The 72,089-nt window shown below is 46.6% G+C and overlaps 2 protein-coding genes across 3 annotated transcripts; one reads left to right on the forward strand and one right to left on the reverse strand.

Annotated features, from left to right (window-relative positions):
- Positions 1 to 3,003: 3,003 nt before the first annotated feature.
- Positions 3,004 to 4,778, reverse strand: LOC138665022 (protein HEXIM1-like). The gene has a single exon (XM_069752153.1). The coding sequence runs from the start codon at positions 4,235 to 4,237 to the stop codon at positions 3,338 to 3,340; it is 900 nt and encodes a 299-aa protein (XP_069608254.1). The 5' UTR covers positions 4,238 to 4,778; the 3' UTR covers positions 3,004 to 3,337.
- A 112-nt stretch (positions 4,779 to 4,890) lies between these two features.
- Positions 4,891 to 52,972, forward strand: KCTD2 (potassium channel tetramerization domain containing 2). 2 transcript variants are annotated; one of them, XM_069752155.1, is made up of 7 exons: positions 4,894 to 5,057; positions 5,109 to 5,281; positions 13,905 to 14,013; positions 14,731 to 14,822; positions 16,177 to 16,272; positions 28,930 to 29,055; positions 52,013 to 52,972. In XM_069752155.1, the coding sequence occupies exons 1-7, from the start codon at positions 4,985 to 4,987 to the stop codon at positions 52,040 to 52,042; spliced, it is 699 nt and encodes a 232-aa protein (XP_069608256.1). In that variant the 5' UTR covers positions 4,894 to 4,984; the 3' UTR covers positions 52,043 to 52,972. The 2 variants fall into 2 exon arrangements, with proteins under 2 accessions (XP_069608255.1, XP_069608256.1); XM_069752154.1 differs by having other exon boundaries at positions 4,891 to 5,281.
- Positions 52,973 to 72,089: the final 19,117 nt, after the last annotated feature.

Below are 72,089 nucleotides of genomic sequence, written 5' to 3' on the forward strand. Positions count from 1 at the left end.
AGTTTGTTGCACGGGCATAAAATCAAATAAATGATACCTGTAGAGTAACAAGTGATTTTATCCCGAATAGTAAATATCTCGGGCATTGGCAGTCTTACGGCCAATTTGTCTAAATACGTGGACACCCATTTACAAAAATGTATGTCCCTTATCCCGACATATTTGAAAGATACGGGTCATACCCTGGAGATATTAGAGACAATAGAGTGGAACCCCAGATACATTTTGGTAACTTTGGACATTAAATCCTTATACACTGTTATTAATCAGGAGATGGGTTGCCAGGCGTCCGGTTATTTTCTTGACAAATTGGGCATGTACTCCAAAATCCAAATTGAGTATATACAGGAGTGCATTATGTTCATCGCCCAACATAATTATTTCATGTTCGAGGGCCGTTTTTTTCTGCAACAATGGGGAACGGCAATGGGGACGCGTTTTGCTCCTGCATTTGCTAACCTATATGTAGCCAAGTGGGAGGAGTCAGCCATCTATGATAAAGGCCAGCTTCGTACGGGGGTGGCATTATGGCATCGATTTATTGACGACGTCATTCTGATTTGGGAGGGGTCTAGGGCAGACTTGGACTCATTTATTTGTGGCCTGAACACTAATAACTTCGGCTTAGAGTTTACACCCACCATAAGTGACAGCACAATTAACTTCCTGGATCTGACTATTTTTATTGAAGATGGCCATCTTCGCACTAAATGTTACCGGAAAGAGGTGGATTCTAATAGTTTCATTCATACCAGCAGCTGCCACCTTCCGGTATGGCTCACCAACATTCCAAAGGGACAATTCACCAGAATTCGACGCAATTGCACTAATCTGGGGGATTTTGATTCAGAAGCAGTACATCTTACTCAACAATTTCTGGAAAAAGGTTATCCAATGCCATTGGTGGAACAAGCGGCCAATGAAGTTAGAATTATACCAAGAAGTACTTTGATTCACAAACCTAAATCCGTACCCCAGGGTACTTTACCCATTTCTGATCAAATCAAACAACTGCCCATCATAACGCAGTTCCATGCTGGGTATAGGCAGTTCCAGGGGATCATTCGGAAACATTGGGCAATCCTCCAGAGGGATAGGATTATAGGGGATCATCTACCTGTGCATCCCAGATTTGTGTACAGAAAAGCTCGTACGTTGACTAATTTGCTAGCTCCCACAACCAAATTGGCTTCTAGTGCTCAGGGCCCGTTGGTAAGTCAGAAATCTAAACCTGAGGGGGGTTTTAGGCCGTGTGGAGGTTGCTATTGCTGCACACAAACAGGTATTGAGAGGAGGTGCCAAACCACATTCGGAGACTTTGCTGGAACAGAGATATTTACTATTCGGGATAAAATCACTTGTTACTCTACAGGTATCATTTATTTGATTTTATGCCCGTGCAACAAACTGTATGTGGGTAGAACCAAGAGGAGACTCATGGTACGAATTAAAGAGCACCTTAAGAATATTCAGAAGGGGTTTCTGGGCCACCCCCTATCCCGTCACTTTAAGGAGCAACATAATGGTAAAATGAAGGATGTCCGGTTTTGTGGGATTCAAAAAGTCCATCAAAGTAGGAGGGGGGGGTAATTTCCTGAAACAAAATGTACAAAGTCGAGTCAGAATGGATATTCAGGCTGGATTGCCTTACCCCTAGGGGCCTCAACCATGATTTTGAATTACACGCATTTTAATGGCGGGAGTGGTAACCAGACATGTCATGTAGCACTACAATGCACTTTAGATTATTTATTATGCATATGATTAGCCTCATTAGATGTAATTAGGTGGGGTTCACTTATAAGTTTGAATTCACCTTTCTTATGCATTTTGAATGGAGTAGTGACAGGGTATTGTACAATCTGCAATAGAGCAATAGGCCTACGTTTGTTTTTATTTTATGGATTTTAGTGTATTTAATTAGGCTAGGACCATTTCATTGTAGGGTAATATCTACAGTTTTTAAGTTTTATTGTTAGATGTTTTAATAATAAAGTTCTTACTTTTAGCAGCAATAAAAATTTTTAGTCAATAAATTGGATGAATTTACTACACTTTTTATTTATTTATTATTAGATATTTTTTATATGCATTTTTGATTATTTTCTCCTAGTATGCAGCATGCACATGTCATGTATATTTGTGGGGCATGGACCCTAATGACTAATAATACCTTGCCATTCAGGACGAGTGTAACGAGCACTGGATGTGGATAGGTTGCAAAGGGCCACTGGTCATCTCAGGGACTGGGGCGGGTAATGTATCTCAGTGGGCGGGGACACAGGATGAGAGAAGGTATATAGTTAAGTGAAGTTCCCCTGTAGGGCCATAACCCTGATGAAGAAGGGCGTTCTCCCTTCGAAACGCGTCGGTTTACCTTTTTGGTCCTTGGGTGCTTCCGTAGGCCCGTGACGTCACACGCTGCGTGTCAGCGTCGGCCATCTTTGTTTTTCCAGTGTAACCAGGGACGCCTCTGGCCGGGACGTCCCCTGGCTCTGCACTTGGCAGCGGCGTTCTATACCGCTCTCATCCGCATGTGCTCCTGCACGCCCACCCTCCGGTCATTGCCATTTGCTCGTCTTGGATCACAGCCGCACTTACGTCCATCAGCAGCGGAGGGTCTCTTTTTCATTACCCACGGTAAGAGATCCACTTTCTTTATTTAGGTTCGTAGTATTGTTTCTTAGGGGCAAACATTTCTGGCACATACCAGTGCAGCGCCTCACTAATAGCGCGACTCCCGGCGCTTTGTTTTCAGTGTGACATACGTGTCCATCAGTTTACTCGGGACTATTGCGCCCCTGCTATCAGGGGAGATCATTTTAGCAACCCAAGCGCGGTGCCGTTTGTATGCATATTGTTTTTGGTCTTTACAGAAAGGGGCACATGTTCTGTGGCTACCAGCAGCGGGGTTACTATATAGGTTATCCCCACTTCTTGTAGTGGGTTTAGGTGCTGAGCGCCGGTGATAGTCTGTTTTATATCAAATACATTTGTCAATTTAAGCATTTATTTTTTTTAAATTCAGAGAAAAAAAAAAAGGTAATTATGAAAAAGTGGAAGGCGGCAAAAAAAAAAAAAAAAAAATTTAACCATTAAGACTAGAATATATAAGAACACAAGGTCTCTGTAACAAAAAACAAACAGCGCTCTACAAACAACATAAAAGTCAGAGTCCGTCTTAGGATCACGCTCTCTGGCAAGGTGATCCAAGAAAGTCGGAGGGGGGGGGGGTCTGGATGATATTGACCTTAGGACATTGGATCATGGGGTTGGGAGTCTTTTTATGGCCCTAAGGGAAACAGTCAACATTGAAGTGCAGGTTCCTGCCATGGGATCAGCGTCCTGAGGGATCTGCCACCACCTGCTCCCTCTCCCACAGGAGGCGGCGGTGTTCTTCCTTCAGCTTCTCCAGTTTCATCTCCAGGTCCCGGATCTGGGAGTCTTGGGTGCCGGCCATCTGGATGGTGCTGATCTTGAGCCTCAGGCGATTGTTCTCTTCTTCCATACGACTCATGCACTTCTCCAGCTCCAGGTACTCCCGGATCAGCTCCTGCTTGCTCATGTCCTGCAAGCTTTCCACATGGTATTTCTCATAGGTCTCAGAAAAGTCCTTTTGTAAAAACTCAACCCCATCATCACTCTCGATGCCATCACTACCAGTCCCATCATCCTCTTCCTCCGCATCCTCCTCTGTGCTGTCCCCTTTGGCAAAAGAGTTGGCATGGAGGGTTGGGAAAGAAGCAAGACCTCTCCGCTGAGGGGGGCACAGGTCAGGTTCCTCCTGGTCGTGGTCCTCCATCAGGAACTGGGTGGTATTATAAGGGGCCACCGGCTGCCCTTTGGCGAACATTTCAGCCCTCATCCTGGATGCCCTCTGGGACTCGCGCTCCTCCAGACGCTTCTTCTCCTCCCAGGTCAGCTTATTGTAAGGCTTCCACCTCCTCTTCTTCTTGGACGGGCGCCTTCGATGCCTCTTCTTGCCCAGCTCTTTCCACTCTTCGTCTTGCTGGGATTTGTCACGGCCCAGCTGCCCGGGCTTGGGATAGTCGCCCACCTTGACGCCTTGGTCCTCTTTCACAGGGCAGGCCAGGGTGGAGGGATTTCTCTGGCACTCCCCTCTCTCCTCCTCTGCTCTGGGTTGCCACCCACTATCTTCTTGGCTGGCCAGCAGGGATCCCCCACCTGCCAAACTTTTGCAGGGCAGGGTTGGCTCCTGAACTCCTACTTCTGCCATGGCACCCCTACAAATGCAGTGTGGGGTGCAAACAGTCACTGAGGGGAAAGCTTCTGCTAGTAACTGCAGCTCACTTCACCAGGAAATTTAAAAATGTCCACGAGGCTCTAGGGGCAGAGAGATCAACTTGCCTGGAGGCGGCATCCACCTTGGCTGACAGCAGCGGTGTCTTGATAGAAGCTGCACTGTGTTCTTCCCACCTCGGCGTGTTGACTACAGGCTGCACTGGTTCTGCACTGCCACCTACTGGCGGCTGCGGCTACCACACAGGAGAAGCAGTCAAGCCCCCGCCGCCTCCTCCCTTCTCTCCTTCGCCGTAATGTGCACACTCGCCAACCAACCTCCAACTGCTGCTCCCCAGCCTGGGACGCGGGCTTTTATAAAGAACCCGCCCCCTAACTGAAGCGCAGGCGCGTACTTCACCATGCCAATGCAACATGGGAAATGGCCACACACTGCTCTGTGCCCTCCTCTGTCACACACTGGGGCCCTCCGCTTGCTGTCAGTCACCCGCCATCTTCCTGTGTTATCCCTCCCATAGAGCAGCATTGGCTGTACGCCCGCCAATTCCGGTACCACCACGTGACCCCTACCATTCCTAGGCACCCGCTGGCTGTGGGTGTACCAATATGACGGGGTTTGTGCCCTCGGAAGTGACGGCACAGCGCCCCGGAACTTGCCTCTCCAGCTCCGAGCCTCGGTGTTATGGCTCCGCCGTTCTCCCGGTCCTCCTCGGTGTGAGCCATTATGACAGAACCACAGAGGGACGCAGCGGAGCTGGTGGGAGCCCGGGTGACCCCGCACAGCCTGAGCATCCCCGGACCCCGCAGCGGACCCCCGAGCCCCGGCCTCGCCTGCCCCGCACCCCGGAGCCCCCGCAGTCCTGGGCAGCAGGAGGGCACCGGCGGCAGAACGGGAGGGAAGTGGGTCCGCCTGAACGTGGGCGGCACGTACTTCCTGAGCACCAAGCAGACGCTGTGCCGGGAGCCCAAGTCCTTCCTGTACCGCCTGTGCCAGGAGGAGCCGGACCTGGACTCTGACAAGGTGCCTCTGTGTGAGGGCATAGTGGGACCTGTGCTGCCCTTATGGCGGCCACCATGTTACTGCTGCTGTTATGTCCGCCATGGTGGCCTCTGTGTGAGGGCATAGTGGGACCTGTGCTGCCCTTATGGCGGCCACCATGTTACTGCAGCTGTTGTGTCCGCCGTGGTGGCCTCTGTGTGAGGGCATAGTGGGACCTGTGTTGCCCTTATGGCGGCCACCATGTTACTGCAGCTGTTATGTCCGCCATGGTGGCCTCTGTGTGAGGGCATAGTGGGACCTGTGCTGCCCTTATGGCGGCCACCATGTTACTACTGCTGTTATGTCCGCCATGGTGGCCTCTGTGTGAGGGCATAGTGGGACCTGTGCTGCCCTTATGGCGGCCACCATGTTACTACTGCTGTTATGTCCGCCATGGTGGCCTCTGTGTGAGGGCATAGTGGGACCTGTGCTGCCCTTATGGCGGCCACCATGTTACTACTGCTGTTATGTCCGCCATGGTGGCCTCTGTGTGAGGGCATAGTGGGACCTGTGCTGCCCTTATGGCGGCCACCATGTTACTGCAGCTGTTATGTCCGCCATGGTGGCCTCTGTGTGAGGGCATAGTGGGACCTGTGCTGCCCTTATGGCGGCCACCATGTTACTACTGCTGTTATGTCCGCCATGGTGGCCTCTGTGTGAGGGCATAGTGGGACCTGTGCTGCCCTTATGGCGGCCACCATGTTACTACTGCTGTTATGTCCGCCATGGTGGCCTCTGTGTGAGGGCATAGTGGGACCTGTGCTGCCCTTATGGCGGCCACCATGTTACTACTGCTGTTATGTCCGCCATGGTGGCCTCTGTGTGAGGGCATAGTGGGACCTGTGCTGCCCTTATGGCGGCCACCATGTACTGCAGCTGTTATGTCCGCCATGGTGGCCTCTGTGTGAGGGCATAGTGGGACCTGTGCTGCCCTTATGGCGGCCACCATGTTACTACTGCTGTTATGTCCGCCATGGTGGCCTCTGTGTGAGGGCATAGTGGGACCTGTGCTGCCCTTATGGCGGCCACCATGTTACTGCAGCTGTTATGTCCGCCATGGTGGCCTCTGTGTGAGGGCATAGTGGGACCTGTGCTGCCCTTATGGCGGCCACCATGTTACTACTGCTGTTATGTCCGCCATGGTGGCCTCTGTGTGAGGGCATAGTGGGACCTGTGCTGCCCTTATGGCGGCCACCATGTTACTACTGCTGTTATGTCCGCCATGGTGGCCTCTGTGTGAGGGCATAGTGGGACCTGTGCTGCCCTTATGGCGGCCACCATGTTACTACTGCTGTTATGTCCGCCATGGTGGCCTCTGTGTGAGGGCATAGTGGGACCTGTGCTGCCCTTATGGCGGCCACCATGTTACTACTGCTGTTATGTCCGCCATGGTGGCCTCTGTGTGAGGGCATAGTGGGACCTGTGCTGCCCTTATGGCGGCCACCATGTTACTACTGCTGTTATGTCCGCCATGGTGGCCTCTGTGTGAGGGCATAGTGGGACCTGTGCTGCCCTTATGGCGGCCACCATGTACTGCAGCTGTTATGTCCGCCATGGTGGCCTCTGTGTGAGGGCATAGTGGGACCTGTGCTGCCCTTATGGCGGCCACCATGTTACTACTGCTGTTATGTCCGCCATGGTGGCCTCTGTGTGAGGGCATAGTGGGACCTGTGCTGCCCTTATGGCGGCCACCATGTTACTGCAGCTGTTATGTCCGCCATGGTGGCCTCTGTGTGAGGGCATAGTGGGACCTGTGCTGCCCTTATGGCGGCCACCATGTTACTACTGCTGTTATGTCCGCCATGGTGGCCTCTGTGTGAGGGCATAGTGGGACCTGTGCTGCCCTTATGGCGGCCACCATGTTACTACTGCTGTTATGTCCGCCATGGTGGCCTCTGTGTGAGGGCATAGTGGGACCTGTGCTGCCCTTATGGCGGCCACCATGTTACTACTGCTGTTATGTCCGCCATGGTGGCCTCTGTGTGAGGGCATAGTGGGACCTGTGCTGCCCTTATGGCGGCCACCATGTACTGCAGCTGTTATGTCCGCCATGGTGGCCTCTGTGTGAGGGCATAGTGGGACCTGTGCTGCCCTTATGGCGGCCACCATGTTACTACTGCTGTTATGTCCGCCATGGTGGCCTCTGTGTGAGGGCATAGTGGGACCTGTGCTGCCCTTATGGCGGCCACCATGTTACTGCAGCTGTTATGTCCGCCATGGTGGCCTCTGTGTGAGGGCATAGTGGGACCTGTGCTGCCCTTATGGCGGCCACCATGTTACTACTGCTGTTATGTCCGCCATGGTGGCCTCTGTGTGAGGGCATAGTGGGACCTGTGCTGCCCTTATGGCGGCCACCATGTTACTACTGCTGTTATGTCCGCCATGGTGGCCTCTGTGTGAGGGCATAGTGGGACCTGTGCTGCCCTTATGGCGGCCACCATGTTACTACTGCTGTTATGTCCGCCATGGTGGCCTCTGTGTGAGGGCATAGTGGGACCTGTGCTGCCCTTATGGCGGCCACCATGTACTGCAGCTGTTATGTCCGCCATGGTGGCCTCTGTGTGAGGGCATAGTGGGACCTGTGCTGCCCTTATGGCGGCCACCATGTTACTACTGCTGTTATGTCCGCCATGGTGGCCTCTGTGTGAGGGCATAGTGGGACCTGTGCTGCCCTTATGGCGGCCACCATGTTACTGCAGCTGTTATGTCCGCCATGGTGGCCTCTGTGTGAGGGCATAGTGGGACCTGTGCTGCCCTTATGGCGGCCACCATGTTACTACTGCTGTTATGTCCGCCATGGTGGCCTCTGTGTGAGGGCATAGTGGGACCTGTGCTGCCCTTATGGCGGCCACCATGTTACTACTGCTGTTATGTCCGCCATGGTGGCCTCTGTGTGAGGGCATAGTGGGACCTGTGCTGCCCTTATGGCGGCCACCATGTACTGCAGCTGTTATGTCCGCCATGGTGGCCTCTGTGTGAGGGCATAGTGGGACCTGTGCTGCCCTTATGGCGGCCACCATGTTACTACTGCTGTTATGTCCGCCATGGTGGCCTCTGTGTGAGGGCATAGTGGGACCTGTGCTGCCCTTATGGCGGCCACCATGTTACTGCAGCTGTTATGTCCGCCATGGTGGCCTCTGTGTGAGGGCATAGTGGGACCTGTGCTGCCCTTATGGCGGCCACCATGTTACTACTGCTGTTATGTCCGCCATGGTGGCCTCTGTGTGAGGGCATAGTGGGACCTGTGCTGCCCTTATGGCGGCCACCATGTTACTACTGCTGTTATGTCCGCCATGGTGGCCTCTGTGTGAGGGCATAGTGGGACCTGTGCTGCCCTTATGGCGGCCACCATGTTACTACTGCTGTTATGTCCGCCATGGTGGCCTCTGTGTGAGGGCATAGTGGGACCTGTGCTGCCCTTATGGCGGCCACCATGTACTGCAGCTGTTATGTCCGCCATGGTGGCCTCTGTGTGAGGGCATAGTGGGACCTGTGCTGCCCTTATGGCGGCCACCATGTTACTACTGCTGTTATGTCCGCCATGGTGGCCTCTGTGTGAGGGCATAGTGGGACCTGTGCTGCCCTTATGGCGGCCACCATGTTACTGCAGCTGTTATGTCCGCCATGGTGGCCTCTGTGTGAGGGCATAGTGGGACCTGTGCTGCCCTTATGGCGGCCACCATGTTACTACTGCTGTTATGTCCGCCATGGTGGCCTCTGTGTGAGGGCATAGTGGGACCTGTGCTGCCCTTATGGCGGCCACCATGTTACTACTGCTGTTATGTCCGCCATGGTGGCCTCTGTGTGAGGGCATAGTGGGACCTGTGCTGCCCTTATGGCGGCCACCATGTTACTACTGCTGTTATGTCCGCCATGGTGGCCTCTGTGTGAGGGCATAGTGGGACCTGTGCTGCCCTTATGGCGGCCACCATGTTACTACTGCTGTTATGTCCGCCATGGTGGCCTCTGTGTGAGGGCATAGTGGGACCTGTGCTGCCCTTATGGCGGCCACCATGTTACTACTGCTGTTATGTCCGCCATGGTGGCCTCTGTGTGAGGGCATAGTGGGACCTGTGCTGCCCTTATGGCGGCCACCATGTACTGCAGCTGTTATGTCCGCCATGGTGGCCTCTGTGTGAGGGCATAGTGGGACCTGTGCTGCCCTTATGGCGGCCACCATGTTACTACTGCTGTTATGTCCGCCATGGTGGCCTCTGTGTGAGGGCATAGTGGGACCTGTGCTGCCCTTATGGCGGCCACCATGTTACTGCAGCTGTTATGTCCGCCATGGTGGCCTCTGTGTGAGGGCATAGTGGGACCTGTGCTGCCCTTATGGCGGCCACCATGTTACTACTGCTGTTATGTCCGCCATGGTGGCCTCTGTGTGAGGGCATAGTGGGACCTGTGCTGCCCTTATGGCGGCCACCATGTTACTACTGCTGTTATGTCCGCCATGGTGGCCTCTGTGTGAGGGCATAGTGGGACCTGTGCTGCCCTTATGGCGGCCACCATGTTACTACTGCTGTTATGTCCGCCATGGTGGCCTCTGTGTGAGGGCATAGTGGGACCTGTGCTGCCCTTATGGCGGCCACCATGTACTGCAGCTGTTATGTCCGCCATGGTGGCCTCTGTGTGAGGGCATAGTGGGACCTGTGCTGCCCTTATGGCGGCCACCATGTTACTACTGCTGTTATGTCCGCCATGGTGGCCTCTGTGTGAGGGCATAGTGGGACCTGTGCTGCCCTTATGGCGGCCACCATGTTACTGCAGCTGTTATGTCCGCCATGGTGGCCTCTGTGTGAGGGCATAGTGGGACCTGTGCTGCCCTTATGGCGGCCACCATGTTACTACTGCTGTTATGTCCGCCATGGTGGCCTCTGTGTGAGGGCATAGTGGGACCTGTGCTGCCCTTATGGCGGCCACCATGTTACTACTGCTGTTATGTCCGCCATGGTGGCCTCTGTGTGAGGGCATAGTGGGACCTGTGCTGCCCTTATGGCGGCCACCATGTTACTACTGCTGTTATGTCCGCCATGGTGGCCTCTGTGTGAGGGCATAGTGGGACCTGTGCTGCCCTTATGGCGGCCACCATGTACTGCAGCTGTTATGTCCGCCATGGTGGCCTCTGTGTGAGGGCATAGTGGGACCTGTGCTGCCCTTATGGCGGCCACCATGTTACTGCTGCTGTTATGTCCGCCATGGTGGCCTCTGTGTGAGGGCATAGTGGGACCTGTGCTGCCCTTATGGCGGCCACCATGTACTGCAGCTGTTATGTCCGCCATGGTGGCCTCTGTGTGAGGTCATAGTGGGACCTGTGCTGCCCTTATGGCGGCCACCATGTTACTGCAGCTGTTGTGTCCGCCATGGTGGCCTCTGTGTGAGGGCATAGTGGGACCTGTGCTGCCCTTATGGCGGCCACCATGTTACTACTGCTGTTATGTCCGCCATGGTGGCCTCTGTGTGAGGGCATAGTGGGACCTGTGCTGCCCTTATGGCGGCCACCATGTTACTGCAGCTGTTATGTCCGCCATGGTGGCCTCTGTGTGAGGGCATAGTGGGACCTGTGCTGCCCTTATGGCGGCCACCATGTTACTGCTGCTGTTATGTCCGCCATGGTGGCCTCTGTGTGAGGGCATAGTGGGACCTGTGCTGCCCTTATGGAGGCCACCATGTTACTACTGCTGCTATGTCCGCCATGGTGGCCTCTGTGTGAGGGCATAGTGGGACCTGTGCTGCCCTTATGGCGGCCACCATGTTACCATATCTATCTGTGACTGATGCCCTCGGATCCGCAGGCCTCGTTCACACGCGCGGTTTTCACGGATAGAACATGCACCCATTCTAGTCTATGGCGCTGTATTTTTGTGGCCTGAGTGTGGTACACGGAAAGCTGTCAGTTTGTGATCAGAATCTTCCACCAAACTCTTGTATGTAAGTCTGTGACCAGAAGCTGACAGCACGGGGCTGCCATAGAGTCTAATGGGAAGGAGGAACGCTGACGTTCTCTATAGAAGAAAAACTGCCACTGACCAAGAATCGCTAAAAATCCGAAAACCCCACATCAAAATAGATCCATTCTTAAGTGTTAGAGAAAAGCGTATGTGTGACTGAGGCCTCTGGGTGCTGTGATGTGGTGTCACCCTGCACTGGTTGTCCTCGATGCGGCACCGCTCTCGGGTGGATCATTGCTGTAATAGAATCCAGTGGCAGCGGGCACATTCTATTCCTTAATAAAGATGCTGCTATTAAAGCAACCCTCCAGCGGGTGGTTTTTAATAGAGTGGTGCCATTAACATAAGTTCCCTGCCCCTAGTATACTCACCTGCCACCGTCTTCAACTCTTCCTGGTGCCACCCTGGTCTGAATTCCGCCATCTTGTGACCGCTACTTCTGACTGACCGTAAATAACGGTCACAAGCTCTATATAAGTCTATGAGAGCCCCATTCTAGACTCACTGGAGTGGTGCTTTGAACTGGAAGCTTGGAGAATGGTTTCATCCCATGGGTGTCATTATGGCTGTATACAATCCACAGTTTATATGCAGTCTTCATACAACCTCCATGAGACATTAATGTGCGATCTCCCAGCCATCCGGACACTGCGCTCGGCATGATGGGAGTAGAGTGGCCATAGTACAACACCTCACGGGTGTGGAGCACCTAGATAGGACATAGTCCTGGTACTGTAGTGTGGTCACCATTCTACTATGCAGTAGTGTCAGTGTCTCATCCCTGTATCATCGCATCAGATACAGATGGAAATACGAGTGACACATATGGGTTTTTAGTCAAGTTTAGAGGCCACAAGTAATGATCACAATGTTTATTCAGTAAAGAAGGCACATACAGTTAGGGCCAGAAATATTTGGACAGTGACACAATTTTCGCGAGTTGGGCTCTGCATGCCACCACATTGGATTTGAAATGAAACCTCTACAACAGAATTCAAGTGCAGATTGTAACGTTTAATTTGAAGGGTTGAACAAAAATATCTGATAGAAAATGTAGGAATTGTACACATTTCTTTACAAACACTCCACATTTTAGGAGGTCAAAAGTAATTGGACAAATAAACATAACCCAAACAAAATATTTTTATTTTCAATATTTTGTTGCAAATCCTTTGGAGGCAATCACTGCCTTAAGTCTGGAACCCATGGACATCACCAAACGCTGGGTTTCCTCCTTAATGCTTTGCCAGGCCTTTACAGCCGCAGCCTTCAGGTCTTGCTTGTTTGTGGGTCTTTCCGTCTTAAGTCTGGATTTGAGCAAGTGAAATGCATGCTCAATTGGGTTTAGATCTGGAGATTGACTTGGCCATTGCAGAATGTTCCACTTTTTGGCACTCATGAACTCCTGGGTAGCTTTGGCTGTATGCTTGGGGTCATTGTCCATCTGTACTATGAAGCGCCGTCCAATCAACTTTGCAGCATTTGGCTGAATCTGGGCTGAAAGTATATCCCGGTACACTTCAGAATTCATCCGGCTACTCTTGTCTGCTCTTATGTCATCAATAAACACAAGTGACCCAGTGCCATTGAAAGCCATGCATGCCCATGCCATCACGTTGCCTCCACCATGTTTTACAGAGGATGTGGTGTGCCTTGGATCATGTGCCGTTCCCTTTCTTCTCCAAACTTTTTTCTTCCCATCATTCTGGTACAGGTTGATCTTTGTCTCATCTGTCCATAGAATACTTTTCCAGAACTGAGCTGGCTTCTTGAGGTGTTTTTCTGCAAATTTAACTCTGGCCTGTCTATTTTTGGTATTGATGAATGGTTTGCATCTAGATGTGAACCCTTTGTATTTACTGTCATGGACTTTTCTCTTTACTGTTGACTTAGAGACAGATACACCTACTTCACTGAGTGTTCTGGACTTCAGTTGATGTTGTGAACGGGTTCTTCTTCACCAAATTAAGTATGCGGCGATCATCCACCACTGTTGTCATCCGTGGACGCCCAGGCCTTTTTGAGTTCCCAAGCTCACCAGTCAATTCCTTTTTTCTCAGAATGTACCCAACTGTTGATTTTGCTACTCCAAACATGTCTGCTATCTCTCTGATGGATTTTTTTCTTTTTTTTCAGCCTCAGGATGTTCTGCTTCACCTCAATTGAGAGTTCCTTTGACCGCATGTTGTCTGCTCACAGCAACAGCTTCCAAATGCAAAACCACACACCTGGAATCCACCCCTGACCTTTTAACTACTTCATTGATTACAGGTTAACGAGGGAGACGCCTTTAGAGTTAATTGCAGCCCTTAGAGTCCATTGTCCAATTACTTTTGGTCCCTTGAAAAAGAGGACGCTATGCATTACAGAGCTATGATTCCTAAACCCTTTCTCCGATTTGGATGTGGAAACTATCATATTGCAGCTGGGAGTGTGCACTTTCAGCACATATTATATATATATATAATTGTATTTCTGAACATGTTTTTGTAAACAGCTAAAATAACAAAACTCGTGTCACTGTCCAAATATTTCTGGCCCTAACTGTATGACATACACTGATAATGTATTCCACAACAAGGAGCCAAGGCCCAGCACTGCTATCTCTGTGTGTATTGTGTAGAACAGATGATGATTTTCTTTCTCGTTCCCAGGATGAGACTGGTGCCTATCTCATTGATCGGGACCCTACCTACTTTGGCCCCATTCTGAATTATCTACGACATGGCAAGTTGATCCTTAATAAAGAGCTAGCTGAAGAAGGTAAGGAGATATTGGGAGAAGGTAGTATGTGCTTTTCCAGCATTCTTCTATGTGCAGATGAGTCAATAGTGATATCGGCTCTGCTTTATCCATGGGTAGGTAATAAGACCAGTGTCCACATATTAAAGATGTGCCAACACTTGTGAGCCGAGCATTCATGTGTATGGGGGGTGGGTCAGAGGGATAACTTTTTTGCATTGCAAATATAAAAAGGTCTGTCAACACTTAACTTCCCAGCAAATGCCAAAATGACATTCTTCAGGCATATGCACCATAACTATAGATTAACTAAATGTGAGCAGAACCTAATAATTTTTCCGTGCAGGAAGATCATTGTGTGCATTGTTTGGCAGATGCAAAGGTTCCAGTCGACCCTTTAGGTGGCCTGATGGTTATCCAGTACAGAGAACACCACCACACAACAAAACTTCATTATGTAAAATAACTTAACCCCTTGATGCTTCATGATAATTTTCAGCTCTTCAAAGTTTTAGGGCAACTACAGCAACTTTATTATGAGCATTGGTGAAATCAATGGAGTTGTATTTTTTGAGGAAGTTTTTTTAGCGAAGGAAATCCTCTCTCAGGTTTGGAAATCCGTATCAAATTGACATATGGACAATATACTTTGCATACTGTGGTGCGGATGTCACTTTCAACAGGGTAGATGAACTTTACATAAAAGGTTTTTAAATTGGTTGTATCTTCTGTACACAGGGGTCTTGGAAGAAGCAGAGTTTTATAACATTGCTTCCCTTGTGCGACTAGTGAAGGAACGGATTCGAGACAATGAAAATAGAACTTCACAGGTAATTCATACACAACTGGCCCATCATACGGTGCTGGGCACAGTATAAGGTATCTAATTACTTTCCGCGTACTTCCGGTTTCACCCAGAAGCTGTAATTTAATAAAATATCAGTGACATTTGATACATTTCCAAAGAAACTCATATTACGCCAGCGTCTGGGTAGCAAGACATGGTGGATCTCTTCAGTATGTCTTAAAGAGAACCTGTCATCACGATTGAACCTGTTAGACATGGCCATAATGTCCCTGATGTATTGATTTAATGAATACCTTAAGTGAAAAAATGCGTAGCTTGTTTCTTGTTTAATTCACTTTAGAAGTTTTAGTGCAATAACCGCTTTGTGCATCGGGGCGGGACTGTGGGTAGGGTCTTTGGCTCTGCCATTGCCCCTCCGAATTTGTATGAGCATCCCATTTTTAAACTTTGCCACCCACAAACATTCTAGTCCTGTGTGCTCCACCAAAATGTAGCCCATGGCTGCGCATGCACAGACTAACATCTCGGCTCATTGACGAGCCAAGATCTCGATCTGTGCATACGTCACCATTTTGCTGGAGACTGCAGGAGGTTAATCTGAGTATGTACCACCTCTGGTGCCATTTTGTTAAAGAATGCCAGGACACAAATGCGCAAGATGCCGGTGATGCTTGTGCAAAATTTTAAAAAGGCTCATACCCATGTTGAGGGGACATGGCAGAGACTAAGACCCTTCCCACAGTCCTGCCCTGATGCACAAAGAGGATATTACTCCAAAACCTATAAGGTGAATTGAACAAGAACCAGGCTATGGATTTTGTCACTACATGTATTCATAAAATCAGTATAACTTTGCCATTATGGCCATACCTTTACTTTAACAGATTAAATCTTGCTGACAGGTTCTCTTTAAAAGGGTTGTCCCCTTTGTAAAGTAACAATAATAAAGAAAAGATATACTGTCTTCCAGCATTGGGTCTCTTGTTGCATTGTTAGGCCATGTGTGAGACCATCGCAGCCCAGTAGAACCAGTTGTGACTACAGAGCTCACAAGGCATTTCAATGTCATGGAAATCTCAGCAGACCCAGTGCTGATGTCACTGGAATGGCTCCAGTGTTCATTTTTTAGTTTACAAAGGGCACTACTTCATCTAATTAGGGATTATCCTGGTAGCGAATAACCCCTGTAAACACATGCTATTATATTCAGACATTTTGATTTTTTTTTTTTTTGGGGTAGGAGTAGGGCATTTGTCCTTTAATGATCTTCGGAATTGACTGCCATTTACCATGTTCATCTTCTGTTAATGCACCTGCTGCATATTTATAGCAGAATATAGAAGGTTCGTAATTCTCAATCATCTTCATATTTGCAGGGTCCAGTGAAGCATGTCTACAGAGTGTTACAGTGTCAAGAAGAAGAGCTGACACAGATGGTGTCCACCATGTCTGATGGTTGGAAGTTTGAGCAGGTGAGCCCTGCATGGAGCAAGAGGGTAGATATTGTACAGGACTAGGGCTACATAAGGCCCCAGTAGCCTCGCTTCTCTCTCATCAGTGTGTTCATAATTCGAGAGACCTTTGCACATTAAAATTTTTAACGACCAGTCCGCTTTAGTAGAACTCAAAAGGGTATTCCCATCTAGTGCATTTATGGTACAGTGGCATGTAAAAGTTTGGGCACCCCAGGTCAAAGATGTAATAATCTGTAATAGGCCCAAAGTTAAAGATGACACACTCTTTGTGTATTTTAGGAAAAACTAATATATATATATATATATATATAATATTTTTTTTTTTTTTAAATTGCAAAAAGGAAAATGGGCTCATTCAAGTGTTTGGGCACCCTTGCAGATTTGTGTGCTTTGATAACTTTCACCAAGGTTTCAGACCTTAATTAGCCTGTTAGGGTTATGGCTTGTTAACTATCATTGTTAGGAAAGGCCAGGTGATGCAAATTTACCACATTTATAAGAAAGAGGCCTCCTGTAACCTTGTGCCAAAACTAGCAGCCATGGGTTCTTCTAAGCAGCTGCCTAGCACTCTGAAAATGGAAATGGAGGCCCACAAAGCAGGAGAAGGCTATAAGAAGATGGCAAGCGTTTTCAAGTTGCTCTTTCCGCAGTTTGAAATGTAATCATGAAATGACAGTTACCAGGAAGAGTGGAGGTCAAGATACGATCTGGAGACCAAGCAAAATTTTAGTGAGTGCTCGTAGGATTGCTAGAGAGGCAAATCAAAACTCCCGTTTGACTGCAAAAAATTTAGCAGACTCTAAATAGTAGAACAATGTACCACAACTCCAGAGACACCTGCACAAATATGACCTTCATGGAAAAGTCATCAGAAGAAAACCTCTCCTGCGTCCTCGCCATAAAATTTAGCAACAGAAATATGCAAAAGAACATCTAAACAAGTCTGGTACATTTTGGAAAGAAGTCCTGTGGTCCGATGAAGTTAACCCCTTCATGACCCAGCCTATTTTGACCTTAAAGACCTTGCCGTTTTTTGCAATTCTGACCAGTGTCCCTTTATGAGGTAATAACTCAGGAATGCTTCAACGGATCCTAGCGGTTCTGAGATTGTTTTTTCGTGACATATTGGGCTTCATGTTAGTGGTAAATTTAGGTCAATAAATTCTGCGTTTATTTGTGATAAAAAACGGAAATTTGGCGAAAATTTAGAAAATTTCGCAATTTTCACATTTTGAATTTTTATTCTGTTAAACCAGAGAGTTATGTGACACAAAATAGTTAATAAATAACATTTCCCACATGTATACTTTACATCAGCACAATTTTGGAAACAAAATTTTTTTTTGCTAGGAAGTTATAAGGGTTAAAATTTGACCAGCGATGTCTCATTTTTACAACGAAATTTACAAAACCATTTTTTTTAGGGACCACCTCACATTTGAAGTCAGTTTGAGGGGTCTATATGGCTGAAAATACCCAAAAGTGACACCATTCTAAAAAATGCACCCCTCAAGGTACTCAAAACCACATTCTAGAAGTTTATTAACCCTTCAGGTACTTCACAGCAGCAGAAGCAACATGGAAGGAAAAAATGAACATTTAACTTTTTAGTCACAAAAATTATCTTTTAGCAACAATTTTTGTATTTTCCCAATGGTAAAAGGAGAAACTGAACCACGAAAGTTGTTGTCCAATTTGTCCTGAGTACACTGATACCTCATATGTTGGGGTAAACCACTGTTTGGGCGCACGGCAGGGCTTGGAAGGGAAGGAGCGCCATTTGACTTTTTGAATGAAAAATTGGCTCCACTCTTTAGCGGACACCATGTCGCGTTTGGAGAGCCCCTGTGTGCCTAAACATTGGAGCTCCCCCACAAGTGACTCCATTTTGGAAACTAGACCCCCCAAGGAACTTATCTAGATGCCTAGTGAGCACTTTAAACCCCCAGGTGCTTAACAGAAGTTTAGAACGCAGAGCCATGAAAATAAAAAATAATTTTTCTTTCCTCAAAAATGATTTTTTTAGCCTGGAATTTCCTATTTTGCCAAGGGTAATAGGAGAAATTGGACCCCAAATGTTCTTGTCCAGTTTGTCCTGAGTATGCTGATACCCCATATGTGGGGGTAAACCACTGTTTGGGCGCACGGCAGGGCTCGGAAGGGAAGGCACGCCATTTGGCTTTTTAAATGGAAAATTAGCTCCAATCATTAGCGGACACCATGTCACGTTTGGAGAGCCCCTGTATGCCTAAACATTGGAGATCCCCCACAAATGACCCCATTTTGGAAACTGGACCCCCAAAGGAACTAATCTAGATGTGTGGTGAGGACTTTGAACCCCCAAGTGCTTCACAGAAGTTTATAACACAGAGCCATGAAAATAAAAAATAAAAATTATTTTCTCAAAAATGATCTTTTAGCCTGCAATTTTTTATTTTCCCAAGGGTAACAGGAGAAATTTGACCCCAAAAGTTGTAATCCAGTTTCTCCTGAGTACACTGATACCCCATATGTGGGGGGAAACCACTGTTTGGGCACATGCCGGGGCTCGGAAGTGAAGTAGTGATGTTTTGAAATGCAGACTTTGATGGAATGCTCTGTGGGCGTCACGTTGCGTTTGCAGAGCCCCTGATGTGGCTAAACAGTAGAAACCCCCCACAAGTGACCCCATTTTGGAAACTAGACCCCGAAAGGAACTTATCTAGATGTGTGGTGAGCACTTTGAACCCCCAAGTGCTTCACAGAAGTTTATAATGCAGAGCCGTGAAAATAATAAATACGTTTTCTTTCCTCAAAAATAATTATTTAGCCCAGAATTTTTTATTTTCCCAAGGGTTACAGGAGAAATTGGACCCCAAAAGTTGTAGTCCAGTTTCTCCTGAGTACGCTGATACCTGATGTGTGGGGGTAAACCACTGTTTGGGCACACGTCGGGGCTCAGAAGGGAAGTAGTGACTTTTGAAATGCAGACTTTGATGGAATGGTCTGCGGGCGTCACATTGCGTTTGCAGAGCCCCTGGTGTGCCTAAACAGTAGAAACCCCCCACAAGTGACCCCATTTTAGAAACTAGACCCCCCAAGGAACTTATCTAGATATGTGGTGAGCACTTTGAACCCCCAAGTGCTTCACAGACGTTTACAACGCAGAGCCGTGAAAATAATAAATCATTTTTCTCTGATCGCCCATGACGGCACCACGGAGAGAGGGGATCCGCCCACCAAGGACAGGAAACCTACGGATAAAAAGGCGGTACCACTCTCCTGCATCAGTTGGTTTCCTGTCCTTGATGGGAGACCTACGGACTTACCAGTCGTCGTTGGAATTCCGGGGCCAACCAGTCCGATTCAGGCAGCTGGGGTCCCTCTGCCTCGGCTAGGGTGGTGACCCGAAGCGCCACCGCTGGGAGCCAGTGGGCCGACAGGGTGTGCGGGGGAGGTGACAAGGAGTTCGCGGTCACCTCCCCAGGTAAGATGCAGCAGCGGCAACATCCAGGGGGGTCCCTCTGTGGTTGCGGGAGGTGCGGCGTGACCCTCCCCTAGCACGCGTCAGCCTGCACACTGCACGCCATCGGGTATGCAGAGCCACGCAGTAGGGTCTGCATAGGACCGGGGGTGCCGGTCAGCAGCGCCATATCTGCACTCCGGGCGGCCATCTTGTGAGTAGGGCGCATGCCCGGCGTTGCGCTGGTCTCGCGAGACGCTGGGCTTGGATCTGCGCAGGCGTCGGCGTTCGGCGCTCCTCGCCGTCGGCTGAGCGCTACTGCGCAGGCGTCGCCGATAGGTCACTTGGGCGTTCCAAAGGCGCCGCAGAAGCGTCTGCGCAGGCGCCGGCGTTCGGCGCTCCTCGCCGTCGGCTAAGCGCTACTGCGCAGGCGCCGGAAGCGGCGGGAGCTTTAAAATGGGGGATTTACTTCCTCTCAGCGGCTCTGCAGTTTATCAGCAAGAGCCTTAGGAGCTATTAATCGTCGCAGCATCAAGCGCAGCCAGCGTTATTGGCAGCAGACCAGCAGCAGTATGAGCGACCCGGCGTCTCCCCTGCCTGGATCACCTCCACCTACAGCATCGCCTCAGCAGCAGCAAAAAAGGCGACAGCAGAAAAGTTGCCAGGACACCGGCAAAGAACGCCAAAGGTCTCAACACAGCAAGGAGTCCAGCACGGCGTCGGGGGAAAAAGCCAGAGGCTGAGAATCCCCAACCGGTATTTATGGGTCCTGGAGGTGGTAAGTTGATCTTCGTGAAAGTTAGAGACAATAAGATTATTATTTGTCTCTTTTAGGGGAGGAAAAGCGTAGGTAAAACAAAGCACAAAGCCTGTGCCATCTGTAAAGAGGATCTTCCACCCGCATGGGAGAAGCAGCTATGCAATTCCTGCATACAGCAAACAGTATCTGAAAGCCTGCCCGGGTTTGCAACAGATCTTAAAAACCTGATTAAAGAACAGGTGGAAGACACCTTTAGATCCCTAAAAAGAGGAAAAAAAACGGAGAAGGACCAGACATAGGTCCCCGTCCCCAGTCTCTAAATCTGACAGCGATAGTGCGAGTTCAGCATCCTCCGACTCCTCCTCCTCATCCTCATCATCCACTTCTTCCTCAGGAGGTCACAATTGTTTCCCGCTAGAGGACACTGATGGCCTCATAAAGGCAGTGAGGAGTACTATGGGACTAGTAGACTCCCACCCCAAAAAGTCAGCACAAGACATCATGTTTGGGGGATTAGAACAAAAAAAGAGAAGAGCTTTTCCGCTTAACGAAGCAATTGCAGCGTTAATTAAAAAGGAATGGAAAAAACCCATGAAAAAGACTCTCCTAACCCCGAAAAGGAAATACCCCTTCGAGGATGAATCCTGTTCCTTTTGGGAAAAAGCCCCCAAATTAGATGTAGCAATAGCCAAAGCATCAAAGAAATTCGCTCTCCCGTTTGAGGACATGGGGGTCCTAAAAGACCCTATGGACAAGAAGGCGGACGCCTTCCTCAAGGGCTCTTGGGAGTCAGCGGGAGGAGGCCTGAAACCAGCAGTGGCAGCAGCTTGCACATCCCGCTCCCTAATGATCTGGTTAAATCAACTAGAGGGTCAATTAAAAGGGAAAACCTCCCGAGACTCGATGCTGAAAACATTACCTGTAATAAGGGGAGCGGCGGCTTTTCTGGCCGACGCCTCAGCAGACTCTATCAGGTTAGCCGCCAGGTCAGCAGTGTTTGCTAATGCGGCCAGGCGTGCCCTCTGGCTTAAAAATTGGCCTGGCGATCTGCAAACAAAAACAAAACTATGTACTATCCCCTGCGAAGGGGAGTTTTTGTTCGGTTCCACATTAGATGACATCCTGGAAAAAGCCGGGGACAAGAAAAAGTCCTTTCCCTCCCTTGGTCTCCCCTCTTACCGGAAGCCCTTTCGGAACAAGAGGTTTTTCCGCAAGAACCCTGGGAGAGGCCAGGGAAAGTGGGAGGATAAGAGGAACAAAAACAAGGGGTTCATCTTTAACAAAAACCCCAGTGATAACAAGAAACCTTCTCAATGAAGGTTCGCCCCAGGTGGGAGGGAGGTTATCTCTCTTTCTTCCAGCCTGGAAAAAGATTACCTCCAGTCAATGGATTCTGAACATTATAGAATCAGGCCTGAGGCTGACATTCAAAAGATGCCCCCGTCCCTCTTTTATGATGACATCCATAAGATCTTCGGCAGAAGAACAGCTGGCTCTGGAAAACGAGGTCATCGAGTTAGTAAAAAAGGGTGTACTCCTGGAAGTTCCCCCACAAGAAAGAGGGCAAGGGTACTATTCCCCTCTATTCCTGAGGAAGAAACCAGACGGTTCCTTCAGGACTATTATAAATCTAAAGAAATTAAACGATTTCCTGGAGGTTCAAGCATTCAAGATGGAAACGATAAAGTCATCTATCAAGATGTTGTTTCCCCAATGCTTCATGGTGGTCCTGGACTTAAAGGACGCATATTATCACGTCCCAATACACAAGGATCACCAGAGATTCCTCAGGATGGCAGTTCACATCAGGGGAGTCCTAAAACACTTCCAGTTTTCAGCTCTACCATTTGGTCTTGCCATAGCTCCGAGAGTTTTCACAAAGCTGATAGCGGAGGTAATGGCTCACCTCAGAGAAGAAAATACCCTAATCGTTCCATATCTGGACGATTTCTTGGTGATAGGCTCCTCCCCGCAACATTGCGAGGATCAACTGGCAATAGTGATGCATTCTCTGAAGGAATTAGGCTGGCTAATAAACATGGGAAAGTCCAGACTAATGCCTTCTCAGGTCCAGGAGTACCTGGGTCTCACTCTAGACTCCAAAAAGATGGAATGTCGTCTCCCGGAGTACAAGATACAAAAACTAAAAAGTTTAGTTTCGAGAACCCAATCTCTCCCCTCCATAACACTCCGTCAGGCCATGTCCCTCTTAGGCTCTATGACCTCTTGCATCCCTGCAGTCCAGTGGGCCCAATTACATTCAAGAGAACTTCAATGGCAGATATTGTCGGAGCAAATCCATCTAGGAGAGAATTTAGGAGGGCAGTTATCTCCTCGCACAAATCACTCTCTGACATGGTGGAGATCGCAGAAAAATCTTTCCCAGGGAGTCCCGTGGGTAATTCAGATCTCGAAAGTCCTGACTACGGATTCAAGCCCTTCAGGGTGGGGGGCTCATCTGGGCGACCTAGTAACCCAGGGCACTTGGTCTCCATCCACAGTCAACAAATCCTCCAACATGAAGGAGCTCCTTGCAGTAAAATTTGCCCTTCAGGAATTCTTGGGGGTCCTTCACTCTCACCATGTAAGAGTAATGTCGGACAATCGGGTGGTAGAATCTTACATAAATCACCAGGGGGGCACCCGTTCCAAAAATCTAATGGAGGTGACCAATTCAATCCTGCAAATAGCCGAGAGCAACCTCTTATCCCTAACAAGCTTACACATAAGGGGAGTGGACAACTACAAAGCAGACTTCCTCAGCCGGTCCAGTCTAAAACAGGGGGAATGGGAACTAAATCAGGCGATATTCACCCAGATCACAGAAAGATGGGGCGTTCCCAAAATAGATCTCTTTGCGAGTCATCTAAACAAAAAAGTAACCTCCTTTTGCTCCCTATCTCCCCTGGGGAACCCAGTAGCTGTGGACGCCTTCCTGATATCTTGGGGTCACCATCTGGTCTATGCCTTCCCTCCTCTTATTCTGATTCCAGCAGTGCTGAGGAAGATTCGGGAGGACGGGGCGCTGGTCATCTTAATTGCCCCGTTCTGGCCGAAGAGGCCTTGGTTCTCATGGATGAGGAAGTTATCAATATCAGACCCTTGGGTATTACCAGACCTCCAAGATCTGTTGTCAGGGCCCAGTCTGTCATCCGCAGGTCAAGAACTTGCACTTGACAGCTTGGCTCTTGAAAGGAAATTACTAGAAAGCAGGGGGTTCTCTCCGGGCTTGATCTCAACTCTGTTACAAAGTAGGAAGCCTGTTACAACAAGACAGTATGGCAAGATATGGAAAAAGTTTCTGTCATCATCAGGTGCAAAAATAGGGAAAGAAATTCCCCTTAATTCCATATTAGAGTTCCTACAAAACGGGTTGGAGATGGGTTTAGCCACTAACACCCTAAAAGTTCACGTGGCAGCTTTGGGAGCCCTATTCAATTTTGATTTAGCCTCAAATAGGTGGGTCGCTAGATTCATCAGGGCGGCAGGAAGATCAAGGCCTCTTCCAGGAAAAGTTGTTCCTCAATGGGACTTAAACTTGGTCCTTAAAGCCCTGACTAATTCTCCATTTGAGCCATTACACGAATCTACAATAAAAAATCTATCCCTCAAAACAGCTCTATTAATCGCCCTCACTTCGGCCCGCAGGGTTAGCGATTTACAGGCTCTCTCAGCTAACCCTCCCTACACACAATTCCTAGAGGATAGGGTCATTTTAAAAACAGACCCAGCATATCTCCCAAAAGTGGCTTCAAAATTTCACAGGTCTCAAGAGATATCTCTCCCCTCCTTCTGTCCCAATCCTAAAAATAAGGAGGAACAAACATTACATACACTAGATGTGAGAAGATGTCTCTTACACTACCTAGAAGTCACTAGAGAGAGTAGGGAGGATTCCTCTCTGTTTGTGTGTTTTCAGGGTCCCCGGAAGGGGAAAAAAGCATCTAAAGCCACCATAGCAAGATGGATCACAGACGCCATCAGTCTATCATACTCAGCAAGTGGGATGTCCGTTCCCGGGGAGGTTAAGGCTCACTCAACAAGAGCAGTAGCGACTTCCTGGGCGGAGAAGGCCGGAGCTTCCATAGACCAGATATGTAGAGCTGCTACCTGGTCCTCACCATCCACATTCTATAGGCACTATAGATTGGACCTAGTCTCCTCTTCAGACCTTACTTTCGGTAAAAGGGTTCTGGAGGCGGTGGGCCCTCCCTGAATGCACTATCTATGCAATTCTCTCCGTGGTGCCGTCATGGGCGATCAGAGAAAAATATAGTTCTTACCGATAACGGTATTTCTCTGAGCCCATGACGGCACCCGTACATTCCCTCCCTTCACTTGTGGGTGCGCACATCAAAATAGTGCCATAGTCTACTCATAGTGTTAATAGTCACGCGGTATCTAGTTATGATAAACAGTTAAAATTTAACAAATGTTTAGTAGTCTCCCATCGTTCTCTATGTAAAACAACTGATGCAGGAGAGTGGTACCGCCTTTTTATCCGTAGGTTTCCTGTCCTTGGTGGGCGGATCCCCTCTCTCCGTGGTGCCGTCATGGGCTCAGAGAAATACCGTTATCGGTAAGAACTATATTTTTCTTTCCTCAAAAATGATGTTTTAGCAAGCATTTTTTTATTTTCACAAGGGTAACAGGAGAAATTGGACCCCAGTAATTGTGGCGCAGTTTATCCTGAGTATGCTGGTACCCCATATGTGGGGGTAAACCACTGTTTGGGCACACGTCGGGGCTCGGAATTGAGGGAGCACCATTTGACTTTTTGAATACAAGATTGGCTGGAATCAGTGGTGGCGCCATGTTGCGTATGGAGACCCCTGATGTGCCCAAACAGTGGAAACCCCTCAATTCTACCTCCAACACTAACCCCCCCACACCCCTAACCCTAATCCCAACTGTAGCCATAACCCTAATCACAACCCTAACCACAACCCTAATTCCAACCCTAACCCTAAGGCTATGTGCCCACGTTGCGGATTTGTGTGAGATTTTTCAGCATCATTTTTGAAAAATCCGCGGGTAAAAGGCACTGCGTTTTACCTGCGGATTTTCCGCGGATTTCCAGTGTTTTTTGTGCGGATTTCATCTGCGGATTCCGCACGGTATTTTCCGCACCATGGGCACAGCGGATTTGGTTTTCCATAGGTTTACTTGGTACTGTAAACCTGATGGAACACTGCTGCGAATCCGCAGTGGCCAATCCGCTGCGGATCCGCAGCCAAATCCGCACCGTGTGCACATAGCCTAATTCTAAAGGTATGTGCACACGCTGCGGATCCGCAGTAGTTTCCCATGAGTTTACAGTTCAATGTAAACCTATGGGAAACAAAAATCGCTGTACACATGCTGCGGAAAAACTGCACGGAAACGCAGGGGTTTACATTCCGCAGCATGTCTCTTCTTTGTGCGGATTCCGCAGCGGTTTTACAACTGCTCCAATAGAAAACAGCAGTTGTAAAACCGCAGTGAAATGCGCAGAAAAAAACACGGTAAATCCGCCATAAATCCGCAGTGGTTTAGCACTGCGGATTTATCAAATTCGCAGCGGAAAAATCCGCAGAGGACCAGAATACGTGTGCACATACCAAAGCCCTAACCCTAACCCTAGCCCTAACCTAACATTAGTGGGGGAAAAAAATTCTTTATTTTTTTATTATCCCTACCTATGGGGGTGACAAAGGGGGGGGGGGGTCATTTATCATTTTTTTTATTTTGAACACTGGGATAGATTATATCTCAGTGATCAAAATGCACTTTGAACGAATCTGCCGGCCGGGGGTGATTGGAGCACGGGGGGGGGGGGTGATTGGAGCACGGGGGTGAGCGGACAAGAGCGGAGGGGAGCGGGGCAGTGTACCGGACAGATCGGAGGGCTGGGGGGGCGATCGGTGGGGTGGGGTGGGGGCACATTAGTGTTTCCAGCCATGGCCGATGATATTGCAGCATCGGCCATGGCTGGATTGTAATATTTCACCCGTTATAATAGGTGAAATATTACAAATCGCTCTGATTGGCAGTTTCACTTTCAACAGCCAATCAGAGCGATCGTAGCCAAGGGGGGGTGAAGCCACCCCCCCCTGGGCTAAACTACCACTCCCCCTGTCCCTGCAGATCGGGTGAAATGGGAGTTAACCCTTTCACCCGATCTGCAGGGACGCGATCTTTCCATGACGCCACATAGGCGTCATGGGTCGGATTGGCACCGACTTTCATGACGCCTACGTGGCGTCATGGGTCGGGAAGGGGTTAAAATAGAACTTTGGCCCCAATGATCAAAGATATGCATGGAGAAAAAGGACACAGCATTTCAGGAAAAAAACATCTTGCCAACCAATTAAGAACAGTGGTGGCTCAATCATGCTTTAGGGTTGTGTTGCAGTCAATGGCATGGGGAACATTTCATGTGTAGAGGGAAGAATGGATTAAATTAAATTTCAACATATTCTTGATGCAAACATAACACTTTGTAAAACGGATGAAGTTGAAAAGAGGATGGCTTCTACAAATGGATAATCTTAAACACACATCAAAATCCACATAGACTACCTCAAAAGGTGCAAGCTGAAGGTTTTACAGTGGCCCTCACAGTCTTCTGTTTTGAACATCATTGAAAATCTAAGAACAGGTACCACTGATACATAACTTAGAAAAGTGACGGGAAATCATCCCATATATTTTTTGGACAATATACTCGTCACCAGGACACTCCAAACATATTAATCCTACAAAGAACAAGGAGTAAAAATCCCATACGCAGGTATAAAAAAAAACGTATAACAATCTTTATTAAACACATATACAAATATAATATACAGACTGACTATACAAGGTACAGAAACTGATGCAAATACAGAGGACACAAACACTGTGGTAACACATGGGGCTTAATAAACGGATGACCTCAGATGAAAGGTAACCAAACGTATCACAATACTGTGCTGTAAGTACTATATGGTATAATATGAGTCGTAACTGACTACCAAACTCCACACATTGCAAGTCACTTCTAAAATTAAGTCATAAAGAAAGTGGGAGGTCCACCATTCATCTTACCCGCAAATATGTGCCAGTGCGTGAATCCAGCAGCCCCGACGCGCGTTTCGCGTTGGGCTTCCTCGGGGGGCTGTCATTGAAAATCTGTAGCTAGACCTCAAAATAGCAGTGCATGCAAGACGACCCTGGAATCTCACAGAACTGGAAAAATATTCCAAGGAAGAATGAATGAAAAATCCCTCAAGCAAGAAATGAAAGTCTCTTAGCTGGCTACAAAAAGAGTTTACAAGCTGTGATACTTTCAAAAGGGGGTGCTACTAGGTACTTGCGAGGGGCGTTCATTAAAGATTTCCTCGACCCACTTCCTGTGGACTGAAAGCAATGAAACTTGGCACAGTTATTAGTCCTTCTGTACATAGGTGCCACCTAGGCATACACAGTTCACCCATCTCTTTAAGCAACTGTAAATGCCTCGCTTGTAGAAGTCGACAGGTTGATTTCCGAAGTCACAGCGTGGGTTTGGAGTCTCATCATCTGGAAAATGCTTGCCCTTCAAAAATAACGTTATTGTTTGGAAAGGGGAGTAAGTCTGATGGTGCGAGGTCGGGTGAATAAGGGGGATGCGGTAGAATTTCAAAGCCACAGGAGCAGCCTTCCATTTGGGCAACATTTTAGTTGTGAACTATTTTTAACATTAGATATTTTTACTATTCATGCTGCATAGGCAGCATGAATAGTAAAAAGTTGGTCACACAGGGTTAATAGCAGCGTTAACCGAGTGCGTTACACCGCGGTCAACACTGCCATTAACCCTGTGTGAGCGCTGACTGGAGGGGAGTATGCGGGCGCCGGGCACTGACTGTGGGGAGGAAGGAGCGGCCATTTTCTTCCGGACTGTGCCCGTCGCTGATTGGTAGCGACAAAATCAGTGACTTTCCATGACACAGAGGCCGCGATCAATGAATATCCGTGACGGACAGACGGAAGTGACCTATAGACAATTATATAGTATATATTAGTCATCTTTAACTTTAGCCCTTTTAGAGATCACTTCATCTTAAACTTGCTCAACCTCAACTGTTCACGATAACAGTAGTCTTGACCAGGGGTGCCAAACTTTTACAATCCACTGTATAGCTACAGGATATGCCATGCATGTATAGTAAATCCAGTTCACACCAATAGGACCTGCATCTATCTTGAGAACAGGGTTATGTCACGCAACACTCCGTTGGAGAGATTGTCAGAATTCATTCATTTGTATGAGAATTCTGACCATCCCTGCAGCGAAAGCTGCATGTGATGGGGCCCCGTTTTTCAGATACAGCATAACCTTTGGATATGTCATTAATGAACAAGATGGCAATATCTCTTTTAACCCAAACTTTTCTTGCTTACGTGCCACAATAAAGAGTGTGACGACTTGTACATCATTGTTTTTCAGCTTATCAGTATTGGATCTTCTTACAACTATGGCAATGAGGACCAAGCAGAATTCCTGTGTGTTGTGTCAAGGGAGCTGAATAACTCTACCAATGGACTGGTCATTGAGCCCAGTGAAAAGGCAAAGGTAAGTGTAGTTGCTGTCTTATGGACAGTACATTCTCCCCCCTCCCCCCCCCCCATAAAGAGGATATAGTTAAAAACGACTTATTTAACCCCTTCATGACATGTGCTGCACTAGTACGGCGCATGTCGCCTCTCCCCCTTTGATGACCAGCTGACCTGTGCCCGAAACTACCGCGAGTGGAATCGCGATTCACCCACGGCTATTAAAGGGCCACTGTCACCCCCTCCAGCCGTTATAAACTAAAAGAGCCACCTTGTGCAGCAGTAATGCTGCATTCTAACAAGGTGGCTCTTTTAATTTTTGGTGCATGTATTCCCAAAATAAAGCATTTTATTACTTCTCCAAAATACCTGTTTTTATCCAGTGAGGCAGGTCCTCACCCCCCTGCTTGAAACGCCACACTGCCGTCACTCAAATATTCAGGGGCTCTGGGCGCCGCCCCCTCCGTGCTATTTTCGCATGAAATCCGGAGAGCTCTGGCCGTCTGACGTCGCAGCCAGGCTTGCAGACGCGGACATTGCGGCCACCCACCTTGGGAATCCCAGCCCCGCAGTGTTATGCATTATGCACAGTGCGGGGCTGGGATTCATAGGCAGGGCGGCCGCACAGTCTGCAAGCCTGGCTGTGACGTCAGACGGCCAGAGCTCACTGTGCCTGCCCCACACAGTAGTACACAGCGCAAGCGCCGGATTTCATGCGAAAACAGCGCGGAGGGGGTGGCGCCCGGAGCCCCTGAATATTTGAGTGACGGCAGTGTGGCGTTTCAAGCAGGGGGGTGATGACCTGCCTCCCTGGATAAAGACAGGTATTTTGGAGAAGTAATAAAACGCTTTATTTGGGGAATACATGCACCAAAAACTAAAAGAGCCAACTTGTGAGAATGCAGCATTACTGTTGCACAAGGTGGCTCTTTTAGTTTATAATGGCTGGAGGGGGTGACAGTGGCCCTTTAACAGGGTAAATGCTGCTGTCAAACGCTGACAGGGGCATTTAACATGCGCTTACGGCAATTGCGCTGGAAATCCGCCCTTTTGTGACCCCCATCACCTGATTGCGGGTCACCGATGTGTTGGCATGACAAGTGGCATGGTGGTCGGCACTCATTGCAATTGAGGTATTATGCAGCAGAGCCGATCGGTTATGGCAGCTTCTAGTCTCCCATGGAGACTATTGAAGCATGCCGAAAGTAAAAAAAAAAAAAAAAAAAATTTGATCTAAAAGTTTAAATCACCCCCCTTTTACCCCATTCGAAATAAAACAATAAAAAAAAATCAAACATACACATATTTGGTATCACCACGTTCAGAATCGCCCGATCTATCAATATAGAAAAGAATTAACCCAATCGCTAAACGACGTAATGAGAAAAAAATTCAAAATGTCAGGGATTACGGTTTTTAAGGTCGCTGCAACATTTCATTAAAATGCAATAAAGGGCGAAAAGATCATATGTACACTAAAATGGTATAATTAAAAACGTCAGCTTGCCGCATAAAAAAATAAGCCCTCGCTCGACCCGAGATCATGAAAAATGGAGACGCTATGGGTATCGGAAAATCGCGTAATTTTTTTTTTTTTTTTTTAACAAACTTTGGAATTTTTTTATACCCTTTAAATAAAAAAGAACCTAGACATGTATGGTGAACTCGTAATGACCTGGAGAATCATGATGGCAGGTCACTTTTAGGTTTTAGTAAACATGGTAAAAAACAAAAAGTAGAATTGCACTTTTTTTGCAATTTCACTGCACTTGGAATTTTTTATCCCATTTTCTAGTACATCATATTTTAAAACCAATGGTGTCGTTCAAAAGTATAACTCGTCCCACAAAAAACAAGCCCTCACATGGACATTTTGACCTAAAATAAAAAATGTTTTATGGCTCTGGGAAGAAGGGGAGCAAAAAGCGAAAATGCAAAAACGAAAATATCTTTGGTCATGAAGGAGGTTAAAAGAAAATAAAATTGAGACCTTTTGTAAGCAATTTTGATCTGTTACTATTTTGTGAGACACGTTAAATGTTTTTGTTGACAGAGCTCTATAAGGACTCGTATTTTGCGTTTAAGTTAAAAATGTTATATTTTGATCTAACTTTTATTTTACGATCCCCGATCACAGGGAAAGAAAATATGCCTGCTGTTACAATGATTTCTCTCTCTGCTGACATGATATACATGTCAGAAGAGAGAGAAATAAGATCCCCCATGTACCGCCACCTTCCCCAGTCCCTCCTGCTCTGTCTCTTGGCCCTCCGCGTCTTCGTGGGAAAAAAAATGGTGGGTGCATGTATAGTGCTCCTGCCCAGCAACAATAGGGAATTTTTCCTAATGGTTCCTTTTGATCACTGTGATCAAAAGAAAAAGATAGTAAATCAAATCTTCCTTTGTCATCCCCTTAATTAGATAAAAATGATTATATTGCTCCAAAAAATAAAGGGAACACTCATAACACATCGTAGACAACACTGAATGAAATATTCCAGTTGCAAATCTTTATTCATTTCATAGTGGAATGCGTTGAGAACAATAAAACATAAAAATGATCAATGTAAATCAAAATTAATATCCCATGGAGGTCTGGATTTGAAATGATGCTCAAAAACAAAGTGGAAAATCAAATTACAGGTTTGATCCAACTTCAGTGGAAATGCCTTAAGACAATGGAATGATGCTCAGTAGTGTGTGTGTGGCCTCATGTTCCTGCATGACCTCCCTACAACGCCTGGGCATAGTCCTGATGAGGCGTTGGATGGTCTCCTGAGGGATCTCCTCCCAGACCTGGACAAAAACATCTGCCAACTCCTGGACAGTTTGTGGTGCAATGTGACGTTGGTGGATGGTGCGAGTCCCAGATGTGTTCAATCGGATTCTGGTCTGGGGAACGGGGGCGGGTTAGCCCATAGCAGTTCTTGCAAGATGAAGGCATTGAAGCTGACACACTCCAGCCACATGAGGTCTGGCATTGTCCTGCATTAGGAGGAACCCAGGGCCAACCGCACCAGCATATGGTCTCACATGGGGTCTGAGGATCTCCTTTCAGTACCTAATGGCAGTCAGGCTACCTCTGGCAAGCACATGGAGGGCTGTGCAGCCCTCCAAAGAAATGCCACCCCACACCAATACTGACCCAGTGCCAAACCTGTCATGCTGAAGGATGTTGCAGGCAGCAGATCACTCTCCACGGCGTCTCCAGGCTCTGTCACGTGGTCAGTGTGAACCTGCTTTCATCTGTGAAGAGCACAGGGCGCTAGTGGTGAATTTGCCAATATTGGTGTTCTGTGGCACATGCCAAGTGTCCTGCACGGTGTTGGGCTGTGAGCACAACCCCCATCTGTGGACTTCGGGCACTCAAACCATCCTCATGGAGTCGGTTTCTAACTGTTTTGCAGACGTGCACATTTGTGGCCTGCTGGAGGTCATTTTGCAGGGCTCTGGCAGTGCTCCTCCTGTTCCTCCTTGCACAAAGGCTGAGGTAGCGGTCCTGCTGCTGGGTTGTTGCCCTCCACGTCTCCTGGTGTACTGGCCTGCCTCCTGGTAGTGCCTCTGGACACTACGCTAACAGACAGAGCAAACCTTCTTGCCACAGCTCGAATTGATGTGCCATCTTGGATGAGCTGCACTACCTGAGCCACTTGTGTGGGTTGTAGAGTCCATCTCGCTGCCACGAGTGTGAAAGCACAACCAGCATTCAAAAGTGACCAAAACATCAGCCAGAAAGCATTGGTACTCAGATGTGATCTGTGGTCCCAACCTGCATAACCACTCCTTTGAGTGTGTCTTGATAATTGCCAATAATTTCCATCTGTTGTCTATTCCATTTGCACAACAGCATGTGAAATTGATTGTCAAACAGTGTTACTTCCTAAGTGGACAGTTTGATTTCATAGAAGTTTGATTTACTTGAAGTTATATTCTGTTCTTTAAGTGTCCCTTTATTTTTTTGAGCAGTGTATATATACACACATGGTTAAAATTGTCGGTACCCCTCGTTTAAAAACCCTCAATGGTCACAGAAATAACTTGAATCTGACAAAAGAAATAATAAAAGATCTATGAAAATGAACAAATTAAAGTCAGACATTGCTTTTCAACCATTCTTCCACAGAATAAAAATAAATAAAACTCATGAAATAGGCATGGACAGAAATGAAGGTACCTGTGAAAATGTGACAAACGGGACATTAAATCAAGGTGTGTCCACTAACTAGCATCACAGGTGTCTACAATCTTGGAATCAGTGAGTGGGCCTGTATCTAGGGCTACAGATACTCACTGTGCTGTTTGGTGACATGGTGTGTATCACACTCAACATGGACCAGAGGAAGCAAAGGAGAGAGTTTAGAGAGTTCAGGAGATTAGAAAGAAAATATAGACAAACATGTTAAAAGTTATAAGACCATCTCCAAGCAGCTTGATGTTCCTGTGACTACAGTTGCACATATTATTCAGAAATTTAAGATCCATGGGACTGTAGCCATCCTCCCTGGTTGGGGCTGCAGGAGGAAAATTGATGACAAATCAAAGAGACTTATAATATGAATGGTAAGAAAAGAGCCCAGAAAAACTTCTAAACAGATTAAAGGTGAACTTCAAGCTCAAGGAACATCCGTGTCAGATGGCACCATCCGTTGTTGTCTGAGCCAAAGTGGACTTCATGGGAGATGACCAAGGAGGACACCATTGTTGGGGGGGGGGGGGGGACAAAACAGACTGGAATTTGCTAAACTTCATGTTGACAAGCAACAAAGCTTCTGGGAGAATGTCTTAGGCTGGGTTCACATTGCGTTAATAGCAGTCCGTTAACGTATGTGTTTAACGGGCTGCTGTTAACGCAAGTGCCGTTATGGCAGCACGCTAGCGCATATAGAGCATCTGCTAGCTCTATCTGCGCTAGCGGTGACGGACCCGGAAACGCTGCAGCCCGCGTCTCGGGTCCGTCACTCAATGATGGCTCATGGCTAGCACACGCCCATTGTGGAGGTTTGCTAGAGATGCGTCTGACATTGCATTCAATGGCGGCGTTAACGGACTACCTTACACCGCGTTATGCTGCGGTGTAACGTAGTCCGTCTAACGAACGCCCATAACGCAATGTGAACTTAGCCTTATGGACAGATGAGACAAAAATTGAACTTTTTGGCAAGGCACATCAGCTCTGTTGACAGACGGAAAAATGAAGCATATCAAGAAAAGAACACTGTCCCTACTGTGAAAGATAGAGGAGGCTCTGTTATGTTCTGGGGCTGCTGGGGTGTCTGGAATCTGTGCAAGGTACATTGAAATCTCAAGACTATCAAGGGATTCTACAGAGAAATGTGCTGACCAGGGTCAGAAAGCTTGGTCTCGGTCGCAGGTCATGCGTCTTGCAACAGGATAATGACCTAAAACACACCGCTAAAAACACCCAGGAATGGCTAAGAGGAAAACATTGGACTATTCCGAAGAGGCCTTCTATGAGCCCTGACCTTAATCCTATTGAGCATCTTTGGAAAGAGCTGAAACATGCCGTCTGGAAAAGGCAACCTTCAAACACGAGAGAACTGGAGCAGTTTGCTCTTGAGAGGAGTGAGCCAAAATACCTGTCGAGAGGTGCAGAAGTCTCATTGACCGTTACAGGAATCTCTTGATTGCAGTGGTTGCCTCAAAAGGTTGTGCAGCAAAATATTAAGGGTACCATCATTTCTGTCCAGGCCTTTTTCATGAGTTTTATTTTTTTTTTTAAATTTGGTTTGGCTCCAGACGTAGCGTTTACTTTGGTGCCAAAAAAGTTAAATTTTGGTCTCATCTGACCACAGCACTTTCCTCCATACATTTAGGGAGTCTCCCACATGTCTTTTGGCAAACTCAAAACAAGCCAATTACAATTTTTGCTTGCAGGTAAAGGCTTTTTTTCTGCCCACTCTTCCAAAAAGGCCACCTCTATGGCTTGTATGGCTTATTGTGTTCATTTGGACAGATACTTCTGTCTCTGCTTGGAAATTCTGCAGCTCCTTCAGGGTTACCTTTTGGTCTGTGTGTGCTCCCTCTCTGATTAATGCCCTCCTTGCTCAGGCTGACTGTTTTGGTGGGCAACCCTCTCTTGGCAGGTTTGCTGTGGTACCATGTTCTTTCCATTTTATGGTAATGGATTTGATGTTGCTCCGGAGGATCATCAGAGATTGCGATATTTTTTTTTAACCCAACCCTGACTTGTACTTCTCAACATCCTTGTTCCTGAGTTGTTTGGAGATCTCCTTGGTCTCCAAGGGGTTTGGTTAGTGGTGCTTCTTGCTTAATGGTGTTGCATCCTCTGTGGCCTTTCAGAAAATGTGGGTATATACTGACAGACCATGTGACACTTAGATTGCACACAAGTGGACTTCCTTTCTCTAGCATGTGACTTATGAAGGAAATTGCTTTCCCCAAAAACCTTAGGGGCTCTCTTGCAAAATGGGTAAATACATACACCAATTGTTAGTTATTTGATCCCATAAATTTAACCCCTTTACCCCCAAGGGTGGTTTGCACGTCAATGACAAGGCCAATTTTTACAATTCTGACCACTGTCCCTTTATGAGGTTATAACTCTGGAACGCTTCAACGGATCCTGGTGATTCTGACATTGTTTTCTCGTGACATATTGTACTTCATGATAGTTGTAAAATTTATTTGATATTACCTGCGTTTATTTGTGAAAAAAATGGAAATTTTGAAAATTTCGCAATTTTCCAACTTTGAATTTTTATGCAATTAAATCAGAGATATGTCACACAAAATACTTAATAAGTAACATTTCCCACATGTCTACTTTACATCAGCACAATTTTGGAACCAAAAATTTTTTTTTTTTGTTATAAGGGTTAAAAGTTGTCCAGCAATTTCTCATTTTTACAACACCATTTTTTTAGGGACCACATCTCATTTGAAGTCATTTTGAGGGGTCTATATGATAGAGAATACCCAAGTGTGACACCATTCTAAAAACTGCACCCCTCAAGGTGCTCAAAACCACATTCAAGAAGTTTATTAACCCTTCAGGTGTTTCACAGGAATTTTTGGAATGTTTAAATAAAAATGAACATTTAACTTTTTTTCACAAAAAATTTACTTCCGCTCCAATTTTTTATTTTACCAAGGGTAACAGGAGAAAATGGACCCCAAAAGTTGTTGAACACTTTGTCCTGAGTACGCCGATACCCCATATGTGGGGGTAAACCACTGTTTGGGCGCATGACAGAGCTCGAAAGCGAAGGAGGGCAATTTGATGTTTCAATGCAAAATTGACAGGAATTGAGATGGGACGCCATGTTGCATTTGGAGAGCCCCTAATGTACCTAAACATTGAAACCCCCCACAAGTGACACCATTTTGGAAAGTAGACCCCCTAAGGAACTTATCTAGAGGTGTGGTGAGCACTTTGACCCACCAAGGGCTTCACAGAAGTTTATAATGCAGAGCCATAAAAATAAAACAATTATTTTCCCACAAAAAATATTTTTTAGCCCCCAGTTTTGTATTTTCCCGAGGGTAACAGGAAAAATTGGACCGTAAATGTTGTTGTCCAATTTGTCCTGAGTACACTGATACCAGATATATGGGGGGGAACCACCGTTGGAGCGCATGGCAGAGCTCGGAAGAGAAGGAGCATCATTTGGAATGCAGACTTAGATGGATTGGTCTGCAGGCGTCACATTGCGTTTTCAGAGCCCCTAATGTACCTAAATAATAGAAACCCCCCCACAAGTGACCCCATATTGGAAACTAGACCCCTCAAGGAACTTATCTAGATGTGTTGAGAACTTTGAACCCCCAAGTGTTTCACTACAGTTTACAACGCAGAGCCGTAAAAATAAAAAATTTTCCCCCAAAAATTATTTTTTAGCCCGCAGTTTTGTATTTTCCCAAGGGTAACAGGAGAAATTGTACCCCAAAATTTGTTGTCCAATTTGTCCTGAGTACTCTATTACCCCATATGTTGGGGTAAACCCCTGTTTGGGCACACGGGAAAGCTCGGAAGGAAGGGAAGGAGCACTGTTTTACATTTTCAATGCAGAATTGGCTGGAATTGAGATCGGACGCCATGTCGCGTTTGGAGAGCCCCTGATGTGCCTAAACAGTGGAAACCCCCCAATTATAACTGAAACCCTAATGCAAACACATCCCTAACCCTAATCCCAACGGTAACCCTAACCACACCTCTAACCCAGACACACCCCTAACCCTAATCCCAACCCTATTCCCAACCGTAAATGTAATCCTAACCCTAACTTTAGCCCCAACCCTAACTGTAGCCTTAACCCTAGCCTTAGCCCTAGCCCTAACCCTAATGGGAAAATGGAAATAAATACATTTTTTAATTTTTTTATTTTTCCCTAACTAAGGGGGTGATGAAGGGAGGTTTGATTTACTTTTATAGTGGGTTTTTTAGCGGATTTTTATGATTGGCAGCCGTCACACACTGAAAGACGCTTTTTATTGCAAAAAATATTTTTTGCGTTACCACATTTTGAGAGCTATAATTTTTCCATATGAGTCCACAGAGTCATGTGAGGTCTTGTTTTTTGCGGGACGAGTTAACGTTTTTATTGGTGACATTTTCAGGCACGTGACGTTTTTTGATCGCTTTTTATTCCGATTTTTTTTTTTTTTGAGGCAGAATGACCGAAAACCAGCTATTCGTGAACTTCTTTTGGGGGAGGCGTGTATACCGTTCTGCGTTTGGTAAAATTGATAAAGCAGTTTTATTCTTCAGGTCAGTACGATTACAGCGATACCTCATTTATGTTATTTTTTTTATGTTTTGGCGCTTTTATACGATAAAAACTATTTTATACAAAAAATAATTATTTTTGCATCGCTTTACTCTGAGGACTATAACTTTTTTTTATTTTTTCGCTGATGATGCTGTATGGCGGTTCGTTTTTTGCGGGACAAGATGACGTTTTCAGCGGTACCATGGTTATTTATATCTCTTTTTGATCGCGTGTTATTCCACTTTTTGTTCGGCGGTATGATAAAGCGTTGTTTTTTGCCTCGTTTTTTTTTTTTTTTCTTACGGTGTTTACTGAAGGGGTTAACTAGTGGGACAGTTTTATAGGTTGGGTCGTTACGGACGTGGCGATACTAAATATGTGTACTTTTATTTGTTTTTGTTTTTTTATTAAGCTAAAGAAATGTATTTATGGGAATAATATATATATATATATATATATATATATATATATATATATATATATATATATATATATATATATATATATATATATATATATATATATATATATATATATATATATATATATAAATATAAATTTTTTTTTTTTTTACACATGTGGAAATTTTTTTTAAAACTTTTTTTACTTTGTCCCAGAGGGGGACATCACAGATCACTGATCTGACAGTTTGCACAGCACTCTGTCAGATCAGTCATCAGGCACTTGGTAAGCCACTTCCCTCCCTGCAGGACCCGGATGCCGCGGCCATTTTGGATCCGGGCCTGCTACAGGGAGGGGGAGGCAAGGAGACCCTCGCAGCAACGCGATCACATTGCGTTGCTCCGGGGGTCTCGGGGAAGCCCGCAGGGAGCCCCCTACCTGTGCGACGCTTCCCTATACCGCTGGCACACCGTGGTCATGTTTGATCGCGGTGTGCCGGGGGGTTAATGTGCCGGGGGCGGTCCGTGACCGCTCCTGGCACATAGCGCCGGATGTCAGCTGCGATAGGCTGCGATCCCCCCGTGAGCGCGGCCGATTGCTATGACGTACTATCCCGTCGAGGGTCAGATAGGAAAATTGAGACATCAGTAGTTTTAAGTGTTTTTGAATATCCATATTGAATCAGGAGCTCCATATAATGCTCCAGTGTTCCATGATGGGCCTCATAAGATACTCCATATTAAAATATGCCCCATATAATGCTGCACAAATGTTGATTATGACCCCATAAGATGCTCCATAGACCCATTTGCCCCGTATAATGCTCCACATGGCACCATAAGATGCTCCATAGAGATATTTGCCCCATATAATGCTGCACATGGCCCCATACAGATATTTGCCCCATATAATGCTGCACATGACACCATACAGATATTTGCCCGATATGCCGCACATGGCCCCACACAGATATTTGCCCCATATAATGCTGCACATGGCCCGATATTTGCCCCATATAATGCTGCACATGGCCCCATAAGATGCTCCATACAGATAATTGCCCCATATAATGCTGCACATGGCCCCATAAGATGCTCCATACAGATAATTGCCCCATATAATGCTGCACATGGCCCCATAAGATGCTCCATAGAGATATTTGTCCCATATGCTGTTGCTGCGATAAAAAGAAAAAAAATCACATACTCACCTCTCGTCGCTCAGGCCCCTGGCACTTGCTATATTCACCTGTCCCGCGTTACACCGCCGAGCGTCGCTGTGTCTTCCGTGTCCTCTGCACTGACGTTCAGGCAGAGGGCGGCGCGCACTAATCACGTCATCGCGCCCTCTGACCAGAGCGTCACTGCAGAGGACGCTGAAGACGCAGCGGTGCTGGCGGTGGAACGGGGAGCAGGTGAATATCGCGCACTGAGTTATATTCGCCTGCTCCTGGCGCGGTCCCTGCACGTCTGTTCCCCGGCGCCGGCAGCTTCTTCCTGTAGTGAGCGGTCACATGGTACCGCTCATTACAGTAAAATATGCAGCTCCACCCTTGTGGGAGTGGAGTCGGATCCATATTCATTACTGTAATGAGCGGTACCATACTACCATCTGACCGCTCACTACAGGAAGAAGCTGCTGGCGCCGGGGAACAGACATGCAGGGACCGAGCAGGTGAGTATTATTACACAGTTCCGTTCCCCTTCCCCTGCCGACCCGTGGGTATGACTTGAGTATAAGCCGAGAGGGTTACTTTCAGCCCAAAAAGTGGGCTGAAAATCTCTGCTTATACTCGAGTATATACGGTACTTAAGAAAAAAGTGTGAAACAACTGAAAATGTCTTATATTCTAGGTTCTTCAAAGTAGCCACCTTTTGCTTTGATGACTGATTTGCACACTCTTGGCATTCTCTTGATGAGCTTCAAGAGGTAGTCACCGGAAATGGTCTTCCAACAAACTTGAAGGAGTTCCCAGAGATGCTCAGCACTTGTTGGCCCTTTTGCCTTCACTCTACGGTCCAGCTCACCCCAAACCATCTCGATTGGGTTCAGGTCTGGTGACTGACTGGTCATCTGGTGTAGCACCCCATTACTCTCCTTCTTGGACAAATAGCCCTTACACAGCCTGGAGGTGTGTTTGGGGTCATTGTCCTGTTGAAAAATAAATGATGGTCCAACTAAACGCAAACCGGATGGAATACTATGCTGCTGCAAGATGCTGTGGTAGCCATGCTGGTTCAGTGTGCCTTCACTTTTGAATAAATCCCCAACAGTATCACCAGCAAAGCACCCCCACACCATCACACCTCCTCCTCCACGCTTCACAGTGGGAACCAGGCATGTAGAGTCCATCCGTTCACCTTTTCTGCGTCGCACAAAGACATGGTGGTTGGAACCAAAGATCTCAAATTTGGACTCATCAGACCAAAGCACAGATTTCCACTGGTCTAATGTCCATTCCTTGTGTTCTTTAACTCAAACAAGTCTCTTCTGTTTGTTACCTGTCCTTAGCAGTGGTTAACTAGCAGCTATTTTACCATGAGGGCCTGCTGCACAAAGTCTCCTCTTAACAGTTGTTGTAGAGATGTCTGCTGCTAGAACTCTGTGTGGCATTGACCTGGTCTCTAATCTGAGATGCTGTTAACCTGCGATTTCTGAGGCTGGTGACTCGGATAAACTTATCCTCAGAAGCAGAGTTGACTCTTGGTCTTCCTTTCCTGGGGCGATCCTCATGTGAGCCAGTTTCTTTGTAGCACTTGATGGTTTTTGCAACTGCACTTGGGGACACGTTCAAAGTTTTCCCAATTTTTCAGACTGACTGACCATCATTTCTTTAAGGCTACGTTCACATTAGCATTTTGCGCGTTTGCGTCGGGCATCATGCGCCCCTATATTTAACATGGGGGACGCATGGACATGCGTTGTGCGACGCATGCGTTTTTTTTGCCGCAAGTGTCGGGAGCAGAAAACGCAACCAGTTGCATTTTTCTTGCGTCCAAATTTCGGCAAAAAACGACACATGCGTCGCAAAACGCAGCGTTTTTGCATGCGTTTTGGTGCGTTTTTATTTGCGTTGTAAGGTGCGTCGCCGACGCAGCGGCGCACAACGCAAATGTGAACGTAGCCTTTGTAATGATGACCACTCATTTTTCTTTATTTAGAATTTGTATTATGGCAAGAAAAAAGCAGCTAACAGTCTATTCAGTAGGACAATCAGCTGTGTATCCACCAGACTTCTGCTCAACACAACTGATGGTCCCAACCTCATTTATAAGGCAAGAGATCCCACTTATTAAACCTGACAGGGCACACCTGTCAAGTGAAAACCATTTCCAGTGACTACCTCTTGAAGCTCATCAAGAGAATGCCAAGAGTGTGCAAAGCAGTCATCAAAGCAAAAGGTGGCTACTTTAAAGAACCTAGAATATAAGACCTATTTTCCTATCGCCACGACAGCACCCACTACGAGAGAGGGGATCCGCCCACCATCCTGACAGGAACCTACAGGTTAAAAAGGGGCGGTCCCCCTCGCTTCTCCAGTTTGGGTTCCTGTCCGGACGGCGGGAGCCTGCAGGAACATACTTACCAGGTCCACCAGGTTTCTGTGAGAACGGCAGAATCGGGGACTCTGGAAGCAGCGTCAGGGGTGTACTGTGCGCAGACCCTCTCTCGTCTAATCGGAACGTGGATACGATCCCAGGTATCGGGGAAGTGTCGGCCTGGGTCGCATAAGCGCGGCGCTTCTGTATAGATCCGGGAGCGCTTGTGACCCGGAAGTAGTTTTACTACTTCCGGGAGCGCTTGTGACCCGGAAGTAGTTTTACTACTACTGGGGGGAGAAGCGCGGCATTTGTTTAAAAGGGAGCCGCAGCAAGGGGGAAGTGTGCGCCGAGATGTCCTCTGTAGGGGACGCCGAGCACCTGCAGGTTCCTGAACAGCGAAGGAAGAGTGGTGACAGCCGCTCACGCAGCAGTGAGGTGGTTCATAGGAAGCAGTCTTCAAGCACCCTAGCGTTGCAGGCCACTTCGCCTCCTCTGGAAGCGGTACTCTTTCGTCAGCGGTGGGTGAGTGTAAAATTCCACACCTCGTGGCTGACAATTCCGTTTCCTATGTTTTGTTATAGGTTAAGAAGACCTCAAAAACAAAACACAAGCAGCATGCTTTATGCACAAAGCCATTGCCAGATAACTATGTTAAGAAGTTGTGTCAGGCTTGTATTAGCCGTACGTTAGAAGAGGAAGCTCCCCTCCGTACATCAGATTTAAGGGAGGTTATTAGGGAAGAAATCAGATGTTCCCTTAAAACTAGACGGCATTGAAGAACTGGTATGGATATTTTGTCTGATTCTAGCCCCTCTCTGCAGGAGGGTGAATGTTCGGATGTTTCATCGCCATCCTCCTCGGATGAGGAAGGAAGACCGTGCTTTGCTATAGAAAATGTGGAGACCTTAAGGTACCGTCACACTTAGCGACGCTGCAGCGATACCGACAACGATCCGGATCGCTGCAGCGTCGCTGTTTGGTCGCTGGAGAGCTGTCACACAGACAGCTCTCCAGCGACCAACGATCCCGAGGTCCCCGGTAACCAGGGTAAACATCGGGTAACTAAGCGCAGGGTATGTACAAACAGTACATACTTACATTCAGCTGTCTGTCCCTTGCCGTCTGGTTCCTGCACTGACTGCTGGCCGTAAAGTGAAAGCACAGCACAGCGGTGAGTCACACAGCGGTGACTCACCGCTGTGGCTGTGCTCTGCTTTCACTTTACGGCCAGCAGTCAGTGCAGGAACCAGACGGCAAGGGACAGACAGCTGAATGTAAGTATGTACTGTTTGTTTTTTTACGCTGGTAACCAGGGTAAACATCGGGTTACTAAGCGCGGCCCTGCGCTTAGTTACCCGATGTTTACCCTGGTTACCAGTGAAGACATCGCTGAATCGGTGTCACACACGCCGATTCAGCGATGTCTGCGGGGAGTCCAGCGACCAAATAAAGTTCTGGACTTTCTTCCCCGACCAGCGACAGCACAGCAGGGGCCTGATTGTTGCTGCCTGTCACAGTGGACGATATCGCTAGCGAGGACGCTGCAACGTCACGGATCGCTAGCGATATCGTCTAGTGTGACGGTACCTTTAGTTAAAGCAGTTAGGTTGACCGTGGGTGTCCAAAGACAATAGAGAGCCTAGATCCACCCAGGATATGATGTTTGCTGGATCATGTCAAAAAAATCGCAGAGCATTCCCAGTAGTAGATTCGGTCTAAGATCTAGTTAGAAGGGAATGGGATAAGCAAGATAAGGGGTTTTTACCGTCATCTGCAAAAAGAAGATACCCCTTTGATGATGAGATTTTGTCCCAGTGGGTAAAGGTCCCTAAAGTAGATGCAGCGGTGGCTTCTACCTCAAAATCTGCCTCTCCGCCACTTGAAGATGTGGGCCTTCTTAAAGACCCATCTGACAGGAAGGCAGACATGTTCCTAAAGAAAGTTTGGGAGTCATCTTCAGGAGCCTTTAAGCCTGCGAATGCCAGTACCTGTACCGCCAGATCTGTTATGGTCTGGGTAAGTCAGCTGGAGGACCAGCTTAAATCAAAGGTTCCCGGAGATAAGCTGTAAGACTCCCTGTCCCAGATCCGTGAGGGAGTAGCCTACCTAGCGGACGCATCGGTGGACTCTTTGAAGTTGGCAGCAAGATCGGCTGGTCTTTCGAATGCTGCCCGTCGCGCACTTTGGCTTAAGGCTAGAGCCAAGTTGTGTATGATTCCATGCAGGGGTGAGTACCTATTTGGCCCCGTGCTGGATGATATCCTGGCGAAGGCAGAGGATAGGAAGAAAGGATTTCCTAAGGTCTTTAATCCTACTTTTAGAAACGCCTTCAGAAGATGGATGCCTTTCCGAAGATTTCAGTCTGAGCACCCGGGGTATAGCTGAGATTGGGAACCAGCGGAGCAGAAGAAAAAAGGTGCATACTTCGGAAGCTGCTCTTCTTCATCATCAAGACGTAGACGCAACTATAGATAGAACTGATCTCCCTGTAGGTGGTAGATTAAAATACTTCCTTAACCAATGGACCAAGATAACTTCTAGTAGTTGGATCCTAGGGGTAGTTGCGTCAGGGTTGAAGTTGGAGCTCCAGAAGATACCTCCGAATCAGTTTATTTTGACTACTCTTGATTCTTCAGTTCAGCAATAGGCCTTAGAGAAAGAGATTCAGCAATTAATTAAAAAGCGAGTTATTGTAGAAGTTCCAAGGGATCAGGAGAAGAAGGGGTTTTATTCTCCTCTATTCTTGATTACTAAGCCTGATGGGTCCTTTAGGACTATCATTAATTTGCGGAAATTGAATAAATTTCTCCAATATCACACTTTTAAAATGGAGTCCATTAAATTGACAACTAAACTTTTTTTTTTATTTCCCAGGTGTTACATGTCGGTACTGGATATAAAAGATGCGTACTACCATCTACCAGTTTACAGAGATCACCAGCAGTTCCTCAGGATGGCGATTCAGTTAAAACATCAGGTTAGGCATTTTCAGTTTGTGGCAATGCCCTTTGGCCTGTCCATGGCTCCAAGAATATTTACTAAGATTATTGCAGAGGTAATGGCCCATGTCAGGGAGAGGGATACCCTTGTTGTACCCTACTTGGATGATTTCTTAATAATTGGGAATTCAATCTGCCAATGTAAGGCTCATGTAAACGCTATAATATAGTCTCTGCAGGATGTCAGTTGGATTATCAACATAAAAAAAGTCAAAGCTAGAACCTGCCACGTGTCAAGTTTTCCTGGGTATTCTTCTAGACTCAGAAAAGCAGTCATGTTTTCTACCAGAAGACAAGAAAGAAAGGATTGTTCACAAAGTCAGAGCAGTAAGGAAGAATCCGGATCTAACTTTACGAGACGCAATGTCCCTACTAGGGTCTTTGACATCATGTATACTGGCTGTACAATGGGCTCAAGCTCATACTCGAGTACTGCACTCCGAGATCCTCAGAGCAGAGAAAAGGCTTCAGGGTTATTTGGATGGGAGACTCGGGCTATCACCAGCCACTCTTTACGATCTAAAATGGTGGCTAGACATACTCCATCTATCAAGAGGAGTTCAATGGAGCATCAGGCCGGACAGAGTAGTCACGACCGATGCCAGTCCGATTGGTTGGGGAGCCCACATGGGGGAGGTTCTGGCCCAGGGACAATGGTCAGGTCCAGAATCCCAAAGCTCTTCAAATTTAAAAGAACTCTTAGCTGTCAGATATGCGCTTCTTAACTTTCTACCATCCCTGAGGGGTGCACATGTACGGGTACAGACCGACAATACAACAGTGATGGCCTACCTCAATTATCAAAGAGGGACAAGGTCGCAATCTCTAGGGTCCACTGCGGCTCAGATACTTGCTTCAGCCGAAATTCACTTCCTTTCCCTGTCAGCAGTTCACATAAGGGGAGAGCACAATGTAGAAGCGGACTATCTCAGTCGACATTTCCTTCGGCAAGGGGAATGGTCTCTGGACTGACAAATATTCAAACAGATAGTCAGACTCTGGGGGTTACCAGTCATAGATCTATTTGCTACAAGGGAAAACAGGCAGGTCAGGGAGATTGCATCACTCCAGGTATCAGACCGTCCATACATAGTAGATTCCCTTTAGGTCCGGTAGAGCTTTCCTCTAGCTTATGCGTTTCCTCCGATGTGCTTGATTCCTCTAGTTCTCAGGAAGATCAGGGAAGAGAGGGCAAGAATAATTCTGATTGCCCCCTTCTGGCCCAAGAGACCTTGGTTTTCTCTGCTCAGGGCAATGTCAGTGACCGATCCTTGGGTATTACCAGTAGTTCCGGGGCTCCTTTCTCAAGGTCCATTTCATCATCCCAATACGGACAGTCTTCATTTGACGGCGTGGAACTTGAGAGGGAGTTACTAAAACAGAGAGGTTTTTCAGAAGCCTTAAAGGGAAGGTGCCACCAGTTTTCTTGTATTTTGTTTTTTTGTGAAATTAAGCTTAAAATAGTAATTAAAATGTATTAATGCAATGTTTGCACTGTTTGCAAACATTTCTATATGAAAAATATTATATATTTTTCTACAAATATACATATTTACCACTAGGGGGAGCATTTTCCGTTTTAGACCTCAAGCAGCTATAGTAAGATTTAGCAGCTCTGCCCCAGGGATATTAGACCACCCAAAAGGGGAGGGAAATGGTGATGTCAGCAGTTACTGCTCCAACAGTAAGAATGAAGAGCAGCATCACAGGGCAGCACCATTTTGTGTGTGACTGCCCTGTGACCTGCTGTCTCCAGCAGTTACTGCATCAGAGTGACAGCTCGTATATGTGACAGCTCGTATATATATCATTCAAAAAATTATCTTTTTTGAATGATTGACTTGACCTCACGGTCAGTTTACCAGCACCTCCTTGTCCCTGACCTGAGTGCACACCATTTTCCTTGTCTGAGCTCGTATATATATATGCAGCATGTATGTAGCATGCATGTATGTAGCATGCATGTATGTAGCATGCATGTATGTAGCATGCATGTATGTAGCATGTATATGTATGTAGCATGAATGTATGTAGCATGTATGTATGGAGTATATATGGAGTATGTATGGAGTTTTTTTTTTTTTTCATTCAACACAGTAGCCGGATGATGGGACTATTACTGTCCCATAATTGGCTAATGTGTCAATCACTGTTATTGTAGCAGGCATCGTCCGATGGGACTTGTAGTCCCATCGGACGATGCTTGCACACACGCACAGAGACCCCCCCCCACGCCGCACAGAGACCCCCCCCCACGCCACACAGAGACCCCCCCCACGCCGCACAGAGAGGGAGAGCGACACAGGGGGAGAGTGCAGTTTACCGGAGATCACTGGGATTGTGGGGAGGCGGAGACAGAGCAGAGGGAAGCACACAGGGCAGCATGTGAGAGCAGAGGATGTCTGCCCAGAACCTGCAGTGCCTGGAGTACAGAGGAGCAGTCAGTGCTTCTGTCCTGCGATAGAGAGCAAGTGGAGCTCGGCAAATAGCACTGTACTATAATAAAATGGCAGCTAGTCCCAACTACAGCAGTGAGTTGTGCAGCCCACAGAGGCGTGCCCAGCTCACTGCTAATGTTGCTGCAATGTTACAGATAGGGTCCGAGCCGGTCTATTATCTCCTATGTCCATGGGGTGCCGTAATCTGACACTGATAGTGCCCTGCTACTGCTGCAAAACCAAGATGTCAGCCCCCAGTGCATTCTTTCTACTCATATAACACACGGAATCTGTTTTACATGCATTCAAATCTGGGTTATAACAGCATGTTATGCTACATTACATTGATTAATTAATGATCTACAAACGCGGTACCTTCCCTTTAATATCTACCTTGCTAAAAAGCTGGAAAGAGGTCACTACAAAAATGTATTTTAAGGTCTGGAAAAATTCCTTGCATTCCATCAGGTTCCAATTCCGGCCATTCTGGAATTCCTGCAGAAAGGCCGGGAGTTGGGTTTAGCAGTCAGCACTCTTAGGGTTCAGGTTTGAGCCTTAGGAGCCCTATATAATAGTAATGTGGCAGGGAATAGGTGGATTTCTAGGTTTATTAAAGCGACTGAACGTAGTAACCCTGTTCATATTGCTATATTGCCACCTTGGGATCTAAATTTAGTGCTTGATGCGTTAACACAACCCCCCCCTTTGAGCCATTATAGTCTACTTCAGTTAAAAATTTAACCTTAAAGACGGTTCTTCTCTTGGCATTAACATCTGCTAGGAAGGTTAGCGATATTGAAGCATTATCAGTTGATCCTCCCTACCTAATGATCCTTCAGGACAAAATTGTTTTCAAACCAGATCCTGCATACTTACCAAAGGTAGCGTCTAGGTTTCATAGGAGTCAGGAGATATATCTACCATCCTTTTTTGATAATCCAGTATCGGAAGAGGATAAAAGATGTCATACTCTAGATGTTAAAAGAGCAGTATTAGAGCATTTGAATAGGACACAAAGCTGGAGGCAGAGTAGGGCTTTGTTTGTTTCTTTCCAGAACCGGAAGAAGGGTTCGAGTGTCACAAAAAGTACTATCGCTAGATGGATCAGGGATGCGATATGCCTTGCATATTCTGCCAAAGGAGAGACCCCACCAGAAGGCATCAGGGCACACTCCACTCTGGCTATGGCATCATCCTGGGCGGAGAAGGTGGATGTTCCAATTGATATGATATGTAAGGCAGCAACATGGTCATCACCTTCCACCTTTTATAAGCACTATCGCCTTGATCTATCTGCCAATTCCAGCCTACACTTTGGGCGTTCAGTACTTAGTGCTGTGTCCCACCCAGATAATTAGTCTTTGAAAGTCTCTCGTAGTGGGTGCTGTCGTGGCGATGGGAAAACCGGTTTTTACTTACCTGTAATAGGATTTTACAGAGTCCACGACAGCACCCATAGATTTCCCCCCCGTATTTCATCACTGATTCTTGCACTCTATTGGAAGGTGTGCTTTTTAGAAGATCACTCTATAGAGGTGATGGTATTTAGTATTGTTTAAGATATTATCATGTACTGATTCATTGGCGGTATCCCTTGTACTCTGGAACACAAACTGGAGAAGCGAGGGGGACCGCCCCTTTTTAACACTGTAGGTTCCTGTCCGGATGGTGGGCGGATCCCTTCTCTCGTAGTGGGTGCTGTTGTGGACTCTGTAAAATCCTATTACTGGTAAGTAAAAAACGGTTTTCAGTGGTTTCACTTTTTTTAAGTATACAATTCCACATGTGTTAATTCATAGAATTGATGTCTTCAATGTAAATTTCCAATTTTCATAGTCATGAAAATGCAGAAAAATCTTTAAATGAGGTGTCCAAACTTTTGGTCTGTACTGTACATTTTTATTTATTTATTTTTAAAGTAAATCAAACCAGATGGTGATACATTTAAAAAAAAATGTTTTTATAATCTGAATTTCTGAATGCAGATTATTCTAGTCAAATGAATCGAGCGGCTGCATGCATGTCTGACCAGTCTCTCCGTTCATTTCTGGGGGTGGTTAGAATTATGGGGCTCCTGTTCTTGGTATCAGTGGAAGTTCTACTTCTGGGACACCCCCCACCGATCACAAGAAAGGGGCCCCCATGTGTGCGCCATACTTCTGCTTGAAGATCGGCCATGTGAACTGGCCCTAATAATTATCCCATTTGTTGGGTATAGGGAATAAGTATTAGGTTACTAGAATGTCCCCTTTAAGACAGGCAACTGTATCTTTAATGGGAAAACGTATTTTAATATTAAAAATTTAACGCTTCATGTGATTACAATGGTAGAAGGTGTTTTGTTTTTTTTCTTTTTTAGTTTCTTATGCTCAAGTACATCGTGAATGATGTCAAAGCAAAACTGTAAACACAAAAAAAGAAGCTCTCAATGTTGACAGAAAAAAATAGTTATGGATCTTGGAAGAATGACAGGAAAAAAACTAACTAGCAGTAATGATAATCGACCGCAGTGAAGCAAAGAAAGGGGTGTGGGTGATGTGTTTAATTATTGTGCTCATTGGCTCCAGTCTGTGCCCTACTGCATAATTGTGGTGTGCCAATGGGTTACACTATATTGCAAGCAATCAAATGATGCCAGGTTTAAATCTCCTAAGAAACTAAAAAAAGCAAGGATAAAAAGGCTTTAAAAAAAAAAAAAAAAAAAAAAACTTACCGTATTACAATTCAAATGATCTTTTTCTGCCATTAAAAATGAATAAGAAAATAACCATATAACAATTATTTATTGCCATGTTTGTATAAGCCCTATCTATCAGTGTAAAGTCAATTAACCGGTAAACCATTCAGAGAAACAAAATTATGATGCCAGAATATAAGATTTCTTGTCACCCCACTTTCCTTTTTAAAAAAAGAAAAACAAAAGCCATCAAACCATTGTAAGTACCCTATTTTGTTATCAATAAAACTGTCAGCAATGCGAAAAAGAAACCCACTAAGGACAGAATTGAGGTTTCTCTTGATTCATGACGACTGAAATGTAAGCCTAGTTTGAAATCTCAATGACTCGCCTGCTTATTAATGGAGGCTGCGCAACAAAGGGAATCTGTCACAAGGATTTTGCTATGCAATATGAGAGCAGCATGATGGAGGGGCAGACATCCTGATTCAGCGATGTATCACTTGCTAGGCTGCTTGAGAGCCTGCAGAGAGGTAAAACTGGTAAAAATACAAGTCGTATAATGACCGGAACTAGTGTTACTGCTCATGTACACACAGGACTGCTTATTCTGAAAAGTTCACTGAAAATATGATTACCCTTTTAAAGAAGCACTCCAATCACTTTTTTTTGTTTCGCTACGCCTGTGTTAATGTGTGTACATGTTGTCATCAGTGTATTAACATACTCCCCGATCTTCCCCAGTTTCTGGTACCGCTCTGGTCTTTTTCTCACTCATGTAACTTTATTCCAACTCACCTAATCACACTGGGGTTTGTGTGACACTTTCTGATGCTCCGTAGGCTTATAATTATAGAAGCCACATAAAGCCCAATGTGATCTAGCAAGTAGGAATAGAAGTCATGTGAGCGAGGAGTGGAGCGACTCTGAATATCGGGGGAGACAGTGATTGGTGAGTATATTAATACATACACACTGCATATACATTTACACTGGTATAGCTAATAAAAAATGATTGGGAGCGCTTCTTTAAGCAAACATTCTTGACATCAGAGATTCAACACCTGCTAATAGGTCACTACCCCCAGCTATCTTACCTTTGAAGTAAAGGTACCGTCACACTGAACGATATCGCTAGCGAACCGTGATGTTGCAGCGTCCTGGCTAGCGATATCGTTGAGTTTGACAGGCAGCAGCGATCAGGATCCTGCTGTGCCATCGTTGGTCGGAGCAGAAAGTCCAGAACTTTATTTCGTTTCTGGACTCCCGCAGACATCGCTGAATCGGCGTGTGTGACGCCGATTCAGTGATGTCTTCACTGGTAAACATCGGGTTACTAAGCGCAGGGCTGCGCTTAGTAACCCGATGTTTACCCTGGTTACCAGCGTAAACGTAAAAAAAAAAAAAACACTACATACTTACATTCCGGTGTCTGTCCCCTGGCGCTGTGCTTCTCTGCACTGTGTAAGCGCCGGCCGGAAAGCAGAGCACATCGGTGACGTCACCGCTGTGCTTTCCGGCTGGCGCTCACAGTCAGTGCAGAGAAGCACAGCGCCGGGGGACAGACACCGGAATGTAAGTATGAAGTGGTTTTTTTTGTTTTTGTTTTTTTTTACGTTTACGCTGGTAACCAGGGTAAACATCGGGTTACTAAGCGCGGCCCTGCGCTTAGTAACCCGATGTTTACCCTGGTCACCAGGGGACTTCGCATAGTTGGTCGCTGAAGAGCTGTCTGTGTGACAGCTCTCCAGCGACGCTGCAGCGATCGGGATCGTTGTCTAGATCAGGGGTCCCCAACTCCAGTCCTCAAGGCCCACCAACAGGTCATGTTTTCAGGATTTCCTTTGCATTGCACAGGTGATGCAATTATTACCTGGGCAAGACTAAGGAAATCCTGAAAACATGACATGTTGGTGGGCCTTGAGGACTGGAGTTGGGGACCCCTGGTCTAGATCGCAGCAGCGCGCTAAATGTGACGGTACCTTTAGACTGCCAATTGTATTATGTAGTGCCCATTGTAATTGATGTCCTTACCTTGAAAGATACACCAGTAAGATACATTTTCATTTTTTAAACTGCTCTCTGTTCTGGCAGGTACAATTCAGTCCCAGGTTGCGAATGCCTTACAAAATCAATGTTTTCACTGGTCCTTTTCTTTCTCTATTTAGATTCTTCAGGAGCGAGGATCCAGGATGTGACCAAGCGTGGTGACCAAGATCTGTTCCTGAGCTCTAGCCAGGCTGTAACCAAAGCCCTCTCTGCCTGCGGAGCTGTTGCGCTGTACTTTCTTGTTATCCCCTCTTCCTCAGCAGCCGGCCTTAACACCCCAGCGTTACAGAGGGGGCAATTATGCGCAAACTAAAACAGACAGTATTATGTTTGCCGTCTCCCGTCACAGGCCTGTGCTTTATGTTGTCAGGTTATTTAGGAATGATGTCAATTATTGTGGGGTGGACGGGTTGGAGGGGGCAACTCCTACTTTTTTGGGGCTAGTTGTGTTTTCTCGTGTGTCCTCTGACTTTGGCCTACGTTAGGAGTACTTTCTGCAATGCTCCTTGGACTTCCAGTGACAAAAGGCAAACTTATTTGCTGAATGGAAAATATTGGCCTTCCCTTAAATTATCTTCCTTTACAGTTGCCAAAAGTCTTGTTCTGTTTCCTGTCTTAAGTGCTTTTACTGTGCAGTTACGTCTTTTTTCTTTTTTTCTTTGTTAATCTATGAGGAAATCGATGCCTGGAGTCTGCTGTGTTGAGCTCAGTCTGTTCTCCACAGGATCTCAAAAGCAAAAGTAGAACTCCAATAAACTGATCACCATTTTGGCACGGAAGTGTCCATTGCTCACTGTGGAGGTTGTTCCAGCAGTTGGCAATCTTCCTTTGTCTATATAATGCATGCATACCTGTTCCAAACAAACTGCCATGTTCCTTTTTTGTCGGGATGGATAGTATGTGTGGGGAGGGGGGGTTTGGGTTTGGACTGCCTGCCTTTGAATCTATGTGTTTCAATAAGCACAAACACTCTTTGGACAACTGTGATACAGAGAAAAGATGAGGCAGAACCAAATTATTTGTCTTGTTTGTGGGTGTATTTTTTTTTCCCTCACGCAAAAATTGTCATTATTGCCAAAGCTCATTGTGTGCATTTTTCTTTACTGCGTCTTTTTTTTCTTCTCTACCTCACTTAGGCTGTTCAGACATTGGTCTTGCATAACTAATTCACACGGCATTATTGAACAAGTTAGTATTTTCCAAAACTGCTTCTCTTTGGGAAAAAAAAAAAAAAAGACCATAAAAACCTCGATACAAGCACTCTTGGACACAGGGCCGGCTCAAGGTTGACGTGGGGCCCGGGCGAAAGTCTCAGTGGGCCCCTTTAATACAAACCATAAATCATGATGTACATATATTACAGATAAATATAGTTATAGCACAATGCCAAAGATTTCACTTCTTACATTACATGAATGATATCTATTGTAAATTCTACAATAGGTCATGAACCAGGCAGTATAGTCCTCCATACAATTTAATGTGCACTACCTAGTGCTCCATACAGAATAGTGAGCTTCATAAATTGATCCATACAATATATAATGAGCCCTATAGATTGCAACATACAGTATAATGCTCCCCATATATTGAAAATAGAAGAAATAGATGTGGCACTCACCCAGGTTTTGCTGCAAATCAATGTCCTTTATTCATCCAAAAAACGAATCAGACATGGTAAGGAGAGGTGGCGGGTAGAGGGTAGTGGTGCGTGGAGTGAGGAGAGGACAACGGCCGTTTCGCGCCTGTGCGCTTCCATGGGTCCAGGTGCACAATTAAAATCATCATATCCTTTATAGGGAACTAGACAGCTTAATGTGAAACATATGTGCAATTAAAACAACCAAACTGGTTATGTGCAACAAACAATACTAATAAGCACAGCTAAACGTGAACATTACAAGTCACATAATGCGAGTAAGATTATTCAGTTAATCTACAAAAATATAGTCATGTCTAATTTATCATTGAGACCAATGGGCCCTTGCGCATTGGTCTCCATGATCCATCTTGCCTCCCGCTGCAGTAAGATTTTCTTGCGGTCACCACCTTGAATCGGACTTTTCACAATCTCCAAACCCGCAAACCTCAATACGTTTGGGTTTGCGTTATGGTGGTCCCGCATATGTTTGATGAAGCGGGGGCAACCTTTCCCAGACGATACGGAGTTGAAATGCTCTCTGAATCTTGTGACCATCGGACGTATGGTTTTACCGATGTAGAAGAAAAGACATGGGCAGAAAATTATATAAACTACATATTGGGTTTTGCAAGTGATTAAATGCCGGACTGTGTGACAAATGGGACCCATGCGGATGGGATTTTCTAAATATCTCAAATGGCAAAATCTACAGTTCCCACATTTGTGGTTACCTGTAGGTTGAAATTTAGTTAGCCAATTATTGTCCGCTGAAGGGAGTCGGTTTATAATTAATAAATCGCTCAAATTCTTAGTATGTTTGTATCCGAATCTTGGGCGGTTTAATGTTAATGCTGATAATTCTCTATCACTTTGCAACACATGCCAATTCTTATTAATGGCCGCATAAACTTCTTTGTCTATCGGACTGTGTGTGAAAGTGAATGTGAACCTTTTGTGATCCTGCTCGTTTGGAGGAAACCGCATGGTTTTTTTGCGAGTTTTTAACAGTTCTTTTTGTGTGAGCTTCCCCACTCTGTGTTCAGCTGCTGTCAAAACGTAAGGTGTATAATATCTATTTAGAAAATTCGCTTTCAACTCCGCAATTTGCTTTTTAAATGTCACCTCATTGTTGTTAATTTTTCTATACCGCACCATCTGACTATAAGGTATACTGTTTATCGTGTGGGATGGGTGGGCACTGTTAAAGTGTAGTAGATTATTCGTTGAGGTAGGTTTTTTATGTACTTTCGTACTGAGCATACCGTCCTCTACCTCAATTTTTACATCTAAATATTCCAACCCATTTCCCCCAAAGCAAGCTGTAAACTGCATATTATCCTCATTTACTGTATTGAGGTGGGTAACTAAAGAATCAAAGTCGTTTTTGGAGCCGTCCCAGACGATAAAAATATCGTCCGCGAATCTTAAGTACATTCGGATAGTTTTTAAAAAGGGATTTGCTACGGTAGTTATATATTTTTCCTCAGACCGCCAGGAATAGGTTGGCAAAGACACATGCGACAGGCATCCCCATCGCAGTTCCAGTGCGTTGTAGGAACCATTTATCGCTGAATTTAAACGCATATTGCGAAAGGACAAATTCTAAACTTTCAACAATAAACGCAATAAAGTCCTGATCTTTATCGGTATTTGACAAAATGGTTCTTATTGCCTCAATACCTTTATCCTGAGGTATCCTAGTGTAAAGATTGACGTCAATTGATGTTAGTGCAAACGTAGGCTGCCAATCAAACGGTTGTAGAGCCAATAAGAAGTCCCCCGAGTCTTTCACGAACGAAGGAATTTTCTGCAGCAGCGGTTTCAGCAGCCAATTGAGAAATTGGGACAAGGGTTCTGTTAATGATCCGATTCCGGATATTATAGGACGTCCGGGCGGATGTTTGGCATTTTTATGTATCTTTGGTAAACTATACCCCATATATTGCTCCAAACATAAAATAACATACTCCTCTCTCCTCGCTGGCATCTGCACTGCTCCACTCCGAACTCCCCAGCATTGCTGTCGTCTGGCTCTATGCACTCTTCAGGCAGAGGGCACACAGATGTGATGTCATCGTGCCCTCTGACCTGAATGTCACAGTCAGGAGACACACAAGATGTTGGAGCGGGGAGAGGTAAGTATCTCAAGTGTCGGGGCCTTGAGCAAGCAGGGGGGCCCACTCACGGGCGCCCAGCCTCCATAGTGCGCAGGTGTCCCCAACAATGAGTGCCCCCACCCGCCTGCTCAGGGCCCTGGCACATGCCCGGGTGCTGAAGCTGGCTCTGCTTGGACTTATCCTATCAATATTGTCTAATTTTGCAGACCGCACAGGTCTACACCAGACAGTCTTAAAATCCACCAAATTTATCATTTATGCTGTTTGATGAGAAATGTAGACATCTTTACACTGGCTTGTGTAAGGTGTACTTACTGTGTATCAGAACCTTGCACTAAAACTTTGGCACAAATTTTTTTGTTTATGGATCATACTTGCCAGACACAGAAAGTAGTTTGTGTTAGTCATGATAGACAGTGTTTTTTTTTTTTTGTTTGTTTTTTTGCGTAAATTGTGCTAAAATTTTGGTGTGTTTAGCTTCATTATTGCCCCCAATCGTGATGATCGAGCACTAATGTGCTCGGTCCTAGAATTGAGCAGCTCGGATGGGCTCGGCTCAAGTAACCAGTATAATGGAAGTCCGTGAGAAACTTGAGCATTTTTCAAGAGACCCTAACAGGAGGGCTAGGAGGGGCAACAAAATTGTTGAAATGGATGAAAACAGCACTCAAATTGATTGGAAACAGGATGAAGATGCCTGGACCCATCTCTGATTCCTAGGTCACTGCTGGGTATTACTGCACTATTACAGACTGACAATAAAATATAGAAAACTGAAGTTTAAATGCATTTTACAGGGGAAAAAAAACATTCTCTACTGTTAAATGACTTGTATATAAGGCAAAATTAAATAGGGGGGAAAGAAAACCTATGCCCCTTCCCCTCACACCCATTAACAGCCGGGTCATCTCTCACCATATTTCCCCATTGCCTATGACTGCAGTAGAGGGGAAATAAAACTACACCCACCGGTAAATGCAGTTTTAAAATTTTACTGCCTTATCTGGGCATTTGGTGTGCGTGACAGACACATCCTGTTTAATTTATGAAGGAGGGACTCTGAAACTCACAAAGCCTATGCAAGAACGGCCAAAAATTAGAAGAAGGACTCTGATACACTCTATTAGATGCAAAGGAGGGCTTCATTCTGTTAAAATTGTTAGTGTGTAGGCTTCATGAGTCTAGGAGTCCCACGCCTTGAAAATGGGAATAAATGTTTTTATAGGCCCTCCTCTGTGTCTTCCAGGGTGTATTGCAGTCCCTCCTAATTTTTGGACTGCAATACATCCTGGAAGACACATAGAGGAGGGCCTATGAAAACATTTATTCCCATTTTCAAGGAGTGGAACTCCAAGACTGTTAAAGCCTAAGCATTAAGTGCAAGAGCTGAAAAAACATTTACCGGTACTCCTTGTGGGTAGAACGTATTTGTTGAATTATAAGACGCATTTTTTCTTGAAAAAATTTTTGTAAGAAAATGGGGATGCCGTCTTATAATCAAAATGTAGCTTACTGGGGGTTGTGGGAGGTTGCTGTGGAGTGGGGTTACAGGAGGCATAGTTGCTTCTGCAAGAGGCCAGTGGCAGGAGGGGGGTGCGATGCTGCAGGCCCCATACTGGGAGGAGGGGGTGTCCCAGTTGTGTAAGGCTGCAGGCCATGGGCTTTCATAAAATGTTAGTGGTGAGTAGAGTGCCCATCTCATTGAATTCCCTGTGATGAGCTTTGGAAAAATGGCGCAGGAGTCGGTACATGTGCTGATTGATTTCCCTGTGGCTTCTGATATGAGTCAGCGCATGTGCTGCCTCCGGCAGCCATTTCCCCAAAGCCCACCGCAGGGAAAGCAATGGGATGGGGACTCTGCTCACCGCGACTCTGCCTCCTGTGACCCCACTCCACCACAGTCACCAAATTCCCAGTAAGCTACTGTAAAATCTAAGATACACCATTTTATTTTTTAAAAAACAAACAGTTTTTTCCTACATTCCTCCTCAATGGTCTGTTGCATCTTACCGTTTGCAAAATCCGGGATGTATGTACAGTGGGGGAAATACTGTATTTTTTGGATTATAAAACGCTCCGGATTCTAAAACACACCCCAAGTTTTGAGGAGAAAAATAGGATTTTTTTTTTTTTTTTTTATAAATTGGTGGTGCTTCTTATAACCCATGCGTCTTATTGCTTGCCAGGGGTGGTGGCTGCGGTGAAGCAGGGTCCCAGGGTTGCTGCTGAAGGAGGCAGGCTGGGATAAGGGATGGGGGGTGTTCCGATGTGCGGCACGTCGCTGCAGGTGTCGAGAGCTGCGGCGGGGGCCCTGTCGACATTTTGTGAAAGGCCAGAGCCCCCGCAGTTCCATGGTTTCCTGTGCAGTGGACTCTGGGGAAAATGGGCAGCGCATACGCAGATGTAGATCTCGGGGGATGACATCTCAGCGCTGAAATCTCATCTCTCGAAATCTTGGTGCCGAGATCTGCGTGTGCGCCGCCCCTGGCGGCCATTTTCCCAGAGTCCACCGCACAGGAAATAATGGAACTGAGGGAGCTCTGGCCTTTCACAAAATGTTGGCAGGACCCCTGCAGCATCGGAGAGACCCCCGCAGTGCCAGACACCCGAAGCAGCACCGCCAGGCACCCCCTCATCCTAGCCTGCCGGCAGCCTGCAGCAATGGTACCGATAAGGTATATCCGCATTCTAAGACGCACCCCCATTTTCCCCTAAAAATTGGAGGAAAAAAAGTCTTAGAATCCAAAAAATACGGTAAGTATTTGATCCCTTGTTGATTTTGTAAATTTGCCCACTGCCAAAGACCTGAACAGTCTATAATTTTAAGGATAGGTTAATTTTAACATTGAGAGAATATCAAAAAGAGGGATTTTTGGTAACGTAAAATGTTTCTTGGAGCCTTCATTGGGGGACACAGGTAACTATGGGTGTATGCTGCTGTCGCTAAGAGGCTGACACTAGGCAAAAAAAGGAAAATGGCTCTTCCCCAGCAGTATACATTCGACAGACACCAAGTACCTCAGTAGGTGTAAAAGCAGTAGGTGAAGTAACCAGAACTGAACATATGTACCAACATAACAACAAAGGCATCTAGGCACAAAAAGCAGTACAGTTAGGAAGGGTCCTGTGTCCCCCAATGAAGGCTCCAAGAAAGATTTTACGGTGAGTACCAAAAGTCCCTCTTTATCGCTTCATTGTGGTTCACAGGTAACTATAGGACATTCAAAAGCAGTCCCAAGGGTGGGAACGGAAAGAATGCAAAGAAACTTGACTTAGGCTGGGTTCACATTGCTTTAGTGGGTGTTCGCTGACGGAATCCGTTACATGGCGCAATTAACGCTATGTAACGGATCCGTTAGCGCACCCATTGACCCAATGTAACGCATCGCTAACGTATGCCATTTTTGGCATGCGTTAGCGATGTCCCATTATTTTCTGACGGACCTCGAACGCTGCTTGCAGCGTTCGAGGTCCGTTTCTCGCTAGCGCAGATTGGGCATCTGCGCTCGCGGGATCGCTAAACGCGATCCCTTTTTAGACATTGCGTTAGCGCATGCGCTAAACGAATTGCACTAATCCGGCCGATTCACAACCACTGCCTGCAATACCTTCCCACCCAAGTCTGCATCAGACGAGGCATGGGTATGAACCCTGTAAAACCTCACAAAAGTGTGCATGGATGGCCAGGTTGCGGCCTTGCAAATCTGTAAGGCCGAAGTCTGGTGACAAACAGCCCGGGTGGCCTCCACGGCCGGGGTGGAGTGAGCCCTCCCGGAGGAGGCTGCTTGTCCTGAATGTGGTAAGCCTCCAATATCGCCGAACGAATCCAATGGGCAATAGTGGACTTAGAAGCTGGGAGCCCCTTACAAAGACCTTCAGAGATGACAAATAGAGCATCGGAATGATGAAAGGAAGCAGTCCTTGAGAGGTAGACTCTAATAGCTCTGACCAAATCAAGCTTGTGGAGGGACTTCTCCAGGGGATGGACCGGAGAGGGACATAGAGAAGGAAGGACAATGTCTTCATTGATGTGAAAAGAAGAGACCACCATAGGAAGGAAAAGGTCTGAGAACTATCTTGTCCTGATGTAGAATCAGGAACGGAGAACGACAAGATAAAGTTGCTAACTCAGAAACCTTCCTGATAGATGTAATGGTGATCAGGAAGGCCACCTTCCATGACCGGAAAGAAATCTCATGAATGGGCTCAAAAAGTGCACATTGGAGGGCACCAATAACGAGATTGAGATCCCATGGTTGTATCTGAGGATGGTAAGGTGGTGCCAGGTGGGCAACACCCTGAAGAAAGTTCTTCACTTGGGAATGGGAAGCCAGATCCCTCTGGAAGAGGATAGACAGCGGTAACTTGACCTTTAAAGGTACTGAGCGATAGACCTGAGTCGAGACCTGCATGAAGGAAACCATGGGTGGAAGGAAGGGAAAAGGACATTGGAAACAAGTTGTTCTCGCACCACCGGAAGAAGGCCTTCCAATATCTGTGGTAAATGCATGAGGATGCTGGTTTTCTCGCCCTAATCATGGTCTGAATGACCTGTTGAGAAAAAACAGCCTCCTTGAGGACTGCGGCCTCAACGGCCATGCCATTAAACTCAGAGACTGAGAATTCTGGTGTAAGAGAGGGCCTTGTGAGAGAAGGTCTGGATGGTATGGAAGTCTCCAGGGGGCTTCCGACAGCATGTTTACCAGCTCCGCATACCAAGGACATCTTGGCCAGTCTGGGGCTATTAGGATTACGGGGATCCCTTCTGTCTTTATGTTTGCTATGACCCTCGGAATCAAGGGGAGAGGCAAAAAAAAGATAAGGCAGCTGAAACAGATCACTAGGGCATTGCAGCTGATGGCCAGCGGATCCCAGGATCTGGCCACGAACAAAGGAACATAGTAAGGCCGAAAAAAGACATTTGTCCATCCACTTCAGCCTATATTCCATCATAATAAATCCCCAGATCTACGTCCTTCTACAGAACCTAATAATTGTATGATACAATATTGTTCTGCTCCAGGAAGACATCCAGGCCTCTCTTGAACCCCTCGACTGAGTTCGCCATCACCACCTCCTCAGGCAAGCAATTCCAGATTCTCACTGCCCTAACAGTAAAGAATCCTCTTCTATGTTGGTGGAAAAACCTTCTCTCCTCCAGACGCAAAGAATGCCCCCTTGTGCCCGTCACCTTCCTTGGTATAAACAGATCCTCAGCGAGATATTTGTATTGTCCCCTTATATACTTATACATGGTTATTAGATCGCCCCTCAGTCGTCTTTTTTCTAGACTAAATAATCCTAATTTCGCTAATCTATCTGGGTATTGTAGTTCTCCCATCCCCTTTATTAATTTTGTTGCCCTCCTTTGTACTCTCTCTAGTTCCATTATATCCTTCCTGAGCACCGGTGCCCAAAACTGGACACAGTACTCCATGTGCGGTCTAACTAGGGATTTGTACAGAGGCAGTATAATGCTCTCATCATGTGTATCCAGACCTCTTTTAATGCACCCCATGATCCTGTTTGCCTTGGCAGCTGCTGCCTGGCACTGGCTGCTCCAGGTAAGTTTATCATTAACTAGGATCCCCAAGTCCTTCTCCCTGTCAGATTTACCCAGTGGTTTCCTTGTGGTTCATCCGAGACGCCATGAGGTCGACATCTGGAGTGCCCCATCTCTGACACTTGGTTGAAGATAGCGGGATTGAGAGACCACTCGCCTGAGGTGAAGCCCTGACAACTCAAAATCAGCTGCCCAATTCTCCACCCCCGGAATAAGAATGGCTGATATGGCAGGGATGTGACATTCCGCCCATCGCAGAATCTTTGTCACCTCTGTCAACCTGTTTGCTGCGAGTCCCACCTTGGTGGTTTATGTAAGCCGTGGCGCTGTCCGATTGAATGCGTACCAGCTTGCCTGCGAGGAGGGACTACCAGCGGAGTAGGGCAAGAAAGATTGCCATGATCTGTAGAAGATTGATGGGGAGAAGTGCTTACTGGGCGTTCCAGCGACCCAGCACTGTGTGAAGACGGAAGACCGCTCCCCAACCGAGACTGGCGTCGGTCATGATGACGTGCCACCGGAGAGGGAGAAAAGACCTGCATAGGAGTGAGGCGGATAGAGTCCACCAAGTCAGAGATTTCCCCACCTTGAGAGGCAGAAGTACCCGTCGGTCCAGGGAGATGGTTTTCATTTCCCAAGCAGACAAGAGGGCCAGCTGAAGAGGACGGGTGTGGAACTGGGCATAGGCCATGGCTTCCATGGAGTCAATCATCTTCCCCAGAACCCTCATGCAGGACCGTAAGGGAAGAGGAGCTGGTCGCTTTAGGGAGCGGATCCCCTGGTAGAGAGATGAAAACTCCTTTGGAAGGAAGATATGGGCCTGGGTAGTGTCGAACTCCATACCCAGGAACACCAGGCACTGAGCTGGGAGCAGGGAGGATTTCTTTCTGTTGACTATCCAGCCGAGACGGATCAGAGTGACCTGAAGACTCTGGTCGCAGTCTCAGCGGGACGGCCGTTTGATCATGAGATCGTCCAGGTAAGGGACTATGAGGATCCCCTTGGAGCGAAGGATGGCCATGACTATTGCCATGACCTTCGTGAACACCCTGGGGGCAGACGCCATTCCGAAAGGAAGGGCCGTGAACTGAAGATCCTCCTGGATCGCCAACCGAAGGAATCTCTGATGCTGCACACAAACAGCAATGTAGAGATAAGCATCCTGGATGTCTACAGAACAAAGATATTCTCCCGATTCCATGGAGGCGATCACCGAGCGTAAGGACTCCATCCTGAAGTGGCGGATCTGAACGTGGCGGTACAACTGCTTGAGGTCCAAAATCGGACGAAGAGATCTGTCTTTATTTGGGGACTACAAAAAGATTGGAGTAGAGCCTCGTTCTGAGAAAGGGGTACGATTACTCCTGAGTGTAGAAGGGAAGAGACTGCCTTAAGAACCCCTGGAGCTTGGGACGGAAGTTTTGGCAGGCGAGACAGAAAGAAATGTCTGCCGGTGGGTGAAGAAAAGTTGATCTTGTAACCGGACATAACGATCTCTCTGACCCAGGCGTCTTTGACCACCGACAACCATGCATCCCTGAAGAAAAGAAATCAGCCTCCCACCCTGGAAATATTCCCAGGTGGGGGTGACCCGTCACTTAGAGGAGAACCTGTGAGAGCGGAACCCAGAGGGCTTGGAGGAGCAGGCCCTTTGGCCTCCAATGAGGTGCCAGTTTGAAGGATTTCTTCTTTCCCTTGGGGTGGCCGAGCGGTCCTACTGGGAGGAAGTCACTGGAGAGGAGAAAGGTCCAAAGGATTGACATTTAGGTCTAGACTGAGAGAAGTACCGGTAGCGTCCAAAATTATTTGGACACAAAGCGTGGAACCCTGAAAGGCGAGGTTGGAGAGAGACTTCTTAGAAGTTGGATCTGCATTCCACGCCTTCATTCAAAGGAGGCGGCGTATGGTGATGATGTTGCTGCTTGCTCTGGTGGAACAGGCGGCCGCATCCAAAGAGGCAGCCAGAAGATATTTGCCGGCGTGAGCAATCTGGTCTGCCAAATCTGCCAGCTCATCCGGAGGAGTTGCAGCTAAGATGCCCTGGTGAAGTATTTTGGCCCAGGCAGAGATGGATTTCACCACCCAGGTGGAGGCGAAGATGGTGCAGAGGGAGGCACCAGTCGCTTCAAAGGCCAATTTGGCCAAAGACTCAATCTGCCTGTCCGTAGCATCCTTAAGAGATGCACTATCTGGTAGAGACAACTGTTTTGGAGGACAGGCGAGAGACCAGTGGGTCCACCTTAGGGGACTCTGCCCATTTGCCGACAAGATCAAGACTAAAGGGATAAAGGATGTCTAGCTGCTTCCTTCCCGGGAAGCGCTTTTTAGGATGTTCCCAATGTTTAGCCATAGTCTCTTCAAACTCTTTATTGGGAAAAGTCCAGGAAGGACGTTTTACCCGTCTGAAGGAAATGGAGTGCTCTTGAGCGGGAACCTCGTCCTCTTTTAGTTTGAGTTATAGCCGTTATAAGGCAATCTACCATGTCCTGCATCTCTGAAGCTGGTCCGCATCCGAGTCAGACTTGGACTGGGAACCCACGTCTGACCCGAAGTCCGCCTCCGAGAATGGGGAGAGGGGGGCATCTTGGATGATTCAGAGGGGCCCGGTGAACTGGATGAGGAGCTTTGAAGAGCCAGCTTCCTAGACCTTTTGTCCAATCTGTCTCTACGAAGGTCGTGGTCAGGTGCATGCAAATCACCCTGAGAGGCATTCAGAGCACTGGTGGTGGTAGAAAGATGAGGAAGATGTTCCTGGACCAGGGACTGTGATACTTTAGTCGGGTCAGAGACCGACTGAGACATAGCAACAGCCCACTCTGGGGGAGTTGTGTGCTCTCAACCCGGGTGTTAGAGTGCTCCTGTGGGGCAGACATGGTGGAAGGATTGCAGGGTAGGAAGGAGAGGGCTGACCTAAAGACCACTTTACTTTGCAGCTGGTGCAGGTGTAATGAATCACAGTGGGCTTGGAGGGAGCACGAGAAACCCTTGTAGAGTTGGGCATAAGTCGAGCCTTGTTGATACTGCTGAAGAGAGGCTATATAGGGGGACAGGGGCAAGGAAAGAGAGAGGGCAGAGCTTACCCGATGCCAGTTCCAGCCAGCAGATGACTGAAGGTGTTATGGACCTGGTGGTTAGGAGCACCCGGAACGACCTGATGGTTAAACTCACACAGGACAAGCTCTGGGAAGTGGGAGCTCTGCTGACCGCAACCCCTAATCCTATCACACAACTAGAAATAGCCATGGAGCGTACCTAACACGACCTAGACGCCTCTTCACAGCCTAAGAGCTAACTAGCCCTAAAGATAGAAAATAAAGCCTACCTTGCCTCAGAGAAATTCCCCAAAGGAAAAGGCAGCCCCCTACATATATTGACTGTGAGTTAAGATGAAAGTCACAAACACAGAAATGAAACAGGTGTCAGCAAAGGGAGGCCAGACTTACTAAACAGACTGAGGATAGGAAAGGTATCTTTGCGGTCAGCACAAAAAACTACAAAAAGACTACGCAGAGTGTGCAAAAAGACCTCCGCACTGACTCACGGTGCGGAGGTGCCACTCTGCATCCCAGAGCTTCCAGCTAGCAAGGAAAAATCATGATAGCCAGCTGGACAAGGAAACAATGAACAAATAATTAACTAGCAGGGACTTGGCTTCTGCTGGAGTAGACAGGTAACCAGAAAGATCCAAGAGCGAACTGAACCAGTACAAGAACATTGACAGCTGGCATGGAGTAACGATCTGAGTGGAGTTGAATAGAGCAGCCAGCCAAAGAATAACCTACGTCACCTGTGGAAGGAACCTCAGAAGCAGCAGCTCCACTCACAGCCACCAGAGGGAGTCCATGGACAGAACTCGCCGAAGTACCATTCATGACCACAGGAGGGAGTTCGATAACAGAATTCACAACAGTACCCCCTCCTTGAGGAGGGGTCACCAAACCCTCACCAGAGCCCCCAGGCCGATCAGGATGAGCCAAATGAAAGGCACGAACTAGATCGGCAGCATGAACATCAGAGGCAAAAACCCAGGAATTATCTTCCTGACCATAACCCTTCCACTTGACCAGGTACTGGAGTTTCCGTCTCGAAATACGAGAATCCAAAATCTTCACCACATACTCCAACTCCCCCTCGACCAACACCGGGGCAGGAGGATCAACGGAGGGAACCATAGGCGCCACGTATCTCCGCAATAACGACCTATGGAACACATTATGGATGGCAAAAGAAGCTGGAAGGGCCAAACGAAATGACACAGGATTGAGAACTTCAGAAATCTTATACGGACCAATGAAATGAGGCTTAAACTTAGGAGAGGAAACCTTCATAGGAACATGACGAGATGACAACCAAACCAAATCCCCAACACGAAGTCGGGGACCAACACAGCGCCGGCAGTTAGCAAAACATTGAGCCTTCTCCTGGGACAATGTCAAATTGTCCACCACATGAGTCCAAATCTGCTGCAACTTGTCCACCACCGTATCCACACCAGGACAGTCCGAAGGCTCAACCTGCCTTGAAGAGAAACGAGGATGGAAACCAGAATTACAGAAAAAAGGCGAAACCAAAGTAGCCGAGCTGGCCCGATTATTTTTTTTTTTTTTTTTTTTTTTTAAACTTCTTTTTATTAACTTTTAAGATAACAAAGTGTACATTCAATACAATTAGATATGTCATATAGCAAAATGATACCCAAGAACCCTAACCCTCCCCAATCCCTCCCAAACCCATCTCTGCGTGCATTGAATATAGAGTTATTTATGGGATAGGTGTGTGACCGCCAATTCGCTGCTCTAGATACCATTGGGTATTTTCAAAATGGTCTCGGAGTTTGTCCCTAACCCCCAGGGGTAAGGATGGAATGAAGTAAGACCATGTGTTTAAAAATTTACCAGACATCTTTTCTTTACTCGTCAACGCGTCCATCCATTCCATTTTGAAAAGGAACATAATCTTAGCATGGATGAGAGACTGTGGTGGGACAAACGGACTTAACCAGTGCTGTAATATGCTTTTCCTAGTAGCCGAGGCCCAGATCGTGAGAGTAGCTTTAATATGTTTAGGTAATTTGTGTTGATTTTCACCTAAAATGTTAAAAATAGCCCATTGTGGTGTAAGTGGGAAATTAATCCCGCACATTGTCTGCAACCCATCATGTACCATTACCCACAGCTCCTGGATCTTTGGGCAATCCCAGAGATGATGATATATATCGGTATTTCGTATTTTACATTTGGAGCAAGAATAAGAATTTGAAGGAGACATTCTAGACTGCAAATAAGGGGTAATATAGGCCCTGTGTAATATCAGTAAGGCCATATCCGTATAGCTACTGTATGCCAGTATCTTTCTTTGTGCTAAAGTGGCTTCAAGGAAGTCACCTGCCCCGAAACCTGGGATATCCTTTGACCATTTTGCTAGTCCCGTGTCCCTCCCCTCCCATGACCATCTTTTGCGTATTATAGAGTAAATGCTACTTGTAGAAGCCGGCTGCGATCTAGTGTTTCTGATAAAGCTGTCCAAACTATTCCCTACCTCCCCCACATCTCCATCTGGAAGACATTTTTGTGCTAGACTGCGTGCCTGTAGGAATAAGAAAGGATTGTTGTTAAACAACGGGAAACGTTGTGATGCTATGTCAAAGGAGAGTAAAGAGAATCCGAAATCCATCAAATCAATTGCTTGTGTGCATCCCTGGCCTGCCAGAAGACTATAGAACGGTGGCGGAGTCCCTCGTAGAAAACCAGGATTGCCTAGGAATGGTTGAAATGGGGATATCCCAGCACGTACTTTGCAGAGCCTTCTACATCGCCTCCAAGTCTGTATCGTTTGCCACAATATCGGGTGCTCCTGAAGCTCGGACGGAAGTCCATCCCCGCCCAAATGCAACATAGCTGACAACGATATATGTGGATATATTTGTTGTTCTAAACTAATATTAGCAAAATGAGAAACTCCCCGTATCCAATCCATGGCGTACCTAAAGTTGGCTGCTAAATTATACCTTCCTATATCAGGGAAATTAATTCCTCCCTCAGTCCTTGAAGTCTGTAATTTTAATAGTCCTATACGTGTTCTGCCCCCAACACCCCATATAAACCTCCGAAAAGCTGTATTTAACAATCTAAGATCTGCTCGGGAAAGTAACAGAGGAAGCGTCTGAAAAGTGTACATCAATTTAGGAAACACTATCATCTTGATCAAGTGACAACGGCCTGAAAAGGATAGTGTGAAATGTTTCCACGAGTTTAGTAGACCAGTGATTGAAGCCAATAGTGGTCTATAATTGAGTCTATATAAAATAGATGGGTCTGCTGGGAGTTGTATACCCAAATATTTAATGAACTCTTGGCTCCAATGAAATGGAAACAACGGGTCACGTAATCTTCCGGATCTAAAGAGTGCCATGGCCTCAGATTTTTTATAATTGACTTTGAAGCCTGAGCATCTGCCGAAATCTCCCAGAGTTTCCATTATGGCCGGAACCGCTCGAGTCGGGTCAGCAATGAATAAAAGGATGTCGTCGGCAAAAGCTGAGATTTTTATTGAGGTGGTTCCGACCCTCACTCCTTCGAACGCCGCCTCATCCTGCAGCGCTCTCAAGAGCGGGTCCAAAGCCAGATTAAACAGCAGAGGGGACAACGGGCAGCCCTGACGCGTTCCTCGCTGAATTTCAAAAGGTCTGGATAGGGTGTTATTAATGGACAGCCTGGACACCGGATTCCCGCAGACTGCTTTAACCGCACCACAGAACCATGGACCAAAATTTCTGAATGTTAGCAGATCATGCAAATAATCCCAGGCTACTCTGTCGAATGCCTTATCGGCGTCCAGGCTGACCACAACAGTTTTCATGTGTTTAAGCGATCTGCTGTAAGATATAGCTCCCAGTGCCGTTCTAATGTTATATGTAATAGATTTCCCGTGTACAAAACCAGTTTGTTGGGGCGAAATCAAATTCGGAATTATTTTTTGAATTCTGTCGGCCAGAATTTTCGTGAAGATCTTGAAGTCGGAATTGAGCAATGATATTGGTCTATATCCCTCAACCTGCATGTGATCTTTACCTGGCTTTGGAAGAACAATAATAACAGCTTCATTAAACCGATCTGGGAGACAACCGTTATTGACTATATCATTATACAATTCACAAAGATGAGATGCTATGGGAGCTCCCAGAATTTTATAGTGTTCATTGCTGAAACCGTCTGGACCGGGGGCCTTGGATAATTTAAGTGTACTGATGACCCGCAGTATTTCCGTGGTAGTAATAGGGGAGTTAATGGCGCCCCTTTCATCTTCTGTGAGTGTCGGTGCTAGATTGTTTTTTAAGAATTTCCCATTTTCTCCTCCCTCCTTCGGCTCTGAAGTGTATAATTCACCAAAGAATGATCTAAATTCGTTTACTATTTCCTCATCTTTTGTTAATACGGGGCCATTTTGTTTTTGAATTTTATGTATCCTCGTAGCCGTCTTAAATGGACGCGTAAGGGAGGCCAACACCCTCCCCGGTTTGTTGCCCCATTTAAAGTATTTATGTTTCTGATAATCTAGATTGTGCATGGCCCACTCATGTGCTAATGCATCAGCTTCCTCCTTGGCCTCCAAAAATTCCCGTTTTGTTAGCGGTGTATTGTTTGATTTGAAAGCTTTATATGCTTGAGTTAATGATTTTTGTGTTTCTAATGTTCGTTTCATTAATTTATTCCTTTTATGGCTGACATAGGATATAATCTGGCCCCTCAGCACAGCCTTAGAGGCCATCCAAAACAGCTGTGCATCATCACAGTGACTGCGGTTGCTGGCCCGATTATTAAGGGCGAACTCAGCCAAAGGCAAGAAGGACACCCAATCATCCTGATGAGCAGAAACAAAGCATCTCAGATATGTTTCCAAAGTCTGATTAGTTCGTTCGGTTTGGCCATTTGTCTGAGGATGAAAAGCCGAAGAAAAAGACAAATCAATGCCCATCTTAGCACAAAAGGACCGCCAAAACCTCGAAACAAACTGGGAACCTCTGTCCGAGACTATGTTCTCTGGAATGCCATGCAAACGAACCACATGCTGGAAAAACAATGGCACCAAATCAGAGGAGGAAGGCAACTTAGACAAGGGTACCAAATGGACCATCTTAGAGAAGCGATCACAAACCACCCAAATGACCGACATCCTTTGAGAGACAGGGAGATCTGAAATAAAATCCATGGAAATATGCGTCCAGGGCCTCTTCAGGACCAGCAAGGGCAAAAGCAACCCACTGGCACGAGAACAGCAGGGCTAACCCGAGCACAAGTCCCACAGGAGTGCACAAAAGAACGCACATCCCGTGACAAAGAAGGCCACCAAAAGGATCTAGCCACCAAATCTCTGGTACCAAAGATTCCAGGATGACCCGCCAACACTGAACAATGAACCTCAGAGAAAACTCTACTAGTCCATCTATCAGGGACAAACAGTTTCTACGCTGGACAATGGTCAGGTCTATCAGCCTGAAACTTCTGCAGCACGCGCCGCAAATCAGGGGAGATGGCAGACAAAATTACCCCCTCTTTGAGAATACCCGCTGGCTCAGGAACACCCGGAGAGTCAGTCACAAAACTCCTTGACAGGGCATCAGCCTTCACATTCTTAGAGCCCGGAAGGTACGAAACCACAAAATCAAAACGGGAGAAAAACAGCGACCATCGAGCCTGTCTAGGATTCAACCGTTTGGCAGACTCGAGATAAGTCAAATTCTTATGATCCGTCAAGACCACCACGCGATGCTTGGCTCCTTCAAGCCAATGTCGCCACTCCTCGAATGCCCACTTCATGGCCAACAACTCTCGATTGCCAACATCATAATTGCGCTCAGCAGGCGAGAATTTTCTAGAAAAGAAGGCACATGGTTTCATCACCGAGTCATCAGAACTTCTTTGCGACAAAACAGCCCCTGCTCCAATCTCAGAAGCATCAACCTCGACCTGAAACGGGAGCGAAACATCTGGCAGGCACAACACAGGGGCAGAAGAAAAATGACGCTTCAACTCCTGAAAAGTCTCTACAGCTGCAGAGGACCAATTGAGCACATCAGCGCCTTTCTTGGTCAAATCAGTCAACGGTTTAGCAACACTAGAGAAATTAGCGATGAAGCGACGGTAAAAATTAGCAAAGCCCAGGAACTTCTGCAGGCTCTTCACAGATGTCGGCTGAGTCCAATCATAAATGGCCTGAACTTTAACAGGGTCCATCTCGATAGTAGAAGGGGAAAAATGAAACCCAAAAATGAAACCTTCTGAACCCCAAAGAGACATTTCGACCCCTTCACAAACAAGGAATTCGCACAAAGGACCTGGAACACCATTCTGACCTGCTTCACATGAGACTCCCAATCATCCGAAAAGACCAAAATATCATCCAAATATACAATCATGAATCTATCCAGGTACTCTCGGAAGATGTCATGCATAAAGGACTGAAACACAGATGGAGCATTAGAAAGCCCGAATGGCATAACCAGGTACTCAAAATGGCCCTCGGGCGTATTAAATGCTGTTTTCCATTCATCGCCCTGTTTAATTCGCACAAGATTATACGCCCCTCGAAGGTCTATCTTGGTGAACCAACTAGCCCCCTTAATCCGAGCAAACAAATCAGACAGCAGCGGCAAAGGGTACTGAAATTTGACTGATCTTATTAAGAAGGCGGTAATCAATACAAGGTCTCAAAGAGCCATCCTTCTTGGCCACAAAAAAGAACCCTGCTCCCAACGGTGGTGACGACGGGCGAATATGACCTTTCTCCAAGGATTCCTTTATATAACTCCGCATAGCGGCGTGCTCTGGCACAGATAAACAGTCGGCCCTTAGGAAACTTACTACCAGGAATCAAATTAATAGCACAATCGTAATCCCTATGAGGAGGTAAGGCACCGGATTTGGGCTCTTCAAATACATCCCGGTAATCTGACAAAAACTCAGGGACTTCAGAAGGAGTGGAAGGGGAAATTGACAGCAATGGAACATCACCATGTACCCCCTGACAACCCCAGCCGGACACAGACATAGATTTCCAATCCAATACTGGATTATGGACCTGTAGCCATGGCAACCCCAAAACGACCACATTATGCAGATTATGCAACACCAAAAAGCGAATATCCTCCTGATGTGCAGGAGCCATGCACATGGTCAATTGAGTCCAGTACTGAGGCTTATTCTTGGCCAAAGGCGTAGCATCAATTCCTCTCAATGGAATAGGATACTGCAAGGGCTCCAAGAAAAAACCACAGCGCCTGGCAAACCCCAAGTCCATCAAATTCAGGGCAGCGCCTGAATCCACAAATGCCATAACAGAATAGGACGACAGAGAGCAAATCAGAGTAACGGACAAAAGAAATTTAGACTGTACCGTACCAATGGTGGCAGACCTAGCGAACCGCTTAGTGTGCTTAGGACAATCGGAGATAGCATGAGTGGATTCACCACAGTAAAAACACAGTCCATTCCGACGTCTGTGTTCTTGCCGTTCAGCTCTGGTCAAAGTCCTATCACATTGCATAGGCTCAGGCCTATGCTCAGAGAATACCGCCAAATGGTGCACAGCTTTGCGCTCACGCAAGCGCCGATCGATCTGAATGGCCAAGGACATAGACTCATTCAGACCAGCAGGCGTGGGAAATCCCACCATGACATCCTTAAGGGCTTCAGAAAGACCCTTTCTGAAAATTGCCGCCAGGGCACACTCATTCCACTGAGTAAGCACAGACCACTTTCTAAACTTCTGACAGTACACCTCCGCTTCATCCTGACCCTGACACAAAGCCAGCAAGATTTTCTCTGCCTGATCCACTGAATTTGGTTCATCATAAAGCAATCCAAGCGCCAGAAAAA

Source organism: Ranitomeya imitator, chromosome 2 (assembly GCF_032444005.1).
Source record: "Ranitomeya imitator isolate aRanImi1 chromosome 2, aRanImi1.pri, whole genome shotgun sequence".
NCBI classification, from domain to species: domain Eukaryota; kingdom Metazoa; phylum Chordata; class Amphibia; order Anura; family Dendrobatidae; genus Ranitomeya; species Ranitomeya imitator.

Bases quoted from the DNA above. Each gene is read 5' to 3' on its own strand.
- LOC138665022 (XM_069752153.1), bottom strand. From the start codon at position 4,237: ATGGCAGAAGTAGGAGTTCAGGAGCCAACCCTGCCCTGCAAAAGTTTG.
- KCTD2 (XM_069752154.1), top strand. From the start codon at position 4,985: ATGACAGAACCACAGAGGGACGCAGCGGAGCTGGTGGGAGCCCGGGTG. The intron at 14,014-14,730 runs GTAAGGAGATAT...TTCTGTACACAG, and splicing joins TAAAGAGCTAGCTGAAGAAG to GGGTCTTGGAAGAAGCAGAG. The intron at 29,056-52,012 runs GTAAGTGTAGTT...TTCTCTATTTAG, and splicing joins AGCCCAGTGAAAAGGCAAAG to ATTCTTCAGGAGCGAGGATC.